This window comes from Portunus trituberculatus, chromosome 15, assembly GCF_017591435.1.
Source record: "Portunus trituberculatus isolate SZX2019 chromosome 15, ASM1759143v1, whole genome shotgun sequence".
NCBI lineage: Eukaryota > Metazoa > Arthropoda > Malacostraca > Decapoda > Portunidae > Portunus > Portunus trituberculatus.
This window is the reverse complement of record NC_059269.1, coordinates 5106120-5178208: the sequence shown is the minus strand read 5'-3', so window position 1 is coordinate 5178208 and position 72089 is coordinate 5106120. Positions and strand designations below refer to the sequence as shown.

The window sequence follows — 72089 nt, the reverse complement described above, 5'->3', positions numbered from 1 at the left end:
AGACTTTAGCAAACAGTGACCATCATATAATTAGATTTATCATTAATTCCAGTAGGGATAATATAGTGAATAAGACTAGAGTCCCAAACTATCAGAAAGGCAATTATGGTAGGTTACGTCAGTTATTAGGAGAGGTAAACTGGGAAGATAGTTTTGGAAATAAAACTGCACAGGAGATGTGGGATATTTTTAAGGTTGTAGTAAAGGGTATAGTGATGCAGTGTATCCCTTACAAAGATATAAGGCAGAGAAACAGGAAGCCATTATGGTGGACTCATGAGATAGGTAGCCAGATCAGAGAGAAGAAGAGGGCATATAGAGAGTTGCAGAAAAGTGGGAAGATGTAGATTTGATTAGGTACAGACAGGTCAGAGATGATTTGAGTAAGGTTATAAAAAAGTAAAAGGCAGGCAGAGATAAAACTAGCTAGAGCTGGGAGTAAAGATCCCAAAAATTATATAGTTATTACAAGGTCAGTGATAAAAGAAATAAGGATAGGATTGGACCACTCAGAAAAGATGGTGTAGTAGTGGATCAAAATGAAGACATAGTAGAATTATTGAATGAACAATTTTCTTCAGTATTTACTAGGAAAGAATAGGAAATCCTGTTACAAACAGTGCGACGAGTAGTTTAAGAGCTTTAGAAAATATTGATATAAAACCGGGAATTATTAGGAAATTTATTCTTGAACTAGACGATAGGAAAGCTAGTGGTCCTGATGAGCTACATGCCAGAGTACTTAGGGAGGGTGTAGACAGTATTTCTGAAGCACTTAAGTTAATCTTTGAAAGATCACTTAGGTTTGCTGAGATACCTCAGGACTGGAAGTTAGCTAATGTTACTCCAATATTTAAAAAGGTAGGAAGGATGATGCGAATAATTATAGACCGATCAGTTTAACTAGTATAGTATGTAAGATACTAGAGAAAATCATTAAGGGTAGTATTTGGGAGCATTTAAATGAGAATAGATTAATTAGAGATACCCAACATGGCTTTAGATCAGGGAGGTCCTGTCTTACAAATTTGCTCGATATCTTAGAATATATTACCAAGGAGTTAGATGATGGAAATAGCATAGATGTTATATATCTAGATTTTAGCAAGGCGTTTGATAAGGTACCGCATAGGAGGCTAGTGTACAAATTGAGACTACATGGGATAGGGGTAGGTTAGTTGATTGGATTAGTGAATGGCTTTCTGATAGGAAACAGAGAGTAGTATTAAATGGGGCAATGTCTGAGTGGAAGGAAGTGGTTAGTGGGTACCCCAAGGATCAGTGCTAGGACCTCTTCTTTTCTTGGTGTACATTAACGATTTAGATATAGGAATTAGTAGCAAAGTATCAAAGTTTGCAGATGATACTAAGATAGCATGTGCAGTACAGGGTGAAAAGGACAATTACAGAATACAACGAGACCTGGACAGGCTGATAGCATGGGCAGACAGGTGGCAGATGGAGTTTAATTCTAAAAGTGTCAGGTTATGCATTTAGGTAAAGACAACACAAACTTTAACTATGAGATGGAGGGATGTTGGCTAGAGGCAGTAGAGGAAGGAAAGGATTTAGGAGTAGTGATAGACAGGACTATGAAATTTTCAAAGCAATGTTTAGAAGCAAGAAATAGGGCAAATAGGATCCTGGGTTTTATAAATAGAAATGTTAGTTATAAAAGTAAGGAAGTGGTGCGTAGCTTATATAATTCCTATGTTAGGCCCCATTTAGAGTATTGCATACAGGCCTGGTCACCCCATTATAGGCAGGATATCAACATGTTAGAAGCAGTTCAGAGAAGAGCAACTAGGATGATACCAGCATTAAAGCGCCTGGAGTATAGAGATAGATTAAAGGAATTAAACATGTTTTCATTTGAGAGGAGATGTATAAGAGGGATATGATAGAGTTATTTAAAATGTTCTCAGATACAAACTACATAGATGTGAGATCTTTCTTTACCTTAGAGGAGGGAAGTAGGACTAGAAATCATGGCAGGAAGATTAGAAAGCAAGGCTGCAGGTTAGATATAAGAAAATATTTCTTTAGTCATAGGGTGGTAGACTTCTGGAATGCATTGCCAGAGAGGGTTGTAAATAGCACTAGTTTGACAATGTTTAAAAACAGATTAGATAAGCACTTAAATTTATTAGATTTATAATTATGTATAGCACTGCATGATAGTTTTTATAAGAAATTTACTATAGTTAAACAAGACATGATCCCCATGTATGGGGATCACAGATTGTAGAGGAATTTGCTGCAGGACTTAGCCCTGTTAATGGGCCAAATATTTAGAATTAGTATATAATGTATTGTGTACTTGTAAGTGTATCTTTAAGTACTGATGACGAGGTTGCTGTGCGACTGATACAGGATAACCTAGATGGGCCCTGGTGGCCCTTTGTTATCCTATTATTTATGTTATGTTATGTTATGTTACAGTCAACTGTGAATTGGTATTTGCAAATTCACTGATTTAGATTAATTTTCCAGTGATTCAGGATTAGAGCTCACTTTGTTCCTGGAAGAGGGCAAATGACAATGGCTGCTGCAAATTAACCAACAATAGAAGGTTATGTAAGTACAACTTGATACTCATTTCAGTATTTAAATTGTGAGTCTTATGCTTGGTAAGGAAATTAAGTGTTCATAGCAAAATGTAATGAAGGCAGAGTAATTTATCAAATAGTAACACAAGCTATATAGTGCTCCTCCTACTTCAAAGTAGTAATAATAATAATTATAAAAATGATAAATAAATAGATAAATTAGTGTATTCTCAAAAATGTAACTTCATGAGTGACCTCTGTATATAATTATGGGAACACTTAGTAATCTAGCCATTTCTTCATCACTTTCAGGACTGCTATTAATGGATGTCTATACAAGATGTGCAACTACATACTTGGAATGAATACCATGGGCTGTGAATAATGAAACTAGGCAAGCTCTGAACATTAATGATATTTTCTCCATTTTCTTTCTTCCAAATTGAACAGCAATTATGTCACATTTATCAAATTTTAACAGGATAAAGGGTGAACCTGTACACTATTTTACTGGCAGAGTAAGAGCTTTTTGGAAAGATCTGGTGTTTTTCTCTGATGCAAGAAATGTTGCAGTTATTGAAATTCATGATTTGTACATAAATGGAAAGCGAGCATTTTCAAAAGATTTGAGTTATTTAGAAGACTTGGTAAGAAATAGTGATTGGAAAAAATCTCCAGAATTGCATTCCTATGTAAGTGAATACCCTTATGATATTCCCACTCCTTGGCCCTACCAACTCTCAGGGAAAGCTCTTTGGAAAGCCAAGTGTGCTTGGTTGGGTTGGATTCCTAATTGCATAAAAAATGCCAATATCAATAATATTGTTCATATGCCCATCAGTTACTACAGTGGTTTGGTAAAAAAAATATTTATGGATAATATTCTATTTGGGGACATGAGAAATGATATAATGGTTTCTTCAGATAATGTTTATGTCAATGGAGAGAGAGGTTTTAAAAGGAACACCCACGATTCCACAGATTCTTCTTGGATTAAAATCCGCGCTTACATCATCAGATTAGATGTTTTAACAAACATGCATCTTGGACCTCTACCTGATTTGCCCATTTGGCCCAAAGACAGTTTGTGTTCAGACATGTGGGTGGCAAAGTTTGCTTGGTTTGGTGATATGCCTAATGAAGTGAGGGATCAAATTGGAAGATATCATGTCATTCGCATGAACCAGTGGAGTAACATATGTCATGTTCCATGGAAGGATAAGAGTGCTCAGCAGGTGTCTGCCAATAAAGAATCTTGGAAAGACAGATACAACTATGATGATAAACAGAGAGTCCCTGAAAAAGAAATAAGATCTTGCCATTTATTGGTGCCAACAGAACAACCAGCTGGATACATGAGAGGGGCTCTCCTGTTGGCTGACAGTAAGCAGGCACTTATGACAAGTTATGTTGATTTGATTGCTTTCAGCAAGGATAACTTTTATGTTAATGGGCAAAAATTCAAAGATAATTATGATCTTTGTTTTTTCTTTAAAAATCGTAGAGTTTGCTTAAATGCATGGGTGATACCCTTTGATAAACCAAAAGTGATATTCAACATAAATGTTGCATGGCATGCAGTGTGTGTTTGGTATGGAAGTCCACCAAAGGATTTGGAACACATTAAGAATAGTGCTTGTGGAAAAACTGTGGATGACTTAGTAGAAAGTCCTTCTTCTGTCACATTAACTCATTTTTTGGGAAATGTCTATGATTTACATTATGATTCAGGTGAGCTCATGAGTAAAGCTGGCCTTGATCAATCTGTGAAAGTATCTTTTTCAAGAAAAGTTGTTTACATGTATGGAAGAAAATTTAACACAGACTGCTCTCTCCTTGACAACCAACAAGTATTACAGAACAACATTTGGTCAGTTTTAGCATATCCAGTGTTAACAGATATGGCCAATGGCATTCCACATTATCAAGCATTAGTTATATGGCAATATGAAGACCAGCACTCAATGCATGTAATATCAAAGATTATCACAGAATTTGTGGAGGAAACGAAAAATTGTTGCAAAAGAAAAGAGAAAGTAACCCAACACATGTCTGGATATATAGCAAAGATTTCTGATAATTATGGTATCATGAAAGTTGAAAGTGCATCAGTGGATAATATCTACTTATACTTTAGGAAGGAAGTTCTTTATATTGATGGAAAGTTATTTCCAAAAAATATCTGTCTTCCAGCAAAAGAACAAGGAAGGCAGTGTAATGCAGAATGTAAGACTATGCTGCCAAAAGATGTTGATGGTTATCAGGTTACTATGGAAGCAACATTGCTATGGATTGGAAGGAAACCATCACTTGAATCTAGAAAACCTGCACCAGATTTTTCAGGGAACCCTCAACATGTACAAAACACTGATTGTAGTGATTACAATGAACACTATGCTGCAAATATGCAAACTGAATCATACACCAGGCCTGGTAGGGTCCTTCATATTGCTGAAGGAGTGAAGGTGGGTAGTGTCTTTATTGTTGACAAACACTGTGGACTTATTATTTGCTCAAATATCATTGCTGTCTTTTCCAGTGATACCTTTTATGTGAATGGGAACAAATTAAGCAGTAATGATTCCTTGGATAATTTTTGCTCAGAAAATAAGATTACTGTAAAAGCTAAGATAGTGACTTTAAAAGCACCAAAAATTGTGCTGAATTGTGCAGTTATGTGTGAAGCCATTTGTACCTGGATTGGGCAAGAGCCAAGTGACCTCACACGTTTACAAAGAGAACATCTCATTAAAAGAAACAAATCTTGTGATATTCCCAAGATATCACACAAGTCTTTGTTATACTTTGTGGGAAAAATAAGTCCTGTTTCTAAAGATGTTGCACTACTTGCCAGTTCAACTCCTGAGGGGACATCAAAAATTCTCTTTTCAAAAGAAAATATCTTTATAAATGGAAGTGTTGTAGATAAAGATGACATTTTTGAAAAATGGAAGAGAACCTCCTCTCATAGTTGGTGGTCTGTTCTTGCTTGTCCTATATCTCCAAAATATATAATGGGTCATTCAGTGTGCTACTCTGCTGTTGCAGTTTGGGATATGAGTCATCACCACAAGATGAGAAAAGTGTTACCTTTAGTAGCTTGTCAGGTAAATGATAAACCTGATAAACAAGAGTATTGCACAAATGGAAAACTCAGTGGACCAAAGAAATCAGCACTAGTCACACAAGAAGCATCATTACATACCTTGCAGCTGAAGGAATGCAGCAAAGAAAAGTTGCTACAGGTTAAAGGGTCATCACAATTGAATGACTCCTCAGTGATAGTCTCCAACATTACCAAAGAATGCTCTAAAGATGAAACTATTGTATCTTCTGTTGATTTAGCGCTGTCTCCTGAAAACGAATTTTGTGGAAAGCACATTAGAGGACATGTTGTGAAAAAGACTGGAAGAGGGGGTATAGCTCTGTGGAGAAGCCAGATCTTTGAGGGCTTGGTTTTTATTGAATTTAATACAGAAACTTTATACCATGACTTGGAGCCTATTGTTGAAATATGGAGAGTCAATGATGTCAAGTCAAGAGCTTGTAACTTTTATGTAATTCCTGTACCACATCATAGGATTGGTGAATATGTGGTGAGTCTTAAAGCAACGTGTGGCTGGATGGGAAAGAAGCCATCACACCTTCCATCACCTGGCACCCAGCTTTTGTCTAAAATTGATCTGAGTAGTGTTCATGTAACTCAACCAAATGATATGCAAGGTAGTGAATCAGAAATGGTGCAAGTATCCCAAGAATATCATCAGAAGGGTAATACTGTAAATGAAAGAAACCTTGCAAAGAATCACATTCAATTAGAGCTACCTGTCACTGGAAAGTTCAAGAACATGATGCAGGAAACTAAAAATGAAGAAGCTTCAAGGACAGGCTGTGGGACACGAAAGCCAGCACAACCTGTGCTGCCGTCTAGACTTCCAAATGCTGATGAATGTGGAAAAATCTGGGAGGACAAGAACAAAAAGCAAATCCATCATCAAGGTTCCATTGTCGAGGTTCACTCCAGTGTAGGTCAGCTAAAGGGAGAAGATGGAAGTCTTCACTACTTTCCACGTGAAAGCTGCCACCTTTATGGTGTCCCTCTTCTTAATGTGGAGCTGTGGCATGTTCTTGCTGAAGGTATGTAGTGGATTACAATTTATTGATATTTTTATTCAGTTTGAAATTTGATATTGAAATTCATTTATGTAATTTTCCTGACTTGGATGAAAAATCTAAGCTCTTGTAGAATGTTTAACAAAATATATTACAGTAAATCCTTTCTAAGATTTATATGGGGAAATGCCAGTGTGTGATACCATTAAAAATCCAAGTTGCAAGAGAAAACTAGAAGTAGCTTTAGAAGCCATCATAAAGACCAGGAAATACTGTAGTAGTCAGCCAGCAATACTAGTTATGCATGACATAGCAAAACAAAGGCTGTACAGAAAGCAAGCATTATTTCCAGTGCACAACTTATTATAAATAGTTCTGTTGTCTTTTGACATATGAAAAGCTTTTGATAGAGTCTAGTACAAAGCTTTGATTTCTAAACTACCTTCCTTTGTCTTCTATCCCTCTCTCTACATCTTCATCTCAATTTTCCTTTCTGAACATTCTATTGCTGTTGTGGGATTACTGTTCTTTTTAAACCTATTAATAGTGGAGTTCCTCAGGGTTCTGTTTGGTCACCCACTCTCTTCCTATTACTCATCAATAATTTTTGAAACCAAACCACCTTGCACTTTTCCACGTCTTTTCATAGATGACCTTCAGCATAGAAACATATCACACAGGAAAGCCACAGATTTGTGATCTCTCTCTAAAATTTCTGATTAGGACAGAACAACCTTTTATTGTTCAGTGTCTCAAAAGCTCAATTCCTCCATCCCTCTACTCAGCACAACCTTAGAGGCAACTCTCTCCTCTTCAATGAAACTCAGCTGTTCTCTTCTTCTACACTGAATATCCTTGATCTGTCCTTTACTTGTAACTGCAAACTTCATATCTCATCTCTAGCTAAAACAGCTTCATGAAGTTAGGCATTCTGAGTCATCTCTGACAATTTTTCACCCACCCCAACTGCTAACTCTGTACATGTGACTTATCTCTCCATGTATGGAGTAAGATTCACTTGTATGCAGGGCTTTCCACTCATGCTTTTCTTTTAGACAGGGTGGAATCAAAAGCTTTTCGTCTCATCAACTTCTCTTCTCTAACTGATTGTCTTCAGCCTCTTTCTCTCCTCCACAATGTTGCATCTCTTGCTATTTTGTACTGCTATTTTTATGCCAACTGCTCTTCTGATCTTGCTTACTGCATACCTTTCCTCCTCCCATGGTCTTTCGCTACAAGATTTTCTTCTTTCTCTGTTCATCTCTGATATAAGAGTTAATCAATATTCTCAATCATTCATCTCTTCCAGTGATAAACTCTGGAACTCCCTGCCTGCTTCTGTATTTTCATCTTCTTATGACTTGAACTCGTTTAAGAGGGTGGTTTGAAGACATTTACTCCATTCATTTTGCTAACTCTTTTGACTCTGTTCAGGGACTGCCACCTCAGTACGCCTTTTATTTAATCACTATTTTTTTTGGCCTGGGTCAGTTACCTTCCTACATAAAAAGAAAAAAGAAGAAAAGCACTAGGTGGTTATATATTATGCACTGTGTATATTTATGCCTCTTCAGTGGCACAGTGCGTCTCACCATAGTTTCTTTTGTTTTTGTAATAGTATTAAAGACAAGTCATTTATGTCATTGGTTAAATTTTTCTTATTGCTTCAGTGTATGATACTGTACTGTAGAATAGTACATTAGATACATATCTAATGTTTATCCAAGTGTCCAATATCTCCCATATATCTTGGAGAACTATCCAAGATATAGAGTGTTCAACTTCCTCTTATATCTTATATTTGCCTTATCCAATATCCAAAATATTTGGTTCAACTTTAGGCAAGGTTTAGTGCACTTTGATTTTTATTACGCCTATATTGGCAATTATATTATACTTGTATTTCCATAACTTTAGCCTATGTAGGGTCTGTTTTAAGTATTTTACTGAAATTACTCAGATTTGGAGCAGCATGGAAATGCCAACATATTTAAGTATCTATGATCCTAGAAATTTAGAGTATCAAGGATTGTAATTTTTTCAGATGATCCTGTTCTGTATACTGTGATAGAGCTTGTTCCTGGGATGATAAAAGTTCAGAAGGTGTGGCTTGGAGCTCTTGAACTGCCAAATAAGAAGATCACAAATGAACATATTCTTGCTTGGTGTCAGATGAAGTTGGTGCCTGATGGCGCTCGAGACATCTTGGTATGTTGAGTTTATTTTATGATCTATATAATATGTAATGCCCCATCCCTGTCAAAACTATTCCTAGAAGGTCATAGAGCAAAAAACAGTTATTCCATTAAGAATACACACCATATCATAGGTATCTTGTTGCATGTTATCTAGTTTTGCAGTGGTATTATAATTGATAAGATAAAGTGGTTTTGGTTTTGGTTTTTTTTTTTAATTAGGTAAGTAATAACCAAGGCTACCTATTGTCAGAGTTATTATCGTTCTTTCATATCTTCTTTTGTTCTCTATAGGTAGATACATTTATGTAAATAATATGATTCTTTATTTCTACTATTTTGTAGAGGCATAATTTCATGTTACAATTATTTTTTATTATTTATTTATTTATTATTTGTTTTTACTAGTAAAGGGAAAGAGTAATTGATTGCCATTGAAAATGTAGAAGTTTTGGGGAAGTATGAAGAACATAAGAGCACTAGTCATTTGCCTTGCTGAAAGTGGGAAAAGAAGTAAAGCTTGCAGCTTCTGATACAGTGGTGCCCAAACTTTTCTTGAGCAAGTACTACTTGGATGTCCCGTACAGTCTTTGCATACCATCTGGATCCAGAAAAACTCAATTCTAGTAAATATCAATTTATCCACAAGTAGAACATACAAAATGAACTAACAACAAGGAGCACAACTCAGTTTCATGCAAGGAATGCATCTGTTTCTTCTCCACCAGCTCATCAATGACAGATTATCTTCTGTAAGGCAATAATAATTTTTCTGAGAAATGAATTACCTTTAGGTAAGTGAAAATTGCACACGATCCCAAAAATGCTCACATATCACCTGGAAGGTCTTCGCGTACCACAAACGGATCACATATCACAGTTTGGGAATCACTGTTTTACTAGATAGATAGTTTAGCATACAGTGACTACAGTATTACAAATTTTTATGGAAGGCCTGTGCATGCAGATTGGATTTTCACTTTCAGTATCCTTCAAACTAAAATTCTTACTTTGCGCTGTACTAGAACTTTATGTTGCAGTTGTGATAGGTTAGATGTAATTTATTGGTGTAATTCTGCTTCAGTATTATTGCCAATTTTCTGCATTACACTTCCACCTCAATATGAAATGGTTATGAAACATTCATTTTGTACTTCATTTATATGCAGATAAGTCAGCTAGAGATGCAGTGATGCTGGTGTCTCACCTTCCAGTTAGTGCTCCCTCTGACATGTCAAGGTTAAGGTGAGGAGGAAGGGTCAGCAGTTCCAATGGTTTCAACGTACTTATCAAAGACTTACGAGTGCTCTTACTTACCATAAGTTGAATGTGCAAGCCGTGAAGAGGTCAATTTTTCACTTTGACTTGCAAGTCAAAATTTGAGTTGTAAGGTAGCTCCAGGGAGTGTGCCGTTGGTAGCTGGCAGAGTGAATGCCAGATCCACCCAGCATCCCATCTCCAGTGCATTCAGGGAAATGCTTCCCTGGAAATAAGACGGGCAGTCTTATTTCCAGGAAGCATTCCATTCCAGGAAGCTCTCTCTCTCTCTCTCTCTCTCTCTCTCTCTCTCTCTCTCTCTCTCTCTCTCTCTCTCTCTCTCTCTCTCTCTCTCTCTCTCTCTCTCTCTCTCATATTTTTTGTCTGACCATCAGTCCTAGCCTGCCTCCTCCACCTTCCACCCCAGCCAACATCTTCCATAGTCCCAAGTTATTTGATCTCTTAGATGAATGCAGATTATAACATGTTTTTTAAGGGGTGCTGGAATGGATTAATGGCATTCAATTAATTTAATTGGGGAAAATTAATTTGAGATATGTGCAAATTGAGTTACGTGCTCTGCCATGGAACTAATTAACTCATAATGCAAGGTACATATATATATATAAAGTTGTTAAAGTTGGGATATAAGTACATCATTCATATTAAACTGATAGGAATGTTAACTTGAAGCCTAAATAATTTTACTTAATTTTTTTACAAAAAGGATTTTTGTATATGTTCATCCAATTCTACATAAATTTAAGTGACCTTGATGGATCTACATAAATTTTTCATACTTAAGTCATAAGCACTTTTGGTGCCTTTGAACAACTGTCACTCAACCTCTTGTGTTTGCTTCTGAGAAGCTTTCAACCTATTTGATGTTTGTGCTCATCCTTGCCCCTTTGTCCTGTAATTCATAGTTTGGTTGTCTTGAACCAGTCTGCGAATCATCAATTTGCTATTCTCGCCCATATCATGAGCATTTGAGTTATCTGAAACATACTATACTTTTGTTTTTTATGTATCAGGAAGTGATCTCTCCATTATTGCACTGTTCAAAGTTTCTTTACAAATAGAAGTCATGATCACTAAGCTGTTGTGATTGCCTTGACATTGACATGGGTCAGGATGGCCTTGATAATGAATATTGTACCAAACCCACATGTGTGTCTGTAGTAATTTTGATGGTGCTGATAAATGCAAATGATGCTTAATAAGAGTTCTTGTGTGTATGTATAGGAGTGGGAAGATATCTGTTGCATAAAACAGAAATCCTTTCTCTTTCATTAGTAAATTCACTTGTAAATATCACATCACCACAGCTTCCTGAAGTCATCTTGGTTTTGATCATGAAAGCAACTTTTGGGACTAGTATTAGATAATAACTTGTGTGATAATCTCATTTTTATGATACTAATCAAATTTGTCATTATGAAGTATATCAAATTCAATTTGTTGTTTATTCATGGAAATTGTAAGGAATTAGTGTTCTTTTGAGTAATTTTACAACTTATAACATGAAAAACTAACCTTGAAGAGTAGGATTTTGTGCCATAATGAGTATATTGGTATTGATATATCATAGATTGTTCTACATGTTATTACCAATAGATTTAAGATACTAAGAGTTACTGTGTAATAAGTTGCTCATGTGATTTAACGAGTAGTCAAACACCCTCAGAAGGAAATGATAAAGGTTGGGAGATAAAGTTTATCATGCTGTTGAATTGCAGAGGTTAATGGCATGTTGAATGTTGGATTTCTCTTGAGATCATTTAGGATTCCCAAGAGCTATAAAATACTTTAGTTGTACTTTAGATAAATCCACAAGGTTCCAGGTATATATGGAGTATCAACTTTTCAGAGGGTGATTAAAGTGTGCTTTGTTCTTTCATGGTTAGTTATGCCAGCATTATTGTGGTTAGTCTTAATGCTTTTGTGTACTGCCATTCACTCACCACTCACAATTGTTATATTGTGGATTTGTTTCAAACACTTCAAAACTCAGAAAATATATAATTCTTGAACTCTAAAGTTGCTGCAAACATTTTAACAAAATGCATTTCTTAAATGAGAGCAATTGGTGCTGCTCATTTGTTCTGAATATCTACATGACTGTTCAATATTATTTATTTTTATTTAAACAATGTTTTTTTTTTTTTTTTTTTTTTTTTCCTCCTCCTCCATGTATTTTCTGTAGCACCTTGCTTCCAGTTCATAATGTTTTATATGCCTTATCCAGTTATGCTTTTAATTTTTCTCTGTATGGCTAAATTCATACCATTTGTTAATCATTTGTTATTCCGATGGTGTCAGCTCAGTATGTATATCAATCCTTTACTACAGTGGTTCCCAGACTTTTCCTGAGCATGTACCACTTGGAGGTCGTGTACAGTCTCTGTGTACCACCTGGTTCCAGAAAAAACTCAATTTCAGCAAATATTAATTTATTGATAAGTACCTTACTTTAACACAACTCATTCTAATGTGAGGAATGCATCTGTTTCTTTTTCACCAGCTGATATGTGCCAGATTATCTTGTGTAAGGTAGTAATAATTTATCTAAGAAATGAGTGAATTAGATTTAACTAGAAATCACATATCCCACAAATGCTCATATACACCTGGAAGGCCTTCATATACTACTACTACCTGTGCTATGCATACTGCAGGTTGGTCCCATACTGCCTTACTAGAGCCATCTTTCGTATTATACTCACAATCAGCTCATATGGTTCTTTTCAGGATGTTCTTAGCTATCCCATGTAAAATGCATGAGAATTACTTTTTAAGGTATATATAATGCTATAAAGGGCAATGTATTTTATCAGTGATATAGTATTAAAAGTAAGAAATGTACTAGTTAGATGTTGTTGGCATCTAATACCCTTGTAAAATACTTAAAAAGTGTTTTAGGTTTAGATGCTGTTTGCATCTAATGCTTAAAAATTGTCTAAAAAATGTATTACATTAGATGCTGTTTGCATCCAATATCCATGCAAGATGCTTGAAAATAATTTTCAAGTTGAAAACTGTCCCTTGACTTACAGTGCAGGAGAGTGGTAACCTTGGTAACCAAATGGATTGATTTTTCTTTCTTTTGAAGTTACTCAATTCACAAGATATTCCTGAAATAAAGGGCAAAAATCTATATCAAATCTTAAAAGTCCCTCACACACAGAAACCATACATACCTGAATTTTTTGCCACAAGTAATATATATATATATATATATATATATATATATATATATATATATATATATATATATATATATATATATATATATATATATATGGTAGGGGAATCAGTCTGAGAAGGCTCACTAGATTTATCATTTACTGATACAGATACTGGTACATTACAATCACACTATTTCATATTTGGTATGTACATGTAATTATGCACTTTGGTGCCTTACTATATGTATTACCTAATACTAATACATATACAAGCATTCCATTGGTTTCAGAAGTCCATCTAGCACTGCTAAGAAAAGCATATCTAATAACTTCAAATCGGTACCTAAAAAAACATGCACTGTGAACTCCGTAAAGAACACTGACTAAATTTTCACTCTTACTTTGTTACTCTCATTTCCCATTGCTGTAAAAGTTCTATATGAAGTCAGTTGATTTGATACTGCTACTTTTATACATTTCTGAAAATGTTCAATATTATTCCAGTGCTGCAAGGCCATGGTATTGTCTCATATGTAAAATTAGGTGAATGAAATATATATATATATATACAAAGTTTCTTTGATCTATGAACTGCTGTAAAAGTAAAGTTTCTTTGATCTATGAACTGCTGTAAAAGTAAAGTTCCCAAACAATGTACATCATACAATATCAAATCACAAACATCCAATATATTGGCAGCTTAAAATGACTTGAAAAGATCCCAAGACTACTAGTGGTCTTAAGAGACAGATGGTGTAGAGAACATGGATGAGGATGGGATTTCCAAACTACCACCCATCATCATGGTGGGGCCTGTGAAAGGCCGCCACAACATGGAAGAACCTCGCTTCAGTCCTCGAATTTGACGCAAGTGGCTGTAACAATCCATCCAGCCACTGAAAATGGGCATATTTGGTGGAGAACCAGCAGCTAATCTGGAAAGTAAGAATTGCTTACACTTAGAAAGTCTTGTCATTCATAGTTTGGAGGTCCAGGCCCTCCAACTACTACAAGGGGAACTGTAAGTATAGAAAATAAGAGAAATGAAGATTGAAACTGAATTCAGGCATACATGCAGTAGCCCCACATGAAACATACCTTCCTTTTTTAAAAACATCTATTATACTCATCCAAAAATATTTCTAATTTTTATGGAACCATAATGGCTTTGCTGACTGAAAATAGGAGGATGGCGTTCCATGGTTGCCAACGTCACATGACAGTCACTTTAGAATTTTGAAAAATGGCTTTGCCCTAACAATCTAATCATTCAGTCTATTCCATTCATCTATCACTATTTAAGAATCAATAATACCTCATTACAATATGTACATGAGCAAGCATGCGTGCATGCACACATATTCCTAGAGCATGTACAGCAATACTTCGCTTAACGAACAGGATAGCGGACGTAATTTTCCCATAGGAAATAATGGAAATAGGGGGGGATGCATTCTGGGCTGGTTCTCAACATACCACATGGGTTAGAAAAAAATTATATATATGTTTCGCAGCGTATTGGGCCACCGGTGTACCACTACTTTTATGATGTCATATGAGTCATTGGAAATTAGAGGAGCTACGTACAAATTCTCTCACTGATAGCTCCACTGTAATTTGTGCAGGAGCGGATCAAAGTTTGCCGCAGTGAGGCAGTCTAGCATATTGCACTAATGTGGGTAACATGTTAAGCGGCGAAAACACACATTGTTAAGCAGAGCAGAAATACAGGTCAACCTCTTCATACTGCGAAACGGGAAAGAGTGAGACAGAGGCAGCCAATACCAGCACCAGGAGCTGGATCCAAGATTCTTTAACTACGTCAGAGCAACCTCCTGCCGCGAAATGGCATCCATGAACGCTTGGAGGGACGGTAATGAGGTTGCTGGGAACACTTATATAAGCATTTATGTTCACAAAACAACATTTCTGTTAACTTTTTACAAACCTTGCCCCCAAGAAAGGATTGTTTTGTAATGCATAAAGTGAAATCTTACATGGAATACCAAAAAATAAAGCAGAGCTGAGATCGGCCACAGATGAGGCGGAGACTTATGGCGACTCAGCCGCTTCTTCTTGTGACCATTTTAGCTTGCGTGTTGCTTTCACCATGATATTAAATTTATGTTTCCACTCCTCTACTGCCTGCTATAATGGATATCATATTAGTAATTCACTATCACTCAGTGCCATGGAGTCGAGGTTATCCTAATGGCATGAGCGTATATGAATACTAAGATACGATATACATTATAGTAGGCAATAGAGGAGTGGAAACATAAATTTAATATCATGGTGAAAGCAACATACAAGCTAAAAGGGTCACAAGAAGAAGAAGCGGCCAAGTCTCCGCCTCATCTGTGGCTGATCTCATCTCTGCTTTATTTTTTTGGTATTCCATGTAAGATTTCACTTTATGCATAAAAACAATCCTTTCTTGGGGGTAAGGTTTGTAAAAAGCTAATAGAAATGTTTTGTGAACATAAATGCATATGTAAGACAGTAACACCACCTCGATAAGTGGTGTTCCCTGCAACCTCTGATTGCCAGTATGGTTTCCGTAAAGGCAGATCTACTGGTGATCTTCTTACTTTCCTAACTGAATCTTGGTCATCCTCTTTTAGGGACTTCGGTGAAACCTTTGCTGTCGGCCTTGACATATCGAAAGCCTTCGATAGAGTCTGGCACAAATCTTTAATTTCTAAACTACCCTCCTACGGATTCTATCCTTCTCTCTGTACCTTCATCTCCAGTTTCCTTTCCGATCGTTCTATTGCTGCTGTAGTAGACGGTCACTGTTCTTCCCTAAAACTATCAACAGTGGTGTTCCACAGGGTTCTGTCCTATCACCCACTCTCTTTCTATTATTCATCAATGATCTCCTAAATCTGACTCAATGCCCTATCCACTCCTATGCTGATGATACCACCTTGCATTATTCAACAGCGTTCAACAGACGCCCAACCCAACAACAATTAAATGACTCAAGGCGAGATGCTATAGGACGCCTAACTTCTGATCTTTCACTTGTTTCTGATTGGGGCAGAGAAAACCTGGTTTTGTTCAATGCCTCAAAACTCAATTTCTACAACTATCTACTCGACATAACCTTCCAGACAACTATCCTCTCTTCTTCAATAACACTCAACTTCCCTCTCCTCTACATTAAACACACTCGGTCTATCCTTCACTAAAAATCTAAACTGGAAATTTCACATCTCTACTCTTGCTAAATCAGCTTCCAAGAAGTTAGGTGTCCTGTGGCGTCTTCGTCCATTTTTCTCTCCTCCCAGCTGCTTGCTCTGTACAAGGGCCTTATCCGCCCGTGTATGGAGTATGGCTCTCATGTCTGGGGGATCCACACACAGCTTTACTAAACAAGGTGGAATCTAAAGCTTTTCGTCTTATCAACTCTTCTCCTCTAACTGACTGTCTTGATTCTTTAAGTCACCGCCGCAATGTTGCATCTTTATCTGTCTTCTACCGCTGTTTTCATGCTGTCTGCTCTTCTGAACTTGCTAACTGCTTGCCTTCCCCTCCTGCGGCCTCGCTGCACAAGACTCTCTACTTCTTCTCATCCCTATTCTGTCCATCTTCCTAATGCAAGAGTTAACCAGTATCTTCACTCCTTCATTCCCTACACTGGTAAACTCTGGAACTCTCTACCTGTGTCTGTATTTCCACCTGCCTATGACTTAAACTCTTTCAAAAGAGGAGTGTCAAGACACCTCTTACGTTAACTGGACCCTCCTTTTAGATTTTTTTGTTTTTTCTTTCTCCTACTTTCCTCTCAACAGGGCCTGGCAACCAGCGGGATTTTTTTTTTTCCAACACTGTTTTCCCTTGGCCAGTGCCCTTGTAATGTAAAAAAAAAAAAAAAAAAAAAAAAAAAAAACCTCAGAGCAACCTCGTTACTGTCCTTCCAAGCGTTCATGGATGCCATTTCACGGCAGGAGGTTGCTCTGACGTTGTTAAAGTTTCTTGAATCCAGCTCCTGGCAGCCAATGAGCACTTTTAGGCCGGCTACCAACCTCCACCTGCCAACAGCAACAAATCTTTGTGGATGCTATTTTATGAAGGTTAGTATGTGAGCAGGAGGTTGCTATGGAGGTTGTCTGTACCAACATAGACAACAACAAGCTTCTTGGATCTGGCCCCAGGAGCACTAGAGACAGAGGCGGGGAGCCAGCCAATCACAGCGAAGCTGCTGTGTTCGGTCCCTCACCCAGCAAATTCAAACCCAGAAAATTCGCTAAAACAGATGTGGTTGTATGTTATGCGGACTTTTTGGTCTAACTTTATATAGTACGTTAAACCGGAAATTCGTTAGACGAACGTTCGTTAAGCGGAGTATTACTGTATTTAAGTAGTTAACAATGAGGTTGCAATATTGACAAAGATGTGCCTTTTGTTTCTCAACCTTTGGAAATCAAACTTGTAGGTATGAGGAACTTGACTCTTTAATTTCTTAGCATGTAATCATAAATTATAGTTGATGACATTATGAAAGATGTTACTCTTATTTAACTGTAAAACTCGTATATATTTTATAAATTTCTTTCTCTTAAAAAAACTGCTAAGAGTTCAAATAAAAATGCATATATTTCAAAGCAATATCAAAATACTGTATAACAAAATAATACTCACCCACTGCCAGACACTGCCATGCAGTTTGCAACTACTTGGAGGGGATAAGTCATGGCAGATGCCAAAAACTGTAAATAATAATATATAATGCAGTAGTTAGAATTTAGAAAATATTTTTTGTAAAGTATGTCCCTGAGAAAGGCATGATGGATTTAATCCATAACTCTATTAAAGAAAACTTATTTGAGTTCAAGTGGTTTCGTGTGATAATTTCATAAAATTTTCTGTTACTGTCATGTTTGTAGTTCATATACCTGTATGGAAGCACAGGAAGATAACATTAATTACGCTGCAACACAAAAAAATCTACTAAAGTAAAGTTGATTTGTATTACATCACCAAATCATAATTATATGTGAAGTATAGAAAGTGAACATTGTTGTGCATACTGATGGATGATTTTGGTATATTTTACTTGCAATGTAAAAATAAATAAAAAATAATAATAATAATAAAATAAAATTTGCTGATGCCATTGATAACTGAACTTGAAGAGAAAACAGAACCTGTATCCCCAATTCTGATCTATTAATTCTGTGACTAGAGAACACATGAACATGGTAACACTGTCAGTGATAGCTAATTGATGTTCTCACTTATTGATTGATCTCTATATTCCTGATTTCTTTTTAAGATGACCAACAAATTTAATTTACTCTCATCAAATTTATGGTGCCAAAATCAGTGACATTAACTCCATGAATTATATGCATTAAATTGAAAATTCAAAACAATACAATACTTATTGTTTAATGTTTTAGTGCTGTTGAATGAACAAACACTACATTGAATACTTTATATAAATAGTAAAATTATTCATTATTCATGAGAGAGCCATCAACCTGCCAAAAATAGGTAATATATATATATATATATATATATATATATATATATATATATATATATATATATATATATACCTATTTTTTGGCAGGTTGATGGCTCTCATGAATAATGAATAATTTTACTATTTATATAAAGTATTCAATGTAGTGTTTGTTCATATATATATATATATATATATATATATATATATATATATATATATATATATATTTTTTATATGTGTGTGTTTATATTGAGAGAGAGAGAGAGAGAGAGAGAGAGAGAGAGAGAGAGAGAGAGAGAGAGAGAGAGAGAGAGAGAGAGAGAGAGAGAGAGAGAGAGAGAGAGAGAGTCTTGGTTTAAAATGATCAATTACCTTATGTAAAAAGAATAATAACTAAAACATTGTTAATGAATATCATATATACAAAACCCAATAAAATTTTTTGAAAATAAATATACTAGATGCCAACCAAGAAGAGCTGTCACATTACTTACATTCATTGATGCAGACACATATTGCTTTAAATCTCGATCTTCCAATAAATAGTTGTTGATTATGTGAGCAAGTGTTTTGCCAAGCCACAGGGCAGTCAGGTCACACAGCAGCCGAGGAATCAACCCACAGAAGAATCCCTTAACTCCTTGTTCCTTATAGATGATCCCCACGGCAGTAAATATTCCTCTGCAACATATAACGTTACATTAGTAGTACTAACATTGCATAAGTAAGAAATGAACATCATGGGATATTCTGATCAACATTGGATAATTAAAAAAAAAAGTGCATGCAATATTATCTTTATTATTATTATTATTATTATTATCATATTTATTATGAAAATCCATATAAAGCATCAGGAGAAAATCATAAAACTGATATAGGCCAAAGCATGGTCCCCCCAAATGAGCAAACATGATTGTGAACCATAATGTTTAAGGAACCATGATCAGAGGAGTCAATGACAGCAATAACACTGATATCAACTCAAAGGGCAGGAAACAAGAGTGAGGTGCAGTGAACTCATCAAACTGCACTACAAAAGATATGAGAAATTAAGAGATAAAATACTACTATAAAGCATCAGGTATAAATATAAGAGTTTGAAAGCTTTTTTAGTTGTTAATGAAATAAAGAAAGTATGTGTATACAGTGGAGAATTAGCAAAATACATTTATTATTTGAGAGAGAGAGAGAGAGAGAGAGAGAGAGAGAGAGAGAGAGAGAGAGAGAGAGAGAGAGAGAGAGAGAGAGAGAGAGAGAGAGAGAATAAGGAAACGAAAAGAAAAATGTAGAGAAGGGAAACCCAATGCTCCGGCTCCATCTCCTTTCATTCTTTCTTATGACAAACAGAAAATAAAGAACAATGCATTCTTCTTCCTATGGATAGGCTTGCTAAAGTAACAAGAATAGGCTACATTGTGGTGGATGTGTGGGTACAACATCCTATCCTAAGTCATAAGATATGTATGTAACTTACGTGTATTTTCCTTCCTCTCCAACAAATTCAGCCATGCACCGTACAGCAATGACATGGAAAGGCTGTGACACTAAGATAGCAGCTGCCCTGCCAGCAGTCTCCCGAGAAGTGTTCTGGAGGAATCTCTGTGTCCTCTCCTTAATGGTGAGGTTTTCAACTTCAATCACGTCATCATCAAACTCCTGGCACAGGGAAAGAAATCACATTCAAAGACCAGCTCAGGTTTAATGTTGAGAACTTGAAAGCTCTCCACTCAGTGATAAAAAAAAATAAATAAAAAAAAAAAAATATATTAATAGGTGAGGTTCCAGTTGACAGGCTGTTGTTGCTGTGATTGTAAAGAGCACAATGTACTCCAGAGCAAGATGAAGTAAAATGCCTCAGTCTATTGACACAAATCATAATCATAAGAAAGAGAAAGTAAATTCTAAGAAATTTAACTTTATACTTGGTAGTACATAGTATTACATTATTTTGATCTAAAGATATAGGAATTAACACAAATTATTTTATTTATTTATCATTCAACCTAAGTGATGATTGATATATTATGGTTACACAAGTAATTAGCAATTTACCTGGAATTTGATGCTCTCAGTAACTCTCTGGAAAGCAATCCCACTAACAATGTTGGCTGTGAGCTTTGCTCCCAGTCCACGGTAGCAACCAAAGAATCCATCACGATTCTTGATGTGTACAACTGAAATTAAAAATAAGGAAATAGATATTTAACTACATATGCATTGCTAAACTCACACCTATTTGAGATTGTTGTAATCAATCATCCAATCAAAATCTCATAGCATTACTATACATCTATCACCTGGCACAGCAATATGCTGCCCACTTTCAAGAACTGCAACAAAGAATCTATCATACTATGAAGCAGTCATCTTGTCCAATGATGCAGCTCTTATACTCATATATACTTCACTCAAAATGCTCCCAACAAGTCTTTTTCTTTAAGTCAAGCATCATATTTAACTTGTACTGGATCTCCTCACTGGTATAAAATTGACAACAATTCAGCTTAATTTAATCTTGAGAGGTGTCATTATGAGCCAAATCTAGTAAGTGAAACGGAACGAACACAACAATGATGTCGGTATGGGTAAACAACACATTTATAATCAATTACCAGTAAATGCAGTCAAGACAGAGCACATAATTTTTATTATGCCAGCATTTAGAATATTTACACCCCATATTCATAAGTCACTGTATTAGCTATACATGTACTGCATATGCATTACCTGATAATCCCCTGTATTTGAAGCATTAAAGTAATTACAGTACTTCATCATCTATATAATGTCTCTATTATTGATTAATTTTCTTTAATATGGTCATAACATGTCAAAGAAATTTTAGTGAAAGAATTACATAATGCACTGAAAGTTTCAGCATACATATGCCAATTTAGTCTATAAAGAATTATGCAGCATCTTCACATCAAAGTATTACCATATCATTTGGCACGTCAATAATTTGCCCAAACTAATCATACCGAACATACAAGACCCTGTTATATTTAAGAGGATATAGCGAAAGTTAAAAGGGGAAAAAAAAATATACATGTACAGGCAACCCCCGCTTAACGAAGGTTCACACAACGAAATTTCACTACAACGAAGGTTTCATTTTACCGTGGTATTTCATTAGTAATTCACTATCACTCACTGCCACGGAGTCCTGGTTATCCTCATGGCATGAGCGTATATGAATACTTAGATATGATATCCATTATAGCAGCCAATAGAGGAGTGGAAACAAATTTAATATCGTGGTGAGACAACAAGCCAACCTATAAAGGTCACAAGAAGAGGAGGCCAGGTTGCTGGAGTCTCCGTTGTCTGTGGCCGATCTCATCACTGCTTTATTTTTTGATATTCCATGTAAGATTTCACTTTATGCATTACAAAACAATCCTTTCTTGGGGGCAAGGTTTGTAAAAAGCTAATAAAAATGTTGTTTTGTGAACATAAATGCATATATAAGACAGTAACACCACCTCCAGAGGTGGTGTTCCCAGCAACCTCAGAGCAACCTCGTCACCGTCCCTCCAAGCGTTCATGGAAGCCATTTCGCAGCAGGAGGTTGCTCTGAGGTTGTTAAAGAAGAATAGTGGATCTCTTTCCACAGACGTTTTCAGGAAGGAAACTTATACGGGTTAGGGCTTAAATTTTGAGTCATTTGTTCCTTCCCTTTTCAAGATAAATTCCATCAAAATGTTACTACATAGAGCATACAATATTTGTAGTACTTGGCCCTTGTTCCATAATGAACTTGAAAGACTAAGACATTACTTTCATATTAATGGTTATCCCAAAGACCTAATAGAGAAACAAATTAAGAAGTTTATCACCAATAAATTTGTTACTGACAATTTTGTGGAGGATAAAACCAAAGAAGTTAGATACATTACATTACCCTTCTCAGGACAATTTAGTTACCATTTACGCAATACAATGTCTCATTTACTCAAGAAACATGTTCCGAGTGTTGATTTTAGATTTATTTTTGTTAATAAAAATACCATAGGTTCTCTATTTAAATTTAAAGATGCTATTCCTACTCCTTTGTGCTCAAAAATTGTATATTGTTTTAGATGTCCGGACTGTATGTCACGGTATATTGGTTCCACCTGTCGGAACCTAAAATTCAATTTCTGAGCACTTGGGAGTATCGTATAGAACAAATGCTCGTATCACTGAGCCTAGTTTCTCAAATATAAGAGAACACGCATTACAATGTAATCATGCATTTACTGATCAGGACTTCAACATAAAGTATAGGGCATATTGTAACTCAGACCTTAGGATAGTAGAATCTTTATTTATTGTAAAAGAGAAGCCAGAGTTAAATGGTACAGAATTAGCTACCAAATTATTGATTTTCTCTTAATATTTTTTAACTTGGTGAGATAGTGTCATTATAGCATAGTTAGGAGTCACAGGTTCATATATGTGTACTTTGTTTCAACCAATCAGCATTGAGTGTTTCGTTCAGGCTAAAATATTTCTGTAATAGACTAACTGTTGTACATCATACCTTTAAACTTTCTTTTATTTTGCATTAGCTATGACAGATTAGAATTTTGTACTATATTTTGTATTGGATAGGAAATTCTTAGTGAACCAATCAGATTTTGCCATCTAGTGAGTAGGTGCCTATAAATACTGGTAAGCCAGTCTCCCTCCCCACTTACCTGTTGGAGGAACAAGTAGCAGGACCACTGCGTCTGGTCATTTTTTTTTTTTTTTTAACGTTTTACGTGTGGTTTTACAGTGCCTTTTTATACCTGAAGATGGGATATGTACTTTCCCGAAACGTTGTGAAGTGGATATAATGAAGATAACCGTCCTTTCGTGGATCTTCTCCCTCCTGTACCGCTGTACCGTGTACGCTATAGACGCCTTGTTTTTCAAGTTATATATATATATATATATATATATATATATATATATATATATATATATATATATATATATATACAGTAATACTCTGCTTAACGAACAGGACAGGGGGTGTCAAAGCTATTCGTAGAGCGAAAATTCGTTAAGCGGACGTAATTTTCCCATAGAAAATAATGGAAATAGGGGGGATGTGTTCTGGGCTGGTCCCCAACATACCACATGGGTTAAAAAAAAAAATAATATATACGTTTGGCAGCACATTGGGCCACCGGTTTACCACTACTTTTATGATGTTATATGAGTCATTAGAAGTTAAAGGAGCTACGTACAAGTTCTCTCACATTCTCGCATTTATGTTCATAAAACAACATTTCTGTTAGCTTTTTACAAACCTTGCCCCCAAGAAAAGATTGTTTTGTAATGCATAAAGTGAAATCTTACATGGAATACCAAAAAAACAAAGCAGAGATGAGATCAGCCACAGACGAAGTGGGAGACTCACAACAACTCGGCCACTTCTGCTTCTTCTTCTTGTGACCCTTTTAGCCTGCGTATTGTCTTTCCCCATGATATTTGTTTCCACTCCTCTATTGCCTGCTATAATGGATATCATATCTTAGTATTCATATACGCTCATGCCACGAGGATAACCTCGACTCCATGGCACTGAGTGACAGTGAATTATTAATGAAATACCGCCATACTTCATTAGTAATTCACTATCACTCACTGCCACGGAGTCAAGGCTATCCTTGTGGCATGTGCATATATGAATACTAAGATATGATATCCATTATAGCAGGCAATAGAGGAGTGAAAACATAAACATAATGATGAAAGACAACACGCAAGCAAAAGGGTCACAAGAAGAAGAAGTGGCCAAGTGGCCGCGAGTCCTCTTCATCTGTGGCTCATCTCATCTCTGCTTTATTTTTTGGTATTCCATGTAAGATTTCACTTTATGCATTACAAAACAATCCTTTCTTGGGGGCAAGGTTTGTAAAAAGCTAATAGAAATGTTGTTTTGTGAACATAAATGCATATATACGACAGTAACACCACCTGGTGTTCCCAGCAACCTCAGAGCAACCTGAAAGCAACCTTGTCACCGTCCCTCCAAGCGTTCATGGATGCCATTTCGCTGCAAGAGGTTGCTCTGACGTTGTTAAAGAATCTTGGATCCAGCTCCAGGAGCCAGCCAATTACAATAAAACTACCGCGTCCCTCACCCGGCAAATTCAAACCCAGAAAATTCACTAAAACGGATGTGGTTGTACGTTATGCGGATTTTTGGTCTAACTTTATATAGTGCGTTAAACCGAAAATTCGTTAAACGAACGTTCGTTAAGCGGAGTATTACTGTATATGTATGTACATATATATATATATATATATATATATATATAGTGGAGATTGAATACTTGAACGTCTTAATAATCCAACTTTTTAATACTTGAATGCAAAAATTCTATTTAATACTAAAAAAAATACCTGATAGTCAAACATCCACACACATGGTTGTAAACAAAGGCTCCATGGCCTCTCCCTCCCTCCTCCGCCAGTTATGTTGCTGTAGTCTTCAGAATAACTTTCTCGTGCATTCTGTCTGTAGTTTTTTATTTACAAACTTACATTAACACCAAAGGCTTATTAGTGGTGAAAATATCTGATAATCGAACAGCCACACACATGGTTGTAAATATAGCTCTGGCATTTCCCTCCCCACTGCCACCACTGTCCCATTCTGATACCAGTATTACCGATAATACTGAAACAAAATAGAGGCAACCCCTGCTTAACGAAGGGGTTATGTTCCTAAAAACCCTTCGTTAAGTGAATTTTCGTTAAGCGAACCAATTATACCAAGTTTAACCCCTGACGAGCTTCCATTGAGAGTAAACAAAGCAAGAGTGCATCACAGTACAGTGAAAGGTTTAATGAAACTAAAAATTATGAAGTTAAACATTTAAGCAGTTTAATTTAAGACTAAGTCATTATAATGTACACTAATGTATGTATGTAACTTTATAATGTTGATGATTTTAAATTCATGAAGGGAGGGAGAGTGGAGCGGAAAATACGCTAGCTGGCAACCTGTGGAATGTACAGGTAACTCTCAATTTACACGATAGATGCATTCCAAAAGGCATCGCGTATATCAAAATTCGCATAAAACAAACATGTAATTCTCATAAGAAACAATAGATAATGGGGGGGGTTGAGGGATGTGGTCCCCCCAAAATTTGTACAAAATACTCTATTTATTTGGCTAAATTAACATGTTTTTATTATTTACCATTCTAAATACTAGAAGTGTATTTAAAGTAAAGGAAAAAGCAAAAAATAACGAGAAAGCAAAAAATAATACAATAAAACAATAAAACAAAGAATACGCAAACAAAACACTCACTGTGTCACTGCCTTCACCACTCACACCACAGTCAGTCACCATCTTCCTCTGAGCTTTACCACTTTATCAAAAATCCACTATCAAAAATAACCCCACATGCAGAAAATGAAGGACGTTTTGGGGCCATCTTGGTGAATTATAGGCAGATTGAAGAGATTCCATCTGTACTCAGTGCTGGCAGACTGCACATGAGGCAAGAGAAGAGCGGGAGCTGGATCCAAGATTTTTTAACAACGTCAGAGCAACCTCCTGCCATGAAATGGCATCCACGAATGCTTGGAGGGACAGTAACGAGGTTGCTATGAGGTTGCTCTCAGGCTGCTGGTAACACCACCTCCCCAGGTGGTGTTACTGTCTTACACGTATATGCATTTATGTTCACAAAACAACATTTCTATTAGCTTTTTACAAACCTTGCCTGCAAGAAAGGATTGTTTTGTAATGCATAAAGTGAAATCTTACATGGAATACCAAAAAATAAAGCAGAGATTTGATCGGCCACAGATGAGGCAGAGACTTGCAGCGACTCGGCCATTGCTTCTTCTTCTTGTGACCCTTTTAGCTTGCGTGTTGTCTTTCACCATGATATTTATGTTTCCACTCCTCTATTGCCTGCTATAATGGATATCATATCTTAGTATTCATATCCGCTCATGCCATGAGGATAACCTGGACTCCGTGGCACTGAGTGATACTGAATTACTAATGAAATACCGCGGTATTTCATTAGTAATTCACTATCACTCAGTGCCATGGAGTCCAGGTTATCCTCATGGCATGAGCGGATATGAATACTAAGATATGATATCCATTATAGCAGGCAATAGAGGAGTGGAAACATAAATATCGTGGTGAAAGACAACACGTAAGCTAAAAGGGTTAGGTTACATTGGACGAAAGTGAGAGAGGGAAACAGGTGGAAAAACGAGAATTACAGCCTTTATATCATGTCTTATTAAGTTTATTTATTGTTTATTGGTCTATTTTGTACATGTGTTCTAATATGTGAAGGCAAAAGATTTTATTTCAACTCGAAAGATGGTATTTTAGGGATCAAAAGAGGAACTTTGGCAATGACATTTTTTAGGCAATTTATATGGTATACAGAACTCGTATTTAGTGAAATTCGCGCTTGGCAGTAGTTTCGCCAGACTAATTAATTCGCCAAGTGCGGGGGCTTAGTGTGCATGTATGTATGTATATATATATATATATATATATATATATATATATATATATATATATATATATATATATATATATATATATATATATATATATATATATATATATATATATATATATATATATATATATATATATATATATATATATATATATATATATATATATATATATATATATATATATATATATATATATATATATATATATATATATATATATATATATATATATATATATATATATATATATATATATATATATATATATATATATATATATATATATATATATATATATATATATATATATATATATATATATATATATATATATATATATATATATATATATATATATATATATATATATATATATATATATATATATATATATATATATATATATATATATATATATATATATATATATATATATATATATATATATATATATATATATATATATATATATATATATATATATATATTTAAGAGCAGACCATTTTGAATGCATGTACTATTGAAGTCAATAGCGAGGTCTGCATTATTCTTTTTGTACAGCGTATTTTGTGTTTTTCGCACAAAGGCGTTCTGGTTTTAGTTGTTAGAGTAGTGTGCCAAAGTCCATTTTCTCTAGACGTCTTTCGGTCTTGATCAGACCATCTTCAGGAGAGAAGTGAGTGCAACTAGTGAGGATGTGGGCTTATATGGGTGGCGGAAGCAGGTAGTCGCGTAGATCGAGTTTCGTCTGAAGCGGCCAATGAGCAGCCGGCTACAGCTCCGTGTGGCTGTCGCTGGGATGGTAACGATAATTCTGGCTGCTGTTGTATGTTGATGGTAGGTTTTTCTGAGTAGATATGTACTGCTCAAGATGAAGGAAGCAGTACATATCTACTCAGAAAAACCTACCATCAACATACAACAGCAGCCAGAATCATCGTTACCATCCCAGCGACAGCCACACGGAGCTGTAGCCGGCTGCTCATTGGCCGCTTCAGATGAAACTTGATCCGCGCTCTGACTGGCTACCTGCTTCCACCGCCCATATAAGCCCGCATCCTCACTAGTTGCACTCACTTCTCTCCTGAAGATGGTCTGATCAAGACCGAAAGACGTCTAGAGAAAATGGACTTTGGCACACTACTCTACCAACTAAAACCGGACGAACGCACCCTTGTGCGAAAAACACAAAATACGCTGTACAAAAAGAATAATGCAGACCTCGCTGTTGACTTCAATAGTATATATATATATGTATATATATATATATATATATATATATATATATATATATATATATATATATATATATATATATATACATATATACATATATAGATCCTTCGTTTATCGCAGTTAATGGATACCAGAACCCCCCATGAAAGGTGAAAAACTGCAAAGTAGGATTTGTCCCTCTGCACCCCAAAGAATTTTCGTGTATGTGTATGTGGGTAACAGAATGTTTAAAATATGTAAGCAGTATTTATACTTTACATATACAGTATTTTACTTGAATCTGTTTAATTATAAAACCTTATACAGTAATTATACATTTACTCTCTCTCTCTCTCTCTCTCATACGATACGTAACACTCACCCTCTTCTGCCCTCTTTGATCATATCCAAACGTTTCACTTTTTCACTGATGGTCATCATCTTCCTCTTCCTCTTGGGCTCACTAGAGGAAGCTTTCGCAGGGGCACAGCGCTTAGGCGGCATTGTAAGGGCTTAATGAATCGCTACTTAAGCAAAAAAAAGTTATAGCGAACACAACACTAAGATACAGTATGTGAGACAGTCAACAGCATGGACGAGACTGGCAAGATACAACCAAGGCCCATGGAGTAGAAGGTCGACCTACGAGGCGTTCAAAATGTGTCTGATATGCGCATCCATGACGTCAACGGGTTCATAAGTGGTCAGAGCAGGGACATTGGTTCAGTTAGGAAGCTGTCTGGTAGGTGTTTATGTGCTTCTCTCTCTCTCTCTCTCTGTTCCGCGCCAATATCGGTCACAATGCCGATGTGCAGTATGTAATAAATGAAAACCATTATTTTTTTTTCCTGGTAATTTTGCACTGTAGTCTATTACATTAGTAAATTTCTGATGTCTAGTTATTGAGAGGTCCCCATTCAGTTACTTGTGTAGATATAAATTGCTTCAGTTATATATGTAACGTAAAAATGAAATAATAATAATAATAATAACGAAAAAAGCAACACTATATTAGTGTTAATAATAAAAGCAAAAGTTTAATAATAGTAATAATAATGATAATAATTAATAATAGCAAGAGTATTGATATCATTAAATATGATAATGATACAATGGTCAAAGAGAGAAAATAGAATGCTCTGACAGTTGAGAGAGAGAGAGAGAGAGAGAGAGAGAGAGAGAGAGAGAGAGAGAGAGAGAGAGAGAGAGAGAGAGAGAGAGAGAGAGACCTGGCAGGTAGAGGGTGCAGAGAAGCCTTTACAAAACTTGTCGCCTGTGGCAGGTAAATATGATTTGCTCAGCGGGCAGAGGGCGAGTGTAAAGTTTCCATGCAAGAAAGACACGTCCCGGGAGCAAGCTTCCTTGTTGGTGAACCCACTGACGTCACTAGCCTCCGCCTTTTCCCCTTAGAGCTGTGCGTAGGTCGACCTTCTATTCTATGGGCCTTGAATACAAGGGAAGATGTTAAGTGAGGCTGCGATGATGCGCAGTTAATCAGCTCACGGGATAAATCCACTCATACTCTCATTGGTTGATCCCGCGCCGGGAACCAATCACGCGCCTTGTATGAGTGCCCGTGGGTATGTACAAAGCCTCTAAGTCAACTCGCCTCTTTGTTTGGCATGCTGGGAAACCTTCTCTCTCACGCATCAACATGAAACAACGTGTTTTTCCGCAATATGGTTGTATTTTTTCATTTTCATCGCGAACTGCGAAGTGGCAAGGGAACACTGTATATGTATATGAACAATACATGTACAGTGCTTTACGTACATAGTAACGTACATTGTTGTCGTTATTACACACCAACTTACTGAATTAGTGTACGTACAGTATTTGTAAGTTACGCCACGGACCCCGTGATATAGCTAAAAATTCACAGAACGTATCTACGAGTATGTATAAAAACCGCGAAACAGTGAAGCCATGAAAGTCGAACCACAAATAGCGAGGGAACACTGTGTGTGTGTGTGTGTGTGTGTATATATATATATATATATATATATATATATATATATATATATATATATATATATATATACATATACAGGCAACCCCCGTTTAACGAAGGGGTTACGTTCCTAAAAAAACACTTTGTTAAGCAAAACTTCGTTAAACGAACCGATTATAACAAGTTTAACCCCTGATTTGAACTTCCATTGAGAGTAAGCAAAGCGAGAGTGCATCATAGTACAGTAAAAGTTTTAATGAAAGTAAAAATTATGAAGTTAAACATTTAGGTAGTTTAATTTAAGTCATTATAATGTACACTAATGTATGTATGTATGCAACTTTTATAATGTTGATGATCTTAACTTTATGAAGGGAGGGAACACTGTGTGTGTGTGTGTGTGTGTGTGTGTGTGTGTGTGTGTGTGTGTGTGTGTGTGTGTGTGTGTGTCTGTATGTATGTGTGTGTGTGTGTGTGTGTGTGTGTGTGTGTGTGTGTGTATATATATATATATATATATATATATATATATATATATATATATATATATATATATATATATATATATATATACAGGCAACCCCCGTTTAACGGGAAAGACACTAACCGGCAACCTGTGGAATGTAAACAAAGTGCGCATCATTGTACTGCATACAAAGCTTATGTACCACATTTCCACAAGGCTTTCCATTTATCCATTGTAGAGTCACGAGTTCAGGTGGTTCTTTTAGCTTGCAAGGAAGATACGGTCTCACCAGCCTTCTTAATAGAGTCTGCTGACTTGAAAATAGAGACAGTATAATATGGAGTCAAGATGGTGGCCGGCACTGCTATAGTTTTCTGGCCTCTCTCGTGTCTGTGAATAATATCTAGCTTCATTTGGAGAGTAAGAGACTTCCTGGTCTTCTTACGACACTAGGCCAATTGCAGGGCATTTTAGTGGTAAGTTGAGCTAGGGAAGACAAGCTGCTGCTGAGGCTGTTATGTTTTGACTGGGGAGTGAGTGCTGCGTGTGTTGTCCACGAGAGGCTTGATCTTGATCTTGATCTTTCTTCTATAGGTGTCCCAGGATTTTTCCTGAGGCAGGCCTTAGTACCAGCAGCTCCTGATGTATTCAAAAGCCTGTCAGCTTGCGTGATATGGTGGGGCTTTCAAATTTGGAAAAAAATTACATGGATAAAACTTCGTTAAAGCGAGTTTGGTGTTCGTTAAACGAGCAGATGGTAGTAAAATGAAACCTTCGTTGTAGCGAAATTTCGTTGTGTGAACCCCCGTTTAACAAACGTTCACACCGAAATTTCGCTACAACGAAGGTTTCATTTTACTACCATCTGCTCATTTAACGAATACCAAACTTGCTTTAACGAAGTTTTATCCAGGTAATTTTTTCCAAGTTTGAAAGCCCCGCCGTATCACGCAAGCCGACAAGCTTTTGAATACACTAGCAGCCACAAATACTAAGGCCTGCCTCAGGAGAAATCCTGGGACACCTGGAGAATCAAGATCAAGATCAAGCCTTTCATGGACAACACGCACCACTCACTCTCATAACAGCGTCAGCAGCAGCTCGTCTTCACTTGCTCAACTTCCCACCAAAACTCCTTGCAATGTGGCCTAGCATTCCTAAGAAGACCAGGAAGTCTCTTACTCTCGAAGTGAAGCTGGATATTATTCACAGACACGAGAGGCGAGAAAACTATAGCATTGCTGGCCAGCATCTTGACTCCATCTACTGTCTCTACTATTTTCAAGTCAGCAGACTATTAAAAAGGCTGGTGAGACTGTATCTTCCTTGCAAGCTAAAAGAACCACCTGAACTCATGACTCTACAATGGATAAAATGGAAAGCCTTGTGGAAATGTGGTACATAAGTTTTGTATGCAGTACCATGATGCACCCTTTGTTTACATTCTACAGGTTACCGGTTAGTGTCTTTCCCGTTTCACTCTCCCTCCCTTCATAAATTTAAGATCATCAACATTATAAAGCTACGTACATACATACATTAGTGTACATTATAATGACTTAAATTAAATTAACTTCATAATTTTTACTTTCATTAAACCTTTCACCGTACTATGATGCACTCTCGTTTTGCTTACTCTCAGTGGAAGTTCAAGTCAGGGGTTAAACTTGTTATAATCGGTTCGCTTAATGAAATTTCGCTTAACGAAGTGTTTTTAGGAACGTAACCCCTTCGTTAAACGGGGCTTGCCTGTATATGTATATATATATATATATATATATATATATATATATATATATATATATATATATATATATATATATATATATATATATATATATATATATATATATATATATATATATATATATATATATATATATATATATATATATATATATATATATATATATATATATATATATACATACAGGTAACTCGATTTACACGTGTTTAATTTATGTTTTTGTTATTACGCGACCGAAAAAATACAGCAATACTCCACTTAACGAACAGGATAAGGGGTGTCGAAGCTGTTTGTAGAGTAAAAATTCGTTAAGCAGACATAATTTTCCCATAGGAAATAATGGAAATAGGGGGGATGTGTTCTGGGTTGGTCTCCAACATACCAAATGGGTAAAAAAAAAAAATTATATATATGTACTTGTACCATTAATAACCAAGTATCCCAAATTTTTTAGTGAAGAAAATGACAATACAATGGAAACATGAGAATTCATGTTTCCAATTCATGTGTCTGGGTCTTCGAATATATGACATCTACTATAAACAACACTGCAAGTAATCACTTAACAGCACACACTGGGACACCGGGCAATGGGCATTGCGGCTCCAGCTGACCCTATTGCAGCCACACTGACTTATCTACCCCAGTTGAATCGCAGGTTGGAATACAGTCATACCTCGCCCAACACGAGTTAGGTTCCTGAGCTCATCGTGCACGGCGAGATTCATGTTGGGAGAATAATAGGCCCAATGGGAAAATAGGGATTAGGTTCCCAGATCCTCCCAAAAACACACTTTTTTTTACCAAAAAAGACTGAAAAAAAAATAAATAAATGAAGTACCAAACACACATTTTATTTAACTACAGTACTAGTACCTTATTTAGTTTATTTGCTGGTTGGAGAGGGCTTGAAATACGAAGTGATGGGCCTCTGACTGGCCATGGCTAAGATGAAATCAAGAGAGCGCAAGGGAACCATGTCTGCACACAACACAGCACGACAAGGAGAGCGAGAGTGGCGCAAGGCAGCGTGCTACCGCCAGACCCGGGGCGAGTCCAAGACGCATGGGAGGGAAGGTCAAGTGCATCCACCAGGACCAGTGGGAGATTCAAATGGAGACCAAATCGTGCAATCGTGAGTCAAAGTCGTGCTCGGCGAATTATGGTATATTTTACCAATTCATGTTCAGCGAATTTGTGTTCGGCGAGGTATAACAGTAATACACATGTTCAAACATTCACAGTTCCACTTCAAATAAGGATTTACACCCTTAAAAGCGCAAACATAGAGCACATTGTATTTCCAGTATATATTCAACCAAGTTACAGTGAATGAGGGGTTTACAGCTTTGAGTCAATGTCAGATAAACGTTTAGACATGGAACACCACTATTTGTAAAGTACGACACAATTTATTCACAACTAATGGAATAATTCTCATTAACAATTTGCACACAATATCAAGTGGTGTAAAATGCTAAGATGAATAATATATTGCACTGTATAATACAATATATGGTGAATTGGGCCATGGGTGGTACAAGAGTTTAGTGGCTACACGCTAGAGACAGAGGCAGGGAGCCAGCCAATCACAGCAAAGCTGCCGCGTTCGGTTCCTCACCCGGCAAATTTAAACCCAGAAAATTTGCTAAAACAGATGTGGTTGTACGTTATGCGGACTTTTTGGTCTAACTTTATATAGTGCGTTAAACTGGAAATTCGTTAGACGAACGTTCGTTAAGCAGAGTATTACCGTATTATAATTAATTTAATTTGCGCAATCGGTTAGCTTATATGTGATTTGGCCCAACCTCATTATCAAACTGAACGCTAAACACAATTTCAAACTGCGCGCCAGAGAGTTTCGCAGCTGGCCGATAGGTGGGAGCTCCGCTGCTCTTTCCTCTTCTCATGCCTCATTTGCAGTTTGCAGCACTGAGTACAGACGGAATCTCTTCAATCTGCCTATAATTCACCAAGATGGCCCCAAAACGTCCTTCATCTCCTTCTGCATGTTGGGTTATTTTTGATAAGTGGATTTTTGATAAAGTGGAAAAGCTCAGAGGAAGATGGTGACTGGCTTTGGTGTGAGTGGTGAAGGCAATGACGCAGTGAGTGTTGTTTATGTATTCTTTGTTTTGTTGTTTTCTCTTATTATTTCTTGCTTTTTCCTTTACTTCAAATACACTTCTAGTGTTTAGAATGGTAAATAATAAAAACATGTTAATTTAGCCAAATAAATTGAGAATTTTGTACGAATTTTTTTGGACCACATCCCCCAACCCCTCCTATTATGTATTGTTTCTTATGAGAATTACATGTTTGTTGTATGCAAATTTTGAAATACGTGATGCCTCTTGGAATGCATCTATCGCGTAAATCGAGTTACCTGTATATATATATATATATATATATATATATATATATATATATATATATATATATATATATATATATATAAAGAAAAAATCCAGTGATAATCATTAAAGATGGGGTTATGCTCTAGTCAACAAAATTGAAGTCATGTTTAGAAAATAAATAAAAATAATAAAATAACTTCTGCAAAGAAATCAAAACGATTGCAAACTGAAATTATCTGCACATATTCTAAGTTCAAAATACATTGCTTAACAATCTTACAATATAAATATAAAGTTGCATAATCATTTTACATATTGCTCCTGTATCTTACTGGGATGAAAATTTAAATAAATCATAGATGATGTTAGCACTTGAAAGCCACCTGATTCCAGAAGTTTATAAATCAGAATTTTTGACAAAATATTTTGAACCCTTAAAGACATTGATGAAGTAACACTTACTATAGCTGAAAACACTGGGGTAGTAGAAAGCCTCTCTCCCAAATACTGTTCTTGATTTGTAGGGCTTCAGAGGCTCATGACCCAACTATAAAAGAAAAAAAAAAAATAAATAAATATAGATAAATAAATAAATAACTTCAATCATGACAAAACTTAAGGACCTACTATTGACACATCTGGCAATATTTGTACTCAACTTAATACTATAAAATAGTTGGTCAACTTTCAATTCAAGTCTCAGAAATTTTCCCTGTCATTGTGTCTTTAAGGTTTCTCATGACCCAACACTTTTGAGAAAAGGATATTAATTTGTCTTCTAAATAGAGTGGCCTTGACATTATGGCATCTTCCATGGATTTTTCACCTACCTATTTTCATATACAACAATGTGGTCTAAACTTAACACTTTTAATTTCCTATATTTTTTATAGTACAACACAAAGACAATACTATAAAGAAATTTGAAATGAATTGCGTTATTCCCCTTGGGCACTCACAGAAACACAGAAATTGACCTAAAAGTCTTTGGAAGGTTTATGGACCCGATGGGATCCCTCCTATTGTTATCCAAAATCGTGCCTCTTTGCTTGCATTTTGCCTGGCCAAACTCTTCCAACTCTGCCTATGAACTTCTACCTTTCCTTCTTGCTGGTAGTTTACCTGCACTCAACTTGTTCCTAAAATGGGTGACCGTTTTATTAATTCAAACAACTATTCTATTGTTTTAATCTCCTGCTTAGCTATTTTTTTTTTATTATTATTATTATTTATCATCAACAGGAAGATTCTAAAACACCCATCACTTCACAATCTTTTATCTGAAAAAATTTTGGTGAAACTTTTGCTATTACCTCAGACATACCAAAAAATTTTGATAGAGTCTGGTACAATGCTTTGATCTCCAAAATACCCTCTTATGGCTTATAAACTAGTCTACAATCTCATCTCAAATTTTCTTTCTGATTGTTCTATTGCTGCCAATAGATAGTCACTGTTCTTCTCTTAAATCCATTATAGTAATTCTCCACAGAGTTTTGTCCTATCACCCACTCTCTTCCTATTATTTATCAATGATCTACATACACCAGATGTCTTGTCCTACCTGCTCTCATGCTGATGATATCAAACTACACTTCTCAATGTCTTTTCAGAGATAACAAACTCTAGGAGGTAAACAGATCAGAAAGAAAAGCCACAGAATGCCTGATTTCTAATTTCTCTAAAAATTTTGGATTTGGGGAGAGCAAGGTTAGTATTGTTCAATGCCTCAAAAACTTAATTCCTTCATCTATCAACTCCATACAACCTTACAGACAATTATCCCTCTTCTACAGTACACTGAACATCATTCTATTTCCTGTCACTACATATCATTGGTATCTAATTACCACATGTTTGAAGGGGATTCTCTAAATGTTCTGATAAGGGGTTAGTAATAATTTTGAAATGTTTTTCAATGTTACATGGCTGATATTGGACTAAAGTAGTTAGTTTCATTTGCATAGCTAAAGACTGAAAGAAAGATTTTAGACCCACCATAAGCAACTCCAAGGGATGAAGACCTACCCCCCCTTCTCTAGATAGGGTCGATGTTTGTTTAATATAGATATGCCCCTCACTGGCGCGATGCCAAGAAAGAGAGACACAACAGTTACTATGACTGATGGGATATTCACAGGGGGAGGTGGGAGGTTGGGGGAGGGCAACGCCCCTTCCCGCAATTATTAGGTATTTGCTTTCCTCACCACAGAATCTTACTTTCCCAATAGTTTTCAAGCCTGTTGTAACTTTGCAAAGAGATAAAAGGATTATTAAGAAAAGTATTGCTAGCTACAGATTTGTCACTAGTAGAAAGGAATCTAAAAATAAACACAGATCAATGCGTACGTCTATTAACCAATGCATACGTATAAAAAGGCACTAACAACTCAGCAGGAAGGAAATGAATGGTTACGCCGGAACAAACCTTACTTGTTAACACCGGGTACTTCCTTTCTGTCGAATGTGTACGCATATAATGGTGAAAGTATTCCCTGTACTCTGGTATGCAATTATCTATTTGACCTTGCTCTATGTCAAAGCTACACCGCGATTCAATTATTTAAGTTATCTGCAGAAAAGGAAGGAATACAGATAATAAATTTCCTCCGTAGTCACTTAAACACAATGCATGCTTCTGTTAGGTATGCGGTGTTACAGATAATACCAATACGGATAATCGGTTGACCTTACCTGAATGAGAACTTTGGCATATTCGATGGGATGTGTTGTAGAATTAAGAAAGACACGTACAAGTACATGCATCCAGGTGAGTTCATCCTTCTTCTCCGGAGGCGCCATGGTGCAACTGAAGGTTAGGACAAGCAGAACACATTCTCCCCTCACAGATGTTGTAGTTATGATATTTCATAGAGCAGTATTTGTATCTTAAAAATATTGTTATTAATTTCAACTTGTTTTGAATAAATGTCTAGATTGTTAAATTCTATCGATTTTGATAATACCAAATATGAATTTTTATATACATATATTTTCACAGCAAATATATTATAATCAAATGTTAGCATGTACTTAGTGATTTATATAATTGATATTGGTAATCTCATATAGGAACTTCGTCTTAGATGAAAGGTTTTGTGTCACACCTCTCTCATATTTACATCTGTCAGCTGTGGCGACTTGCGAGGTCAGCTGGTGCGTCGTGAGTTTGTGGACAAAAGCTGACATCCATTGTAAGTTAAAGAAGAAATGGGACCACAGGATGGAGGGGTAAGTATTTTGAAATTAAGGTAATAAGCTTAAATAACATTATGTATTCGTAGGGGTAGAAAATCAAAGAATGTTTTTTTTTAAGAAATCGCCCACAGTCCGTAGTTCCAGCTCTATCTCTCTCTCTCAAGACTGTCATATGCTAACACGTGTTAACCTTGTGGCAATGTCCCCGAGAAGCCGTCCCATTCGCTCGCCTCCATTCCCGGCTCCCCATTCGCAGCTCCTCCACCTAGCTGATTTGACGTTACATATATGAAGCACGTTATTGGTCAGAAAGAGAGAAAGAAAATATGATCACGAATAAGGGGAGAGAATATGATAATGAATAAAGAGAGAGAGAGAATATGGTAACGAATAAGGCTGCGTTTCTCAACCTTTTTACCCTTGCGTAACACTTAAAATAAATGATATGTCTCAAGGAACCCCTGCGTAAATACAAAATTATACACCATATATATCTCATTTTATTTTTATCGTATTTCACGTGACAAACATCATCATCAGAGAGAGAATATGATAACGAAGAGAGAGAGAGAACTTTGCTGTCCCCTGACAGCAGACAGTATTGGTGTGTGTATTTACCTAGTTGTAGTTTTACAGGGCCTGGGCTTTATGCTCGTGTGGTCCCGTCTCCATATCTACACTTATCCAATTTTTCTTTAAAACTATGTACACTCTTTGCTGACACCACTTCCTCACTCAAACTGTTCCAAGTCTCAACACATCTTTACGGAAAACTAGATTTTTTTAACATCTCTCAGACATCGTCCCTTCCTTAGTTTCTTACTATGCGATCTTGTGCTTCTAAAGTCATATTCTTCTCTCAGGATCAGTTTCTCATTATCCACTTCATCCATTCCGTTAATCAATTTATAAACTTGTATCAGATCCCCTCTCTCTCTCTGCTCCAAGGTTGGTAGATCCATTGCCTTTAGTCTCTCCTCATATGTCATCCCTTTAAATTCTGGAACCATTCTTGTAGCCATTTTTTGTAGTCTCTCTAATTTTCTTATGTGTTTCTTTTTATGGGGAGTCCACACAACTCCTGCATATTCCAATCTAGGTCTTATTTTAGTACTTATCAATTTCTTCATCATTTCCTTGTCCATATAGTGAAATGCTACTCCAATATTCCTTAGCAAATTATACGTCTCTCTGAAAATTCTATCAATATGGCTTACCGGATGATTATTTTCTTCCATTGTCACTCCCAAGTCCTTTTCCTTTTTTACTTTTTCTAGTTCTACTCCATCTCCCATCTTATAGATTCCCACTGGTCATCTTTCACTTTTTCCCATTTCCATGACATGGCTTTTGTCCACATTGAATTCCATCTCCCATTTTTTGCTCCATTTCCAGATCTTGTTGTGTGTGTGTGTGTGTGTGTGTGTGATCACTTTTACGTCGCAAGACAGCAGACATTTATGTTTATTAAATATTAGTTTTTTGGTTTTTTCTTTATTCATTTATTTATTTTGTGTGTGTGAGATCACTTTTTCCTTTATCACTCTCTCTCTCTCTCTCTCTCTCTCTCTCTCTCTCTCTCTCTCTCTCTCTCTCTCTCTCTCTCTCTCTCTCTCTCTCTCTCTCTCTCTCTCTCTCTCTCTCTCTCTCTCTCTCTCTCTCTCTCTCTCTCTCTCTCTCTCTCTCTCTCTCTCTCTCTCTCTCTCTCTCTGACCAAAAGCGTGGCTTCATATATGTGACGTCAAATCAGCTGGGTGGAGGAGCTGCAAAGGGGAAGCCAGGAATGGAGGCGAGCGTGCGGGACGGCTTCTCTGGGACAGTGCCAACCTTGTTTATACATTGGGGAATAAACAGTACCTAGTGAGATGCAATAAGTGTAAACCCCTTCAAAAAGTAGAGCTTTGTAAAACTGCTCCATATTATATCGTAGTTTTTGTATACAGTACCAGAATTGGTTAACTTGGATGCATGTCATTCTCTGTCCTTTTAAGCTATGCCCTATGAACAACTTGTCAACATGTATTAAACAAATCAAATAATTTCACTGTCATTCCATAAAGCACTAAGATTCTTATTAGATTTCTTCCTCTTCCATATTGCACTAGTATTATGAGTAGGATCTGGTCTTAGTTAAGTATCAATGACACTCACTTGATTGACCATATCAAAGCAACTGACAGGTTAATACAAAGCATAGAGAAACCCATAGATATAACTTTGGAAAGGTCTCAGAATAACTAGACAGGAATTGTATCACCCACTGGGCAGGGGAAGCCAAAACTTGTTCCTGCCTCAGGTGGACAGAGCCTTGTCTAGCATTGTTCCAGTAAGGGTTAATCTTGCATTGTATATTGTAGAACTGTGGTTCTTATGTGACAAAGATGATGAAGGAGACTATGTAATGTAGTAGAATTGTCTAGATGTAACAAATATTATATGAAGGTACTGAGGCAGCACAAGTCAGTATTAAGTAAGAATAAGAATTTGGAAGTCAGTGTGCAAGTAGGAAGGAGAAGAGTTAGTGAGAAAAGAGTAGCAAGAGCAGAGACAGTGTTAGACTCACTATTGTTGTATCCAGTTCACTTGCACAAGAAATTAAACTTCATAAGTTTTGTCCAGCACATCCTTCTCCATGGATTGCTACCAATCTCTTGGTGATGACACTGCAGTAAACAAACCCTGTGAGGAGTCCAGAGTAACAATATGAATGAAAAGATTGCTCACATCCACTTAGGTTATTTCAGTATCATAGCATGAGAGTGAGGAAAGAATAATTTGTTCACACTCATATGGCTAAAGTCTGTTCAGCTAAAGTGCAAATAAAAGTGAAACTGGAAGTGTATAGTTATACAGTATATACATAACAGTAATTTACAGTAGATGAACATCATATTTGATAGAGCAGTTTGGAAAAGTTTGGGCAAAAGCTTTGGTAAAAGTGGTAGGAAATGTATTTGAAGGCAGTATTTCATATGAATAGTGTAAATGTTGAAATAGAAAAAAAAAGAACCATATAAAATGCTAATCAGAATATGGCAGGAAATGATTATTTTTTCCAAGTACAATGTAGTAGAATGTATGTATTATTGAATTAAAATATGTACTAGGGGATTTAAGTCTGTTACCAAGGTACATTGAACAAGAGGGAAATATCTTAATCATAAATATTAAAAGAAAAAAGAAATACAGTGGAGACTCAGTACTTGAACGTCTAAATAGTCAAACTTTTCAATACTCGTGTGCAAAAGTTCAATTTAATGCTCAAAAAATACCTGATAGTCAAATGCCCACGCATGTAGTTGTAAACAAAGGCTCCCTGGCCTCTCCCTCTCCTCCCTCCGCCAGTACATTCTGTTTGTAGTCTTTCATTTATAAACTTACATTAACACCGAAGGCTTATTAATGGTGAAAATATCTGGTAATCAAAAAGGTGCACATTTGCTGGTATACAAAGCTCTGTCCTCTCCTTCTCGCAGCTGTCACTGTTCTGTTTTGATACCAGTAATACCAGTTATATCCTATACCAGATGATGGTTCACATCCCTAGTCCTGCTGCATTCTTGAGAAAAACAACATTCTTCTGTGTTCTGTCAGTAGTCTTTCATTTAGAAACTTACAATGGCACCAAAGAGGCTTATTAGTGGTGAAAATAAGGAATCTGTTGAGAATGCAAGTGAGCCACATCCCTGCACTAGTGGGTTCACAGGAATAACACCAAGAGGTTACAAAGACCCACCCTTTTCCCCTCCTCTTTATGTTATCCATCACTAGCCTTCATTTATTGTATGTACAAATTAAGATAAAAAAAAACACATTGAAATTTTTATAAGCTTAAGGTTTTGCCAGGATGAGAACGAATTACCTGATTTATAGATATCAATAGTCAAACTTTTTAATACTCGAACAGCCATTTGGAATTAATTAAGATTGAGTATTGAGTCTCCACTGTATTATATATGATCCTTTGACATTAGATTATAGTTTCTAGAATGGTTTCTCTTTGGAGGGAAAAATATTGATTTTCATGGGTCATATTTTATCTTTACAGGATCAAGAAGTATTTGATATTGTTGATTTCACAACTGCATCAGACTGGGAATGCTTTATTGCTGCAACAGAGGAAGCCATTCATGAGTGGAGGTTGTCGGGGGAAGGCTACCCTTCACCACTCACCAGGGGTCAGCTTGCAACTGCAAAATGGAGTGAAAGAAAAGTTACTATTAAGTTTGCCGGTGAGTTATTATAGTAAATCCAAATGTTCTCAGTTTAGGTTTGTATAATTTTGTGCATGTATTTGCATTTTTTTTTAATATGATTTGCATATAATGAAGTCTGAATGTGTCATATGTAAAGCCCTAGTCCTTATCCAGTAGATGATGCCAAAGTAGCAGCATGAGATTTCATGACCCTAATTCTTTTCCCAAAATGGTATTAACAAATCTGAAAATTTAATAGTGTTCCTATTTTAGACCTCAGAGAAATGTAAGAAATAATGGGAATTCTATTCACAAGCTGAACAAAAATTTGATACTAATGTATTTCTATATGTTATGCTTTATAGATTTTGATGATAGGGTTTTAAATATTGAAGAATATTAAGCTTTACGTAGAGTTATTAATTTCACTAAAGCAGCAGAGTCTGTTTTTAGACAATTTAGGCAGGCTAAAGTGTATATCTTGTGAAGCAAGGATAGTGAAACAAATAAGCAAATTATAAAGGTAAGTGTAGGATGACTGAGAAGGCATCACATTTATATGATGGAAATGGTGGTAATGTCTTCAATACATTTTGGATTATAATGATGTGATTGTCAGTGGGGGGTTAACTATGCATTTGTTTTTCTTTAAAGAAGATATACTCTTTTTCAGATTTTCCATTTGAGATGACCCATCATAGCATTGTTAGTGAAACTGTTGAGTCACCTCCTGATGAACCTGAGCCAAGTACCGGTAAGGCCTAAATTATTTCGCATAGTTTTATTTTACTGAATGAACTTAGATAAAGCTACATTCTTTTAAACTTTAAAACTGGAAAGCGTGTGTGGAATAAGTTTTTAGAAGTCTTTAGAAGTCAGTTATGCATCATGACTGCTTTTTAATTACTGAAACCATGAATGGCTTTGTAGGTCTCAAGCCATTATTAAAGAAAAAAAATTATTGTATCTTTTTATTTGACACTGATAATATCATCATCCTAAAACACATATGTAGTTACCCTCAATCATTTCATAATTTTGGGACAAAATTCATTACTCAAACTTTGTTCTAGATTTTGATGAGGAAGAGGCAGAAAAACTACCCAAAGCCCTTGAAGATATGATGAACAGGGAAAATGATTTCCCTGCTCGAGCACACTGTCTGGTGCGCTGGTATGGTCTCAGAGAGTTTGTCACAATCTGTCCATTAAATCCAAGTCACTCTATTATGTCCCCATCAAAGGCAAAACTTCTCCTATCTTCAGCAGCAATTGCAGCTAATAATACAAACTGGTAAGAACATACATATTTTTAAGGAACTTATTGTTAAACTTTTTATCAATTTACTTATATTTAAGAAATGGATAGTCATTGAATGTGTTTTACAGCCAGGTGCCAATATTTGTGCAAGTTTTGTGGCCAAATGAAAAAATGTACCTTGGTGTTGGCCTTGGATCTGGTGTGCGGACAGACTATGACATGGTCCACTTCAGACAGGCTCCACCCCAGTGTACACATCTAACTGGTAAGCTTTTTTATAGTGCTCTAAGGAGTGCTGTTTATTGTGATGTCCATTAATCAAAGAAGTGGTACTGCTAACAAAGAAGTTAGCTTTGCTAACTAGTAATCTGATAAAAGATAGCTTTATTAATGGTAAGCTTTTAAAGAAATCAGCAAAAACTAATGTCAAATGCTGACCTTCATAATATGAATTTACATTTTTTTTTCTAAAACCCTTAAAACTTTGTTATGTAATAATTTAGCTTTGCAGTGATTAGGATACTAGTAGAGATTATGCCAGGTAAAATTCTAGAAAAGTTAATCTTTCAAAAAACTCTCTCTCTCTCTCTCTCTCTCTCTCTCTCTCTCTCTCTCTCTCTCTCTCTCTCTCTCTCTCTCTCTCTCTCTCCACAGAATACTATTTTCTCCCATTAAATTGAAGTGATTTTTAGATAGAGAAGAAGAATCAAATGGCAAAGCTTAGCAATACTTTTGACCGTGTCCCATGTGTTACTTCAGAAGCAAGGGAATATCCTACCCATGGCTGTGTATTACTTATTCAGATTGCATGTGAACATGTGATATATAGTTACATGTTCACAGGACTCTTGGATGTGTTCAAAAACAAGCTGCAGTGCTGTATAACATCGCCTCCTGTCTTGGTGTCTGTGAGGTTTACTTATGTTCTTACTGAGTGGCCGCACACCCTGTGGACACAACAACCTCCAGATTTTGATGCTACACTTACTGAGGTTGGCTTCTCTGATCTGGGAAAGCTGCCTTTTGGTGCTTTAAGTGATCCTGTTAGGTGAGCATGTCAGACTTCTTAAATCAGTGCCCAAGTCATTAAAAATTCTGCACTTATGCATATACATATTTGCTTATAACAGATTCAAACACTGATGAGGCACTTCAACATTCATAATTTCATTAACTGTTACAAAGATACTCAAGCTGAGGTTTCTTGCTAAAAATCTTTTAATGAAGTTTTATCAACATACAAGCCATGATGGCAGTATATATACATAATTCTGTTTACATATACATTTTCTTTACAGAGTATGCTGTCACATGGTCTTTCAGTTTGTAAGAATATTTTACATTATATTATTTTGCAGTGAATTGCATCTGTCAGCAACATGGCCATGTGTGACTGAAGATGTGCTGGTTGACAGTGATGTGTATAGTGACCTTGATCCTGGCTCTGCTCCTTTGTGGACAGCTCGACTTGTCACATCCTCATCCCAACCCTGTCTTCTGTCAGAATACCTGACTGATTTTATTCATGTCTGTAGAAATAACCAGTCAATAAGTCAGATACTAGGACCAGACTACACTCAAGATGTCGATGGAGGTAAAAATCTAGTTTTGTATAGTATTTGTACCATATTTTCTATAATTTCTTTTTTATAAATATTATTTATTTATCTATTTCTATGTTGTATTGGGTATCTACTAGAGAAGGTAAAGTACCAGAAGAATTTCAAATGTGAATAGATGACTATAGGTATCGAAGATGCTAACTTATTGTCTCATTCATTACCTCTCATTTATTGATCATTTACATTTTTTTTGTGTGTGTATTTTTACATACCACTTTTTTTTATCCTGAGAAAGATTCAGCCCATCTCATTAAAATTGTGTCTCAAATTGTGATAAAAATGTGTTATACATAAAGCAACATAAATGTGTGATAAAATTTTTATGTTGTCAGTACAATATAGGAACATAAAAGAAAATGCCTAGCTACATACACAAATAAGTACATTGATAAGAGAAGCAAACAGTGAAACACACCTTCTGTGGGAAATAAGTGCTAGGAAAGTGAGAGTAACTTTAATATCAACTGTTCAGAGAATGAATGAAAAAGAGAAGTTCAAGAATTTTTTTTAGGGCAAACTAAGGAAGTACAAGTGAGGGAATGAAACTACTACTGCTTGAAAGAAGATGAAATGCTTTGTGAAGAGAAAGAAGGTTGTGGTAACACTTACAAAGTTGTACGAGTATTGTGTGTACAGGTTAGTTATAGGTATTTGAAACACAATCATAATAATAATAATAATTATGTATTTCAGAAATTGCTGAGTTCTCTTCAGCACTGGACCGTCTAACAGAGCCATCTGTGCCCAGCCTATCCTCTGTGGTGGGGCGAGTGCGCAAGGGACACAAAGGTGCCCGGCAGTTTGTTAGTACCCAGTCAGGGGAGAATAGCCCAATACCAACTGACATCCTTATTCCAATACTAAACTACTTATTTCCTGATGCTGAGGGAGATGACCCCAATGATCCCTATCCAAATACTCTGACACAAGTGCCTGAGTGGTTGGCCCCTAATGGAGAAGTTGCTGACCATCCTCTGAAGGTATGTAATTCAAATGTATAAAACACATAGTACTCATTAAAGAAAATTAACAGTTTTGTTAAAGATTAAGTTTATTTATATCTGCAAATGTTTTTAGATTATTTATTTATTTTTTTCATGCCTCACAGCAGATTTTGTTTCAACCAAAATTATGATGGTGCTCAGTTCATTGAGTCATTTATGATTTTATCATGTAACTAACTTGCTTGCTATAGTCAATGTTGGTTGTAGATAGGGCAAGCTGATATATGTCATGCTTACTGTCATCTCCCCCTTTTCAAGGGTGAGCTAGTTGGTGCACCCATAACATTCCTGCCACTACCACAATATTTCACATTCAAAATATTTTCACTCACATTATCAGTTAGCTTTGCCCAAGGCTACTTTGAAAACTATGAATAAGAAAACAATAATATCAAGATATTAATCCATTCCCAGAGACAGGTCAGATGAGTGTACCACCAAATAAAAAATTGTATATATGTAGACTCTACCGACTTTCATCCATACATCTATATATAGTTTCCCTGCAAATGGGCATTCCAGATTGACATCTATATATAGATTCTGCCACAAACCTCAACAAACAATGGAACAAACAATTGAATCTGTATATAGGTGTTATTTGTGTTTGATTGATGATAATGTATGTCAGTATGTTTATATGAATATTTAGAATTACTCACATATAGGACTTGTGACCTAAATGTAATTTACTTCCACTTTTCTTTGTATTTTTCATATACTTATTTTGTACCTATTCATTTTTAGGCAGCGTTGCTGGCGTGTGGTACAGTTCTTTCTTTTTGACATGATAGATTAATTATAAAAGGAAGAGAAAAAATGCAAAAATCTCCAACATCAGCGTAGCACTTCCACCATCAGCAAATCACAAACGGTGACTGGCCTTGCGAGGCCATGTTGGCAAGTGTTTGGATGTTTGAGATGCCACATAATGATTTGTTTTTTGAATTTTGTTACTTATAAGGATTAGTCTATATATAGACCATGATACAACTTATTTCAGTAAAATCAGAACAAACATCTACATATAGATGATCCAAGAAAAGTCCCAATTTCGAAACGTCTATATATAGATCTTCCGCTGGGAAGGAGTTAACATACATGGACTGGACTTTGGAGATCAAATGATTTTGAAGGTTAATATATATATATATATATATATATATATATATATATATATATATATATATATATATATATATATATATATATATATATATATATATATATATATATATATATATATATATATATATATATATATATATATATATATATATATATATATATATATATATATATATATATATATATATATATATATATATATATATATATATATATATATATATATATATATATATATATATATATATATATATATATATATATATATATATATATATATATATATATATATATATATATATATATATATATATATATATATATATATATATATATATATATATATATATATATATATATATATATATATATATATATATATATATATATATATATATATATACAGTAAGTCCTCGTTATACGGTAGTTCTTTATCCAGTAAATTCACAGTTACGGTATTTGGAAATTACTACTCTTGATTTGATATATGGTAAGAAAATTTCACAGATACGGTATCAGCTCATGTCATCTGAGAGGGCCTAGCGCGGGGGAGCACGGGTGATGACATCATCCACGCCACACACCTCCCCGCCACTCACAGTACTAACTTTAACTTGACAACCCTTGGAGCCTGTTATCTCTTCCCCTCTCTCCCTTTTTTTTTTTTTTTTTTTTTTTAACTTCATTACATATTACTTACATGCATTACTAATTAAATGAATAAATGGAATATTAAAGGATCTATTGTAAGCACAAATATATTCATAATAATCATGGCAAACACTTAAAGCCAACTACCAGCGGCAAACCCATGCAGCAACTGATAAAGGGCACAGATGGGCCTGGCAAGCCCACTATCAGAGAATGGTGGAAGTCGTATAACATCAAGCACGCCTTAGATAACATCAAGTCATCTTGGGATGAAGTGAAGACGTCTATCATGAACTTGGAGTGGAATAAAGTATGGCCAGAATGTGCGCATGACTTCCAAGGCTTCCCTGAAGATGACATCGGTGCGATCAGAAATGACATAGTAAATCTGTGCTATAGGGCTGGCTTCGATGAAGTTGATGATGATGATGTATATTTAATATGAGTATAACATATCTTCATATTTCAGTCATACATACTTGTAATTGAGGGATAAAAATACCATTACAGAGCCATGAAGTTACAGTTCGATAACATCCTAAATCTTTACTATTTGTATACTGGGAAAGAACAAAAAAAATCATAAATATAGCAAAGAAATACATGTATACTGAGAATTTTAGTGGTCTTGAATAACTTTTCTACTGCAAACACTATGTATTTCAGTAAGTAATTTCCATCTTTTATCCAGTCCCTTTTAAGTAACATGAAGAGCAGTGGCGTTGACGGCCTAGTGTGGCGCTTGGCTGTTGTGCTGTGCCATGTTGCTCATTCTCTTGGAGGACTGCCTGCTGCAGCCCACCTCTGGCATGAGGTTATATTAGAGCTGAGGTTCAGATGGGAACATGCAGTGCTCATTCCTGGTGTGAGCAGTGGAGTGCCAGACCTTGCTTCCACCATACTGCACCAAAAGTTCCAAATGCTCAACTGCTGCATCAATCGTAGAAAGGCCAGGGAGCAATCATCTTCATCAAAATCAAGTAAGAAAAGTAGATGATAGTGAAAAAAATCTGGAGCCTTGCCTTATATCTTATTTTTTTGTCATGTTTGTCATTTTTTATGCTATACTATTAAAATGCTCATGAAAATTATTGTTACTTTCTTAGGTAATGAGGATGGTGATGATGAAGATGAATTTTATGAATGTGATGAGGATATGGAAGAGGATGAAAAATCAAATGGCAGCCGTTCATCTTGGGACAAGCCAGAAGGCCGCATCAAGCGCTGTGCCAAGCTCCGTCTTTTGAAGACCAACGAGCCGCTCTACATCCCTTTCACTCAGGAACCAGCTCCCATGACAGAGGACCGCCTTGAGGAACATGCTGGAGTGCTCTTGCGGTTGGGAACTGATGCCCTAGGATCCCAGTTGCGTGCCCGCATGATGTCTGCATCATTGCTTTCAGACATGGAATCTTTCAAAGTACATACATTTCACATTACCAAACTAATATCTCCTGTATAGGAGAATACCCAAGCCAAAGTGTGTGTCGGCAAGTATACAATCACATGCATATTTATGATTGTCCATGTGAATGTAAAACTTGCTTTTTAAGCAGTGAAGCTGTCAATGATAATAGCACTACAGATACATGGCAGAAAATATTTTATTGTTTTTAGAATAAAGTCATAATATAGTATCCTGAAATAAAATCTCTCCAAAGTTAATAAAAACAATAATATTTTCAGGCTGCCAATCCAAGTGCAGTGCTAGAAGATTTTGTGCGATGGTATTCTCCTAGAGACTGGATTGAAGAAGAAGGAAGTGACCCAGATCAGCCACCACAAGGTAGCCTGAGCACAAGGATGCAAATTCCTGGAAATATGTGGAGAGAAGTAAGTTTTATTTTTCCTGCCATTTATTGTCATAGTAATGTAAACTATCAGATTTCCATCATGTAGATTTATATTGATCTTTTTCATTGCTGCAGTGCCAGTTACAGATTCTTACTACCATAATGTAGAACACTTTTTATGGCTAATATCTGGTAGTCTATTTTAATATTATGCTAATGTTCCCATAGCATCATAAGCATTTGTTATGAATGTATGTAAACTGAGAAGCAAGTAGCATTTAGGTATAGCACAAGTGAGTGAGAAGAAGCAGGGAGGTACTATAGTGATCTGCTATATAATGAGGCAAAGATGTGCAAAATATTAATTTTGCTTTTATTTGCAATATTTCTTTGCTGATTTTTTCCACCTTGAATAGAAGATAACTACCATAGACTTCTGGCATATTTGCTTTTATGTCTCAATTATACAGCAATGTAAACTAATTCATTTATAAATTAACTAACTCATATCATTAAAATCCATCTCTGTAGATTGATGTAATAGTTGAAATAGATAACATTGTCCTAAAACTGATATTCAAAAGTAAATATAAATAAGCCAGAAGTCTGTGGTAGCTATCTTTTATGCATGATGAAACTTGAAAAATCAACAAACAAATGATAAATGCATGCAAACAAGAGATTGGGGTAATTTTTCATACCTTTTCCTCAGTCATGCAGTAGATTACCATAGTACATCCCTGCTTCCTCTCGTTTACTTGTATTGCATGCAGATGGTACTTGACCATCTGTCTATATAAGTTTATAACAACTGTTTATCTTAAGCCAGAACTACTTAGATGATGGGGTGCATTCATAATATAAGGACTACTCAATTCCCTAGAATTAAGAATCTTAGGAAAGAATTTATAATATTCAGCTATGTGGATTCTATTGGATATTACATATTAGAAATTTATTCCCTAAAAAGATAAGGAGCAGGAAAATCATCATTATTATTATTTTTTATTTATTTATGGAGGATGGCAGTTAACTTACTTTTGTCTTTGAATAAATAATCTCATTATGTAATGCCAAAAGTAAAAATATTATCTTGACACCTAACAATCACCATGGTCCTGACATCTAATGTGCTGTACTCTGTTCCCTTAATTAGAAGTTCAATACTCAAGTAGGGTCTGTCATTGTGAAATTATCTCCCCTTCAGATCAATTTCTTAGGATTTATTATTTTTTCCTGTGAAGTGCCTGATAGGACAATAATGTTACATTGAATGTGGATGGAATTAGCAATGGGGCATGGGGTTCAACTCTCATGATAAAAAAGAATCATGATTGTATGTACAAATGATGGGTGACTAATTACACAACATAATAGCTCCAATGACAATGTCTGCATTCTTATAGATAAGTGAATGAATGAATGAAATTGAATAGAATAAAGATGAAAAAGATAACCCTTTATAGTTTGCATATTACAATACAGGTACATGTATTGATTTTTGTAATGCCTTCAGGTGTGGACTAATGCCAAGCCAGTGCCAGCTCGACGTCAGAAACGCCTTTTTGATGACACTCGAGAAGCTGAACAAGTATTACACTGGCTAGCATCACTGGGCCCTGGTTCCTTGTGTTGCAACCTCCTACCCACTGCCACTCATGCCTCACTCTGTCGCCTTGCTGAGGAGAGACTACTCTTTGACCTCCCTGCTCCCAATAGCCTGCCACAACCCTGCCACAGCAGTTCATTAGCCACAGTGTTGGATGTGATCACTCAGAGGGCTGTAAGGCTTTCCCGCCACCCTCCTGATACCAACAAGTACGGTTTTTAATATATGTATATACAATTAAGATTGTTATGATGCTCATGTCACCTGTTATGCATGAGTTCTGTTTAAAAAACTGGAATTGCCTATTTAGTGCTGGTTGAGTCAGTATTGTGTAGATCAGGGCAACAAAAGTCTCAATGTAGTAGTACTCCAAACTATAGCCACCCTTCTCCAATTTGGCACTAATGACTGTTCATGTGTAACATATGAAATATTACTCGCTTTTTCTATCACACTCTGCCCATTCAGGAATTAGTTTTCATGATTGCACACACACATATATATATATATATATATATATATATATATATATATATATATATATATATATATATATACAGTCAACCCTCGGCTATCGCGACTTCGGCTATCGCGTTTTATTGCTATCGCGCACCCATGAAAAGCTCCTAAAATTTCAATATCGCGACCTCAGATGCCTGCTATCGCGCGCCCCGCCATGACGTCATGGAATATCTGAGCGCTCATTGGCCAAAACCGCCTTCCCGCCAAGATCAATTCGGCTATCGCGTTTTCGGCTATGGCGCGGCTATTTCGGCCCCAATTGGGTGCGATAGCCGAGGGTTAAGTGTATATATATATATATATATATATATATATATATATATATATATATATATATATATATATATATATATATATATATATATATATATATATATATATATATATATATATATATATATGCAGTCATAAAACTAATTCCTGAATGGGCAGAGTGAGTGTGTTTCACTGTTTAATCTGCTGCAGTCTCTGACGAGACAGCCAGACGTTACCCTACAGAACGAGCTCAGAGCTCATTATTTCCGATCTTGGGATAGGCCTGAGACCAGGCACACACCACACACCAGGACAACAAGGTCACAACTCCTTGATTTACATCCCGTACCTACTCACTGCTAGGTGAACAGGGGCTACACGTGAAAGGAGACACACCCAAATATCTCCACCTGACTGGGGAATCGAACCCTAGTCCTCTGGCTTGTGAAGCCAGCGCTCTAACCATTGAGCTACCAGGCGTGTGTGTGTGTGTGTGTGTGTGTGTGTGTGTGTGTGTGTGTGTGCGTGCAAGTATTCATTTTCTTATTATACGTATGTTTGTTTACTACTTGAATTAAGTATGATTTATACAGTTCATTGAGATTAGATAGGAATCAGAGTTCATATAACTGTCTGGGTTAATGTTTTTGGGGGTGTTTCAGAAACAAACTAATTAGCTTTCCATTACTTAAGGGGAAAATAGTTTCGAATCTGAACTTTTCATAATCCAAACAGCCTCTTGCAGTGAATTAACTTTGTATTCTAAGGTTCCATTGTATATGGTGTGTGATTTTTTGTGAGGACCTCCAGACCTATTTTCATGGTATATTTGCATAGTATGGTATTACACATATCTTGAAATTAGGATGACAGTTACTGAGAATACACATCTCCATATTCCATTGTGTTGTGAAAGGTAACTGTCAGAAATATTGGCTGATTGATAGGAAAAAGCTTCCCTTGGAATAAACAGAATGTATAGTTTATCTTAGCTTTCAGGCTTTCAAACACCTTTTAGAAAGTTACAGTGTATATAAAAGAAAGCATGTAACAGGACATTCAGAAGAATACATTCTTAGGCATTTTTATCAACTAAAATGTCTTCACTTTAATAGATTTGAAGTTGAAAGAATAGACATGTCTTGTCCACTGATGAACTTCATGAATATCTTTAGTCCACTTGTATTCATCAAGCAATATCCTTGAATGCCTGGAGTTACAGTTATGCAGATTTATTTCATTGAATATTAGTAAGATTACATTTTTTACACTAATATTGACACAATATATTTATTCCTTTAGATATCAAGAGCTTGCAGAACAAATTGCAGAAGTAGAAGTTTGTGTGGCACGGGCCCAGAGTGTGCGCCACAAGATACTAGGAGATAATGCAGGGACTGAAGAGTCCTCTCAACATTTAGAGAAATTGGTGCTCAGACTCCTAGACTCCCCAGAGGTTAGCCTTGAGGGTGGACCTCGAGGACCTGCTGCTTTGGCAATCCGCAAATTGTTTCAGCAAGCTCGGAAGGTAAGTGTTCTGTTCATTTTCTTACAGTTTTAATTTTTCTTCACCATAATCCATATAAGTAAATTTTATCTAGTTTGATAGATGTAACTATGTGACTAAAGGCTTGATAAGTACACTCGACCCTCATTTACCCACACCTCATTTATTTGGATTTTGGTTTATCTGGACAGTGAGCAGATAATAATTTAATAATTTGAGTCTGGCCAGCCTACAAATTAATTCAAATAACGCGCGCGTCACGCACTTCTAGAAACAGCCAATAGATGGGGATACCACCGTGGCAGATGGTTGTAAGCCAGTCTGGCCAACACTAGTGAACACTGTGTATTGTCTGTTATCAGCGAACAAATTTGTGCATTTTTTGGTACCATAAAACTGTTAATTATGTCTCCCAATGATGTTAAGTGTATGTGAGTGATCCTAGCTGTGACTTAAAAGCTGGAATTGATAAGAAAATTAGGGAAAGGAGCAAGAGTTGCAACTTGCGAGCGTTTGTGAGGAGTATGGTTTGGCCATTAGTAAATCAAAAGATAAGCTGGTAGAATATTCTGCCAGATACTTTGTGAATGTATTCTTAGGTAAAAGTGGTAAAGGTGCTTCAAGGAAAAATGTAAGGAGTGGAAAAGATGCTGCATTAGATGCCCCATTTATGAAATGGTATGTGCAGCAGCAATCAGTGGCGATCAGGGTCTGTGAAGGAAGCTGGCATTGAAATTTATATACAGTAAGTCTCCACACTTGGCGAATCTCAGCTTGGCAAAATTCACTTTTGGCGGTATGGTGGCCATGGACCACCGAGTGCACGCTTGGCGATTTGAATTCAAACTTGGCAGCCACATGGTAAACCACGCGGCTCACTGGTGACGTCAGACCTCTCTCTAAACCTATCAGAACGCGGTGTAAGAGTCCCCTTCAGCCATTTTGTTTGTGCTACCCTCTGTTCTGCTAGAGTGGGAATAAATTCTGGCGATTTACTGCCAACATGACCTCTATCAGTGCAACAGGTGGTACTGGTGGGAGTAAGGACAATGGTGGTGGCAGCAAGGACGAAAGTGGGGGAGGGAAACGGTTGGAAAAATGGGAGTTACAGCCTTTATATCATGTCTTATTAGCTTTATTTATTGTTTATTGGTCTGTTTTGTACATGTGTTCTAATATGTGAAGGCGAAAAATTTTATTTCAGCTCAAAAGATGGCATTTTAGGGTCAGAGTCAGAAGAGGGACTTTGGCAATGATCAAAGACTAATTGAGGCATTTTTTAGGCAATTTATATGGTATAAAGAACTTGTGCTTGGCAAAATTCGCATTTGGCGGTAGTTTCACCAGACTAATTAATTCGCCAAGTGTGGGGGTGTACTGTAGAGAATTTCATTGAGAGTCATGACTGGCTGTGGTGATTCCACAATCGACACAGACTTTTAATGCTACTGTGCAAGGTGAAGCTGGCAATGCGGACACAGCCAGCATCGTGCAAGGTGAAGCTGGCAATGTGGACACAGCCAGCACTGCATGACATGGCTTCATGTTGTGGTATAGTATACTCACTCTACTTCATGTTTATCAGGTGGTTTTTTTTTTTTTTTTTTTTTTTCTCTGGGCTATTACTGTTAGGTTAGTTTTAGTATTAGGTTAACTTCAGTTAAGTTTGTTTTGATTTAGTTATTTAAGGAAACCAAAACAGACAAAATTTTGCATTTCCTCAAAAAAGTCTAAGGAGACAAACTAATACATTTGTGTTATCCGGACTTTTTCATTATCCGGACTAGCTCCTGCACTGTTTACTCCAGAAAAATGAGGGTCGAGTGTATATATTATTTGACCAAATTAGAAGATATTTTATTATTTTCCATGATGGACTAAGTCTTTGTTGTTAATAAGTTAATGAAATAATTTATGATTTACTAGGATTCTATGTATTACCATTTTTGTTTCATCAAGGCATCACTGCTCCTGGATGATTCTCCTCAAGATGATTTTTCAATCCCTGAGCACCGGCAATCCTGTGGCAACTCGGGTCATAGTGGGGCAGTCAGTGAACTTGGAAAACCCATGGGCAGAGAATACCTCCTGAGGACTCTGGTGCCCTTCCCAACAGCCTATTCCCGTCCTGTACCACACCGCATGTTTGCAGTGCTGCTTCCAAATGAATTCCGTCTCACTGGAGCATTTTCTCAAGATACCACTTTTAGTTGAGAACATTAATTTGTAAGAAATGTGTAATTGCAATGTATTAGACTGCTTAGCATACAGCGAGTCTATCAGAATAATCATAAAGACTTGAAATAACTTTTTCACCTAATTTCCACATGTTAAGAACAAGATGCATCTTACAATAGATAATATTTTATCTTTCTTGTACTCCAGTTTGTTTCTTGTACTCCAGTTTGTACTTTCTTAGTGTATGTACCTGCAAGAAACTGTCTTGTGGTAATTCCCAAGAAAGATTACCTTAACTTTTAGTAAAGGCAACATGCATCGTATGGAGATTTTTTTTATTTGTTTATTTGTTTTTAATGACTGATTTTATTTCACATTCTTTCCTAATTTTTTCCATTATCATTCTGTTCTCTTTTCATGTATACTGTAATGTAACTTTCCAAAAGTGATATAATTCTCTCTCATTGATTAGAGATGCAAGCTTATGCTAGTGCTTTATTTTGTGATAGTTCTATCAGTCATACTGCTCCTCTTTATATGACATATCTGTTTTACCAATTTGTTTAAGATGCATGTTTTTTTTGTTTTTTTTTTCTGCCTCCTTATGTAGCTCTTGGTGGATTTTATGAGATTGCATCACTCTTAATACACTCAGCACTCCTCTTTTCTCAGAATGTTGTAGAGGGATTCAGTAAATCTATGCTGTACTCCTTATTTTCTTAGTGTATGTACCTGCATGAAACTGTTTTGTGGTACAGTATATATATATATATATATATATATATATATATATATATATATATATATATATATATATATATATATATATATATATATATATATATTAAACAAAATGTTATATTGACTTTTCATCTGAACTAGTATCACTTGTACTGAAATAAGATTTTTCAACATTAAATTATTGGTAAGTAAAACTTCTCATACATCTATCCATATGTTAAGAGGCTTAGATGATATGGCTGGAATTTAATATTTTTCTGTCTTTTTAATAGTACCACATTCAGTGAATTTCTAGCTTTCAAGTGTGTTATGATTCTAGAAACTCATTTATTCTATACCAGGTTCAAATAAGCAATCAGAAGCTTGAGCAACTGTTAATATTAATCATGTGGAAGAAAAGCTTGTGGGTGCTCAAGATTGATGTATTTGTGTGTGTGTGTGTGTGCGCACGTGTGTGTGTGTGTTGAGACAAAACATAATGCCTCGTCTCAGCTATAAGTGGATAATATAGATTGATATATGTGTGTGTGTGTGTGTGTGTGTGTGTTTTGAAAGTAAATTATAGCTCTATCAGTATATCTTAATTTTGATCACATGAATATTATGAACTGTCATACTATTTCTTCCCTTTATGGTTATTATGTTATTATTATTATTATTATTATTATTATTATTATTTGATCTATATATTTACTTTTATGACAGGTTGTCTTGTGATATCACTCTCCAGATCTATGACACTCTTGCTTAATTTTTCCAGATGCTTATTTTTTTTCTTAACAGAAATTAATATTAGTTATTTGCGGAGATTAGGCTTTGCATGAAAATTATTTTTCATAGTGAATTAACTGAATTTATTCAAATATATGGTGAATAAACCCATATTTTTCAATAATCAACATTTTATTCTTTACACTTTTACAATACAGTTTTTCCTCACTGCTTTTAGCAGATGTTATACAACAGTATAACACACACACACACACACACACACACATCGTCGATGGCGGAGGTGGTCGCTGAGCTCCAGAGCAATCATCTATAATTCTACAGTTACCATTGCCTAAGAGTAACCAAGGTGGGAAAGGAGCTGGTAATGTTTGTCCCGTCTCCATATAGTCATGTTAACTGTTGATTAGCAAAATAATGTCCAGTGAAGGTAAATATAAACTGTAGCCTGCGTTTGAGCCATCAGCTGGTTTGTTTACGTCTGCGCAACATGGCGGCCGTGAACTCGAAAGAGGAATCAGACTTCACAGGGTTTCAAGGAATAATGGAGAAGAGCGCTTATGTGAAGAAAATTCTGGAGTTAGAAGGTAAAATTGAAAACTGTTTGAAAAGTATGAGGGCCTGGAAACGAGTTATGACAATGTAAAGAAAGACTGTGCCGATATGAAGAAGGAAAATGCAGCACTGAAAGAGGAAGTTAAGCTAATTAAAGTGAATTGCGAAAAATGTGGAGAATCTCTAGGAAAAGTGATGGAGAAGCAGGCTGAATGGAAAAAAAGTCAGGAAGTGGAAAGAAAGGAGGTAAATTACAAAGTTGCAAGTCTGGAAAAGGAAATCAAAGAGTCAGGGGAGAAAACTTTGGGCCTTGCTGAAATTATAGATCAACAGATCATAGAAGAGAAGATAGCTGAGAAAGTGGTGAAGGTTATTAAGTCAAATGAGACATTGGTGAGGGAAACTGTAGACAAAAAGAGATGTGTGGTGATATTTGGTGTGGAGGAGGATAAGACACCGAGTAAAATGGAGAGAGAGAAAACATAAAAAGGTGATAAATAATATCATTAATGTGGTGCAGGAGGAGGAAAAGACCTAGTACAAGAAATAGAGGACTTCCATAGAATTGGAAAGTTCACAAGAGAAGGTATGAGGCCAATAAGAATCAAACTTAAGTCACAAAAGGATGTAGATGAATTGGTGGAGAAGTCATGGAGGCTAGCCCAGCAGGAAACAACAAGGAAGATTTGGTTGAGAAGAGATCTCGGTGAAAAGGAAAGAGAAATGTTAAATGAGTTGAGAAAGGAGGCTTTGAAAAAAAATGAAGAGAGGACAGAAGAGGAGAAGAAAGAGTTTTTCTGGAGAATCTTGGATATGAGACTGAGGAAGTGGTTCATAACCCAGAAAAGTACAGCAAGAAAGGACTAAAGAAACTTACATATGAGCGAAATGTAATGTATTCCAACATAAATGGAGTGATATCGGGGATTTTAGAACTCAACGATTACTTGAGGGACAAGAACCCAGATATTGTGGGTCTTACTGAAACAAAACTGAGAGAGGGAGAAGACCTGATGAAGGTTGGAGAAGGGAAATATAACGTTTGGAAAAGAAATAGAGTAGGTAAGATGGGAGGAGGAGTGATGTTGCTGGTTAAAAAAGATATAAAGGTGGATCAAGTGAAAAAGGTATGGGAAAGGCAGAAGTGCTAAAGATCAGAGCAGAAACTAATGAAGGAAAAAGAGGCACTACATAGTGGTGTACGTACCACCTAAGACAAATGCATGGTCAGTACAGGAATATGAAGAAATGATAAGTGATACAGGAACATGTCTGGAAGAAATGTTGGGTGGCTGTGAACGAACTATAATGATGGGAGATTTTAATTGTAAAGAGGTGTGTTGGGAGGACTGGTCAATGGAAGGATCAGAGACAACATGGGGAAATACACTATTGACACTGGCAATGGAAAATGTGTTAACTCAGTGGGTCAAAGAAGATACTAGGTTTGGAGGAGAGGGAGCATCGTCAAGACTGGACTTGGTCTTTAGTACAGAGCCAATGGTCATTGAGGAGATGAGGGTGGAGTGCCCTTTAGCAAAGAGTGATCATGCAGTTTTGGAGTTCAAGGTGATAGACGAAGAGAAATCTAGAAGAAATGAAGAATATAAAGTGGGAAGATGGAATTATGCCAAGACAGATTTTGGAAACCTAAAGAAATTCTTTCAAGAGACAAATTGGATGAAATTCAAGAGTGCTAAGGAGCAAATGAAAAGTGGAAGGAATTTATAAAAATATACAAAGAAGGTGAGAAAAATTTGTACCAATAAGACAACATAGAGAAGTTGGAAAGCAGGACTGGTTTAACGATAGATGTGAAAAGGCTAGAACAAGAAAAGAGGATGCATGGAAGAGGTGGAGAAGGAAAAGACGGATTAAGCAGTGGGAAAGTTACAAAAGAGCAAGAAATGAATATGTGTTGATTAGAAGAGAAGAAAGAAAGAAACAAGAAAAGGATATAATTGATAAATGTAAAGACCAACCAAGGCTTTTTTACAGACATGTGAACAACAACATCAAAAATAGAGAAAGTATTGAAAGTTTAGAAGTAAATGGAGTATGCAGTGAAGATCCCAGGAAATGGCAGAGGCTATGAATGGATGCTTTCGGAAGGTATTCACAAAGGAGACTGCTTTTGACAAACCACTGGTAATGGAACAGAAAGGGATTATGAAGGAGTTTCAAGTAACGGTGGAGGAGATCAAGAACATGATGGGGAGTTTAGAAGTGAGAAAAGCTGTGGGACCTGATGGGGTATCAGGATGGATTTTAAGAGAATGCAGGAGCAATTGGCAGAAAAAGTTTGTGAAGTAATTGATGCCTCATTAAGGGAAGGTGTAGTGCCCCAAGACTGGAAAAGAGCTAACATTGTCCCAATCTATAAATCAGGTAACAAGAGAGACCCATTGAACTATAGACCAGTGTCACTTACAAGTGTGGTAGCTAAGATGTGTGAGAGGGTGGTGAAGACTAGATGGACAGACTTCTTGGAGAAAAATGACATACTTTGTGAGTGTCAATTTGGTTTTAGGAAAGGGCGTTCATGCACGACAAACCTGATATGTTACTATTCGAGGGTGATAGATGTAATACAGGAAAGAGATGGTTGGGCTGATGGAATATATCTGGATTTAAAAAAGGCCTTTGATAAGGTACCACACCAGAGACTGATCTGGAAACTTGAAATGGTAGGAGGAGTGCATGGCAGTTTACTAAAATGGATGGAAGACTTTTGGTAGGAAGAGAAATGAGAACAATAATTAAGGACAGACCATCAGAATGGGGATTGGTGGAGAGTGGAGTTCCACAGGGATCAGTGTTGGCACCAGTAATGTTCGCAGTCTACATAAATGACATGGTGGATGGGGTGTCCAGTTATGTGAGCCTATTTGCAGACGATGCAAAATTGTTAAGAAAAGTGAGATGTGACAAAGATTGCGAACTACTCCAGGAAGACTTGGACAGAATATGGAAATGGAGCTGTACATGGCAAATGGAGTTCAACACGACAAAATGCAAGAAAATAGAGTTTGGCAAGAGTGAAAGAAGAATCAGGAGTATGTACAAGATAGGAAATGAAGACATAAAACCAGTCATGAAGAAAAAGACCTTGGGGTGACAATTACCAATGACCTATCGCCAGAGAGACATATAAACAAAATAATTGGAGAAGTATTGAACTTATTGAGGAACATAAGAGTGGCGTTCGTATATCTAGATGAAGAAATGATGAAGAAAATAATTACTGCAATGATAAGACCGAGGCTTGAATATGCAACAATACAGTGGGCTCCGAACTTAAAGAAACACATAAGGAAACTAGAGAAAGTACAGAGGGCTGCAACGAAAATGGTGCCTGACTTAAGAGATTTGACTTATGAAGACAGACTGAAAAGAATGCAACTTCCAACCCTGGAAAACAGAAGAGAAAGGGGAGACCTGATAGCAATATACAGAGTGATGATTGGCATGGAAAAATGGATAGGGAAGATCTGTGTATGTGGAATGGAAGAATGTCGAGAGGGCATGGGAAAAACTAAAATGGCCACTTATAGGAGAGATGTGAAAAATATAGCTTCCTCATAGAAGGGTGGAAGCATGGAATAGTTTAGACGTGGAAGTGGTCAACGCAAGGAATATTCATGATTTTAAGAAAAAGCTGGACATTAATAGATATGGAGACGGGACAACACGAGCATAGCTCTTTTCCCGTATGTTACAATTAGGTAAATACAATTAGGTAAATACACACACACACACGCCGCGTAGTGTAGTGGTTAGCACGCTCAACTCACAATCGAGAGGGCTGGGTTCGAGTCCTGGGGCAGCGAGGCAAATGGGCAAGCCTCTTAGTGTGTGGCCCCTGTTCACCTAGCAGTAAATAGGTATGGGATGTAACTAACTCGAGGGGTTGTGGCCTCGCTTTCCTGGTGTGTGGAGTGTGTGTTGTGGTATCAGTCCTACCCGAAGATTGGTCTATGAGCTCTGAGCTCACTCCGTAATGGTGAAGACTGTCTGGGTGACCAGCAGGCGACCGAGGTGAATTACACACACACACACACACACACACACACACACACACACACACACACATATGCAGCATTAAGGTGGAGAATGGAAATAAAGAGATGTTGATCACAGTAGCATATGTGCTTCCAAAGACTAAATCTTGGTCCAGACAGGACTATGAGGGGTTAATCAAGGATACCTTGTTGAGTTTGTCTGAAGTGATCAAAGGAAGAAGAGTGATTTTAGTGGGTGATTTCAACTGTAAGAAAGTGGACTGGGAGAACTATGTAAATGGCAGTGGGGAAGCAGCATGGGGGGAAAGATTTTTTAAGCTAATGATAAAAAATATGATGAACCTGATAGTCAATGAAAACACTAGATACAGAGGAGATGACGAGCCAGTGAGACCTGGTTTTGACAAGAGAAACTTAAATAAATGATGATTTAAGATATGAGTGCCCGCTAGGAAAAAGTGATCATGTGGTCATAGAAATGGAAGTAGAGGTTAACAGCAGCAAATTAAGTGAATCATATAAAGAAGAAAGTTTAAATTACAGGAAGGTGGACATACAGAAACTTAAAAACTACTTTGAAAATGTAAATTGGGAGGAGTTGCTAAGAGCAGAAAGAGTGCAAGAGAAATATAATATTTTCATGGAAGCGTACAAAATAGGCATCACGACATTTGTCCCCAAATATAAGCCAAGAGAGGAAGGAAAACAGGTATGGTTCAATATAAGGTGTGCCACAGCAAAGAAAAAGAGGGACGAAGTGTGGAAAAAATGGAGGAGAAACAAATCTGAGAAACAAGGAAAATTTCAAATTAGCAAGGAACGATTACATGAAAGTGAGGAAGGAGGAAGAGAGAGAATATGAAAAGGACATCATGTAAAAATGCAAGGAGCACACAAAATTGTTATATAAATTCATAAATGGAAAAATTGAAGCGAAGAAGACTATTGAAAGACTGAGAGGAGAACATGAGATAATTGGTGATCCCATAAGCATGGTAGAATTGTTAAACAACAGATTTCAACAAGTTTTTACTCAGAGTCCAAATTTGAGAAGCCGCCAAATGGTGAGGAGGGTGTTCACTTGGGCAAGATCAGAGTAGAAAAGTCGGAAATATATAAATTGATGGGATGGGATTGGATGAAATTTCAGATAGTATACTGAGAACATGCAAGGAAGAACTGGTGGGCCCTATACATGACATCATAAACATGACATCAACATGAAAAAAAAATATATATATATATATATATATATATATATATATATATATATATATATATATATATATATATATATATATATATATATATATATATATTACATTTGAAAATAATCGTGATGAGAGAGCAGAGTGTTTAATTTATTACCCATCCATTGCTCATTCACAGACTTGTAGCCTAGAAGACAGTCCATCAAACCCAATTAATTTCTCGTACAGCCACACTTGATAACGCTACGGAGACAAAGGTACGTGGAAGTTTTATATGAAGCATAAGGAAGGCCAGCGGGAATAAGATGAAGTTTTCTCAAACAATGAAAAATTCTTGTTAAACCCTCCTTAGAATCAAGAAAACTCCATTGGAAATTTTAAATAACAGAGCCTGCTGAACACATGTAAGGGACAAGGATGAAACAAATTTATAAGTATGAGGTAAAAGTGGTGTGGAAAGAGATGAAAAATGAATGAAACTGTAAAGGAGCATATGAAGCCACAATTAAAGAAGCTATACATTTATCAGTCAAAAATGAATATGTAGGAGAGGTGTAACATGCAAATACAAGATTTGACATTCTTTATTACTTGTGATGATACATAGAAAATTCAGCATCAATTACTTTACTGTTTAATTTTTGTAACTGTTATTCATTTGCATTTGGATCTCACAGCTAGAAGAATAACTGCCAGTGAAATTCTTGGAATGTCATGATTTCTCGCATCATGATCTCACATCATGCGGAATGCAGTTTTCCAGCACTACCCGTACAGTGATAGGCCATGAAAATCTCTCCATCTTTACTCCTCCCAAAGCAGCCATTAGCCAAGCAAGCAAGGATAATGGCATTAATAGGAAAATATATTGAGGTGGGTAAGTTTCCAGGCTCATTGGTAGCTAGTAGAGATGGGCAGGAACTGGTTCCAGAACCGGTTCCAACAGTTCCACCAGGAACCATTGGGAACCGGTTCCAATTCTTGGAACCAGTTCCGCTTTAACGGTTCCAGATGAATACAGATGGTAGATACACATGAGTTACAAACCACAAGTAGTATACAGGCAAATCCCACTTAACGAATGGGTTACGTTCCTAAAAAACCATTCATTGAGCGAATTTTCGTTAAGCGAACCAATTATAACAAGTTTGATCCCTGCCTTGAACTTCCATTGAGGGTAAACAAAGCAAGAGTGCATCATAGTACAGTAAAAGGTTTAATGAAAGTAAAAATTATGAAGTTAAACATTTAAGCAATTTAATTTAAGACTAAGTCATTATAATGTACACTAATGTATGTAAGTAACTTTATAATGTTGATGATCTTAAATTTATGAAGGGAGGGAGAATGGAGCGGGAAAGACGCTAGCTGGCAACTTGTGGAATGTAATCAAAAGGTGCATCATTGTACCGCATACAAAACTTTATGTACCAAATTTCCACAAGGTTTTCCATTTTATCCATTGCAGAGTCACGAGTTCAGGTGGTTCTTTTAGCTTGCAAGGAAGATATGTTCTCACCAGCCTTCTTAATAGAGTCTGCTGACTTGAAAATAGTAGAGACAGTAGATGGAGTCAAGCCATGGTGGCGAGCAATGCTATTACTTTTCTTGCCTCTCTCGTGTCTGTAAATAATATCCAGCTTCACTTCGAGAGTAAGAGACTTCCTTTTCTTCTTAGCAATGCTAGGCGACATTGCAGGGCTGGTTGCAGGTGTTTTGGTGGCATGTTGAGCGTGAGATGAAGAGCTGGTGCTGGACCCTGTTATTGTTTTGAACTAAGAGTGGGGATGGGATGGTGCGCATGTTGTCCAAGAGAGACGCTGGTGTATTCAAAAGCCTGTCGGCTTGCATGATACAGCGGGGCTTTCAAACTTGGAAAAGATTACCTGGATAAAATTTTGTTAAAGCGAGTTTGGTGTTCATTGTAGCGAAATTTCATTATAGGAACATTCGTTAAGCGGGGGTTGCCTGTACTATATAGTGCTTATTTATAAGAATATTATCATGAATATTATTTAGGAATCCTTGCAAATGCCAGTATCTACAGAAGAATGAAGTAGAGTATAATGCAATCATGTGTACTGCAAGCAGGCTTGTATCCATTTTTCAAAGAAATTGCACGAATAATATATAAAAAGTTCGTTCATACTGGTCATTGGCCAGTAGCAGGCACCGATTTAGTGTTGCCATATCTCTGATTTCTTTGTGCTCTAATTGGTAGATATCTCATATATATATATATATATATATATATATATATATATATATATATATATATATATATATATACAGGTAGTTCTCGATTTATACGAATTCAGAGTTATACGGTGTCCAAAAATAGGGGTTATTCATCTCATTGTACGAATTCCTCAGAATTATACGGTTTCAAGAAAGTTAAAATTCGCGTGGCGATTTAGTTCAGAAATGCAGCCACAAGGTGTCACTAGCTAGCTGTTTCCCGCCACCTGCATCCCTCTCACCCTGGCTGCGGGCCAAGCAGCCATATTGTTCACCTACGCATGGTTGTGTCAACATCTCCCTCTCTCGTGCCCAGTGTTTACCATGGCTCCCAAGCGCCCTTCATCTCCAGCTGGCTGTGATACGCCAAAGAGAGCAAAGAAGACATATACACTGGAGGAAAAGCTGGAAGTCTTGGACAGGGCAGAAAAAGGCCAGTGAAACAGTGTTATTCAGGCAGCATTGGGCATGAACAAAGCTACGGTAAGGTGCATAAAACGCAACGCAATGAAGATCCGAGAATCAGCTAAGGCAGGAGCTCCAGTCAAAGGTAGCCAGTCATCCTATGCTCGTCCTGTGGAGATGCAGAGAATGGAGAAGATGCTAGCTACGTGGATTGAGCACCAAAATAAGACCCGTGTGCCCATCAGCTTGGCGCTAATCAAAGCTAAGGCTGTGTTAATCTATGAAACCATCGAACGGGAGAAGAAGCCGTTCATCGCCAGTAACGGCTGGTTCAACAATTTCCAGAAGAGGTATGGTTTCCAGAACCTGAAGATGGTAGGGGAAGCATCTTCAGCAGATGCTCAAGCTGCAGTGGAGTATCCTGCTGTGCTACAGAAAATTATAGAAGACGGCGATTATTCCCCAAAGCAAGTTTTCAACATTGATGAGACTGGCCTCTACTGGAAGAAACTGCCAAACCGTACATACATCTCCAAAGAAGAAGCTTCTACCCCTGGATTTAAAGCCTCTAAGGACTGGTTGACAAGAGTGAAGATAATGGAGGAGGCAGAGGGAGCAGCAGCACCAGCAGCAGCAACAGATACATTGGGACAACCTCAGCAAGCCCTCACAGCAGCCAACTTGTCTGAGTGTATGGACTTGTTGGCGCAGTCAATGAAAATTCTGGAAGAAAATTACCCAAATATTGAAAGAAGCACTGCTGTCATCAGAGGGGTCATGGAAAAAAATGACATGCTATGAGGTTCATCTCAAAGAAAAACAACAAAAGAAAAAACAGCAATCAATAACAAGCTTCTTCAGACCGCACACACCAAGTCAAGTAACAGAATCGGAGACATACGATGACAATGGTGACACATCAGAGGAGGAAGTAGCAAAATAGAGGAAGAAGGCATCAATAAAATAATTTTGTGTTTAAACATTTCCCTTTTTCATAGTCATTTTTATGTCTTTGTAAGTTTATTAATAAAAGCATTAATAAGAATAATAGAAATGTGTTTAATATGCAAAATGTATATGTACAGTGAAAGATTATTCTATTTTGAACACATCCTTCAAAGTCTAGTGGTGGTGGCAGTGGTGGTGATGGTGGTGGTGATGGTGATGGTGGTGGTAGTGGTAGTGGTGTGAGGACACCTCTGAGCCTCACCCTGGAGGGCGAGGCTGTTCAACCAAGGGATGAAGTGGATGTGCTGGGAGTCACGTTCATGAGGGTTGCGTGGCTGCTTGATGGAAAGGGGCTGGAGGTACTGTATAAAGCTCAGGTCTGCTCTTTTATACTAAAAAAAAAGTCTAGGGAGTTGAGTATTCATTCCTTACTTTATACGATTTTTACTTTATAGGGTCCCTTCTGGAACGCATATACCATATAAATCGAGGACTACCTGTATATATATATATATATATATATATATATATATATATATATATATATATATATATATATATATATATACAGTAAGGTCTCGGTTTACGTCAGAGTTACGTTCCTGAAACATGACGTAAGTCGATTTTGTACGTAACTCGAGTTTCCGTACATTTCAAAGCATATTATCGAGTTTTCAACCAATCATTGTTTATGGTCATTCAGGTAAGTTAAAGGTTATATTGTTATATTATTTACAACTATGTAGGAATATGAAACACAAGCTTGTTTTTGCTGTTGATTAGGGCCACGAACGCGAAGGATTGTAGGTTGCCGAGAGGGGTGGATGCCTGAGGCTGCCAGGACGGTGGGCAGGTCGAATGTTGTGACGCCCACAGGGTGGACAGCTGGGTGCGTAGTGCAGTGCGATGGGAGTAGAAGCGTGGGTAGCGGGGCAGGAAATGCAATAGGAAAGGGCAATAGGGATCAGCAGACAGGCGCAGACGGTGCAAGTCAGCTGCGAGTGTCATGTGGCCCAGGCGAGGCTCCGGAGTTGTTATTGTTGTGATGGGTGCGCGAACCCTCAAAGGTTGTCATCCTCCCCGTTGTCATGGTAACGGGCTTCTCATTTTCTTCTTCCCTCCCTCACACACAGCTGCTGCCTCCCTTCTCATGTCTTTTAATTATGTCCTCTTTTTCTTGCAGCATAATGGTTTTCCTTTTCTTAGCATCACTGCTGTCACTAAGTTTTCTCTTTGGTACCATTGAGCAAGATACTAAGAACTTGAGTCAGTAAACACAGAAGTAGGATAATACTCTTGCCAGGGGCGATGGTGTGGTGGAACTGAGGCAGGGTGTTATTGTATTCAAGCGAGAGGCGGGTGGTGTGGCGGGCAACCACCAACAATAACAATAAATCCTGCACTTTACGATTTATAAATTTTCAATTTTTTTAATCTTAAATTGCCTTATAGTGAACTGAGTTTGACGTAACTCGAGACCAACGTAACCCGGGACTTTACTGTATATATATATATATATATATATATATATATATATATATATATATATATATATATATATATATATATATATACTGGCAACCCCGCTTAACAAAGGGGTTACGTTCCTAAAAAGAACTTCGTTAAGCAAAACTTCGTTAAGCGAACTGATTATAACAAGTTTAACCCCTGACTTGAACATCCATTGAGAGTAAACAAAGCGAGAGTGCATCATAGTACAGTAAAAGATTTAATGAAAGTAAAATTATGAAGTTAAACATTTAGGCAGTTTAATTTAAGACTAAGTCATTATAATGTACACTAATGTATGTATGTAAGTAACTTTATAATGTTGATGATCTTAAATTTATGAAGGGAGGGAAAGTGGAGCGGGAAATACACTAGCTGGCAAGCTGTGGAATGTAAACAAAGGGCACATCATTGTACCGTATACAAAACTTATGTACCACATTTCCACAAGGCTTTCCATTTAATCCATTACAGAGTCACGAGTTTAGGTGGTTCTTTTAGCTTACACCAGCCTTCTTAATAGAGTCTGCTGACTTGAAAATAGTAGAGACAGTAGATGGAGTCAAGATGGTGAGAAGCAATGCTATTAGTTTTCTTGCCTCTCTCGTGTCTGTGAATAATATCCAGCTTCACTTCCAGAGTAAGAGACTTCCTGGTCTTTTTAGCAATGCTAGGCGACATTGCAGGGCATTTTGATAGTAAGTTGAGTGAAGGAAGGCGAGCTGCTGGCAACGCTGCTATTGTTTTGAGCAGGGGGAGTGAGTGGTGCGTGTTTTGTCCAGCAGAGGCACTGGTGTATTCAAAACCCTGTCAGCTTGCGTGATATGGCTGGGCTTTCAGACTTGGGAAAAATTACCTGGATAAAACTTCGTTAAAGCAAGTTTCGTGTTCATTAAACAAGCAGATGGTAGTAAAATGAAACCTTCGTTCTAGCGAAATTTCGTTGTGTGATCCTTCGTTAATCGGGGTTGCCTGTATATACAATATACCTATATATATATATATATATATATATATATATATATATATATATATATATATATATATTGGTGCACACCCAAACCATTTAAAACACTCAAAACTAACCCAAAACACACTCAAAACACCACGCAACACCTCAAAATGTCCCCAAATACACCTAAAACTCACTAGAAACACCCAGTATACATCAAAATCACCCTGAACTATCTAAATACACACACAAACCACTTACAACACTCAAAACTAACCCAAAACACACTCATAAAATCAAGCAACACCTCAAAAGGCACCAAAACACACACAACATTCTAGAAACACCACTATACACCCAAATCACCCACACGCACACCCAAACCATTTAAAACACTCAAAACTGGCATAAACCACACTCAATACACCATGCAACACTTCAAAATGCACCAACACACCTAAAGCTCACTAGAAACACCCAATATAAACCAAAATCACTTTCACACACCCAAACCACTTGCAATACTCAATATCATTCCTTACTACACTCAAAACGCCATGCAACACCTCAAAATGCCCCAAAACACGCCTAAAACTCACTAGAAACTCCCAATATATACCCAAATCACCCCCACAAACCTCCAAAAGACTCCTAACACACACCCATAGAGCTCAAAACCCTAAAAATTAACCCAAAAATACACTCAAAACATGCAAAAACTGAAACACATCTCAGCACTGTCCCCGAGAAACCGTCCCGCATGCTCGCCTTGATTCCCGGCTCCCCTTTCGCAGCTCCTCCATCCAGTTGATTTGACGTCAAATATATATGAAGCCACACTATTGGTCAGAGAGAGAGAGAGAGAGAGAGAGAGAGAGAGAGAGAGAGAGAGAGAGAGAGAGATATGAAAACCGGATAAGGAGAGAGAGAGCGAATATGAAAACCGAATAAGGAGATAGAGAGAGAGAAAGAGAGAGAGAAACAAGAAAACAAATAAGGAGAGAGAGAGAGAGAGAGAGAGAGAGAGAGAGAGAGAGAAATATGATAACAAATAAGGCAGTGTTTTTCAACCTTTTTACCATTGCGTAACCCTTAAAATACATGACGTCTCAAGGAACCCCTGTGTTAAAAAACAAAATGATATACCATATATTTCTCATTTTATGTGATGTCAAATCAGCTGGGTGGAAGAGCTGCGAAGGGGAACCGGGAATGGAGGCGAGCGCGCGGGACAGTTTCTCCGGGACAGTGCCCACATCTCAATCCATATACTCAAGGTACGTGAAATATACCTAAAAGGGCTAAAACACACTGAAAACACACAAAATGTATCAAAAACATACTCATAACATCCAAATATATCCCAAAACCAGCAGTATGCTTTATAAAAAAACGTTAAGATTAAAAGGACACTCACCTAAATATTACACCTTGGCTCCTTCTCCAATTTCACCTTTATTTCTCATTTCTTCTTCATACTCCTCCATTGTTCCTCTTTCTTCTTCCTTCTATTGCTTCCATCTATACGCCTGAGCCTAGAAACACATCAAAACACTAGATGTTAGACATAATATTGAGGACTTACGTATTATGGCTTGGATGCTCCTCCTCTTCCTCCTCCCATTCTCCTTCCTTCTTCCTTATCCTCCTTTATTTTTCCTTTCTTCATCCTTCTGCTACCAATATCTACACACCTGAACCTAGGAACACATGAAATCACTAGATATTAGGCAAAATATTGACGAATTAGGGTGTTGGAAAAGAAGCGCCGGCCTGGGGCTATGATGAGTCACCACTTGGGCTGTGATCATCAGAGAGAACGGGAACGGGGGTGACGGCTAAATTACGTCAATAGTTTGATTAGAAAAATCACTTTTAGAAAAAACGAAGCCACGGCCGAATGCATGACATTTTATGATGTGATAAATATTTAAACTAATTTTCAAAATATCAAAACATCTCCAGCTCATATAGTTTTTAAAAATGTCCAAATTAATTATGCTAAAAAGTATAAAGCATTTTCAACAATAATTTAACTTTCCTAAAACGTCCTGGAAAGTCAAGCCATTTTCACTTGGCGAGTATTTTATCACATTTCACGGAGTCTGAGCTATCTTTTAAGGCATTCTACAGTAAGTTAGACCGAAAGGCAGCAATGTGAGCAAATAAAATAAAGAAAAAAGACTTGTTCAACAGCATCAAACACCATTTCAAAGTCCACATGTTTCACTCAACAGATTGATTTCACACTTAAAAGAACATAGACGATTCTTTGATACCATAAAGGTCCACTTATATCTTCAAATAAAAAAACCCAAAACGGGAAAATTTTAATTTTTGACCGTTAAAGAGCCTTTAACATACGCCATAAAACACCACTAAAACGCTACATATTTACCCAATACAAGCGCGGAAAACACTTCAAACACAACGAAACATTTATAGAAACCATAAAAACATACCAAGGAAGCGTAATATTACCGTTAGGAAATATTTGAAAAAAAGTATTTGACCCCACAGGCTTCCCGGGGAAGGGTTATGGCTGGGGGCCACGGGGGGTGGCGGCCCGGAGGCAACACCGGGTACAGCGGTGGCGGACCTCAATATATTGTCTTTATCATCTCACCAAGCCCAAATTAAGCCACATAGGGAACTTTTGATCATGGGATATGAAATGACAGACTGGTGGCTGCATTCTGACACATGTTTGGCTTAAGGTAAGTGAAGGAAGCAAATATCAGCTGTTAATACTGATGCCTTGCTCTTTTAATAGTCGTTATACCTATCACTTTTTAATATTTGCGTACTGTTTTCACTTTCATATGTAAAGGAAATCTAAAAATAAGTGA

The 72089-nt window shown here is 36.6% G+C and overlaps 4 protein-coding genes across 5 annotated transcripts in view; 3 read left to right on the top strand and 1 right to left on the bottom strand.

Moving 5' to 3' along the window:
- LOC123504190 overlaps positions 1–10377 on the top strand; it is a 15161-nt gene extending 4784 nt beyond the window's left edge. Inside the window, exons 2-5 of the mRNA XM_045254536.1 lie at positions 2494–2577; positions 2862–6686; positions 8707–8870; positions 10027–10377. Of these exons, the coding sequence (XP_045110471.1) occupies positions 3005–6686; positions 8707–8870; positions 10027–10050 (3870 nt within the window). The 5' untranslated portion in view covers positions 2494–2577; positions 2862–3004 and the 3' untranslated portion in view covers positions 10051–10377. The remainder of the gene's footprint in view (positions 1–2493; positions 2578–2861; positions 6687–8706; positions 8871–10026) is intronic.
- A 3065-nt stretch (positions 10378–13442) lies between these two features.
- LOC123504189 (mitochondrial carrier homolog 2-like) lies at positions 13443–37858 on the bottom strand. The gene is made up of 7 exons (XM_045254535.1): positions 37702–37858; positions 35470–35554; positions 20834–20955; positions 20256–20437; positions 19273–19459; positions 17950–18017; positions 13443–14237 (listed from the first exon to the last, which is right to left on the bottom strand). The coding sequence occupies exons 1-7, from the start codon at positions 37807–37809 to the stop codon at positions 14042–14044; spliced, it is 948 nt and encodes a 315-aa protein (XP_045110470.1). The 5' UTR covers positions 37810–37858; the 3' UTR covers positions 13443–14041.
- Positions 37859–38100: 242 nt separating this feature from the next.
- LOC123504188 (rab3 GTPase-activating protein catalytic subunit-like) lies at positions 38101–57566 on the top strand. 2 transcript variants are annotated; one of them, XM_045254532.1, is made up of 14 exons: positions 38101–38238; positions 42254–42437; positions 43075–43155; positions 43475–43694; positions 43790–43926; positions 44505–44709; positions 45020–45255; positions 45977–46263; positions 48758–49046; positions 49173–49486; positions 49753–49899; positions 51376–51677; positions 53548–53773; positions 55712–57566. In XM_045254532.1, exons 1-14 carry the CDS (start codon positions 38218–38220, stop codon positions 55964–55966), a joined length of 2904 nt encoding a protein of 967 aa, XP_045110467.1. In that variant the 5' UTR covers positions 38101–38217; the 3' UTR covers positions 55967–57566. The 2 variants fall into 2 exon arrangements, with proteins under 2 accessions (XP_045110467.1, XP_045110468.1); XM_045254533.1 differs by having other exon boundaries at positions 38145–38201.
- An 8367-nt stretch (positions 57567–65933) lies between these two features.
- On the top strand, positions 65934–66632 carry LOC123503952 (tigger transposable element-derived protein 1-like). Its single transcript, XM_045254078.1, has one exon. It carries the CDS (start codon positions 65934–65936, stop codon positions 66630–66632), a length of 699 nt encoding a protein of 232 aa, XP_045110013.1.
- Positions 66633–72089: the final 5457 nt, after the last annotated feature.

What these genes read in the sequence shown, in the direction of transcription:
- LOC123504189 (XM_045254535.1), bottom strand. Translation starts at nt 37,809, where the DNA reads ATGGCGCCTCCGGAGAAGAAGGATGAACTCACCTGGATGCATGTACTT. An exon ending in CCCCAGTGTTTTCAGCTATA is followed by an intron (nt 20,956 to 35,469) that starts GTAAGTGTTACT and finishes TTTTAATTTCAG; the next exon opens with TTGTACACATCAAGAATCGT. An exon ending in GGAGAGGAAGGAAAATACAC is followed by an intron (nt 19,460 to 20,255) that starts GTAAGTTACATA and finishes TATATGTTGCAG; the next exon opens with AGGAATATTTACTGCCGTGG.
- LOC123504188 (XM_045254532.1), top strand. Translation starts at nt 38,218, where the DNA reads ATGGGACCACAGGATGGAGGG. An exon ending in ATCATCTTCATCAAAATCAA is followed by an intron (nt 49,047 to 49,172) that starts GTAAGAAAAGTA and finishes TTACTTTCTTAG; the next exon opens with GTAATGAGGATGGTGATGAT. An exon ending in CAGACATGGAATCTTTCAAA is followed by an intron (nt 49,487 to 49,752) that starts GTACATACATTT and finishes TAATATTTTCAG; the next exon opens with GCTGCCAATCCAAGTGCAGT.
- LOC123503952 (XM_045254078.1), top strand. Translation starts at nt 65,934, where the DNA reads ATGAAGATCCGAGAATCAGCTAAGGCAGGAGCTCCAGTCAAAGGTAGC.